Here is a 72089-nt window from a genome sequence, read left to right on the forward strand (position 1 = left end):
CTACCATCTTTACCATGAAAGTTGGTCGAGAACTACTTTCAGTCTACAATCAAAACGGTTTACTTTAATGGTGGTGGTGAATATCAAGCTTTGGCATCCTATCTCTCAGCTTGTGGTATCCAACACCTTAAGTCTCCCCTGCATACTTCTCAACTAGTTGGCTCCGCCGAATGCAAACATCGGCATATAGTTGAAACTGGGCTTACACTTCTACATCAGGCCTTTATGCCTTCAACCTTTTGGACAGTAACATTTCAAACTATTGTCTACCTTATTAACAGAATGCTTATGCCAATCCTACAATACCAGTTCTCCTTTAACACACTATTTCACAAACCTCCAACGTTCGTAAACTCAGAGTATTCGGTTGTCTATATTATCCATGGTTACGTCTCTATGACTCCCATAAGTTAACACCAAGATCTAATCCTTGCGTCTTTATAGGTTACTCTATTGAATATAATACTTTTCGCTGCTATAATCTCCACACTCACAAAGTCTTTATATCATGTCACGTTATATTTGTTGAGTCTATCTTTTTTTTTCCAAAACCATAACTATCCTACCATGCGGACCACTTCACTAACCATTCCTCACTGGAGTATACCTCCGATCCAATCGGACGAGCCTCTCATGACATCGTCCAATTCCTCCCCTCAAGATCTACACTATACTACTCCTCTAGTTCATCAATTGCACATTCCCTCTATTCCTACTCCACTCATTTCTTCTCAAATTGATGGGGTCATAAGTTCATAAATACAACCATTATGTTTACCTCATTCTCGACCAAGTGACCCTGACGTGCCTCCACCTGACCCGACCTGTGTCAATGACTCTCAACTGCTTATTCCAACAACACAACCTCACAATCTCATAGTCTCCAACCATCCTATGACCACACACTCTAAAAGTGATATTTTCAAATCACGTCGAGTCATTAACCTACATGTTATCATGGATTCCTTATCCACCATCGTTGAACCCACCACCTTCACTCAAGCCTAAAAATCTCTACATTGAGGTACCTCCATGTGTGAGGAATATAATGTCCTCCTCCATAACTCAATATGAGATCTAGTACCCTCTTATCATATACAAAACATCATCGGGTGTAAGTGGGTATTTCGAATTAAGCAGAACCCAGATGGCTCTGTTTCCCGATATAAGGCATGCTTCGTTGCCAAAGGGTTTCATCAAAGACTTGGAGTTGATTTTACTGAGACATTTAGTCTCATTGTTAAGCCTACTATAATCCAACTTATCTTGAGTCTAGGCACTACTAAGGGCTGGCAATTACGACAATTGGATGCTAATAATGCATTTTTACAAGGGACTTTAACTGAAGATGTTTTTATGCAACAACCTCTTGGTTTCACTCATCCTCAGTATCTAAGGCATATTTGCAAACTTTAAAAAGCTATCTATGGACTTCGTCAGGCTCCAAGAGCTTAGTATACTGAACTTGGCTCTTTTTTTGACTTTAGTTGGCTTTCTCAACTCCAAATCTGATACCTTGTTATTTCTATGACAACACCATGGAGACACAATATATATTCTGGTATACGTGGATGACATTATTGTCATAGGCAACAATCCTGTAGAAATCTAAGCGTTTATCAAACAGTTGGCAGATCGATTCTCGCTCAAATATCTAGGACCCTTGAACTACTTTCTGGGCGTAGAAGCTATATTCACATCTTCATGTCTCTTTCTATCACAAAGAAAGTACATTCAAGATTTATTATCATAGACAAACATGTAAGACGCAAATGTGGTTACAACTCCTCTCTCTGTTAGTGGCTCTCTTAAAATATTTGATGGAAGACCTGCTACGGAACCCACTCAATACCGATAAGTCGTTGGCTCTTTACAGTACTTAGCTCTCACCCGTCCAGACATCTCCTTTGTAGTCAATAAATTATCACAGTTTATACAGAGGCCATCTACTATACACTGGTCTATGGTCAAATGAATCCTGTGATATCTTAAAGGGACCACCCTCAACCATGGTTTCTTTCTTCGTAAACACTCTCCACTTCATCTTTATGCCTTTGCCGATGTCGATTGGGCAATCAACTTTGATGATAGAACATCCACATCGGGGTATATTATCTTCCTTAGTACTAATCCAATCAGTTGGAGTTCTAAGAAGCAAAAGATAATCGTATAGTCTACAACTGAAACTGAATACCGTGCTATCGCCACTGCCATTACAGAACTCAATTGGGTCACAAATCTGCTCAATGAAATCTGCTCAAGGAACTCAACATCAATTCCACTCATACAATATATTGTGATAATGTCAGAGCAACCTATCTATGCGCTAATCCGGTGTTCCACTCTCGCATGAAACATATTGCTATCGACTTTTACTTTGTGCGAAATCAAGTTGTCTGTCGTCAACTTCGTGTTTCTCACATGTATACGACTGATCAATTAGCCGACTCACTCATAAAGCCTCTCGCTCGTAAACTTTTTACATTGCATCGATCTAAGATTGGTATCTTTGATAGGAGCACATCGGGAGCATGATAGCAGATAAGATTTTTCTAACTGTACAAGGAAATCTTTCTACTTTGTTAAGGGAAATCTTTCCTCTCAACCTGTATAAATAGGGAGAGAACATGTCAATACAAAATAGCTTCTTCAATAATTCTTAATGTCTTCTATCTCTTGTAATAGAATTTAGATACATAAAAATCATAAGTTATATACATAAAAAATAGCAACTGATAAGAGTGTTTTGGGTTTCAAGTCTTCAATTAATGCAGGATAGTTTTAGATAACTAGGGTATAAATCATACAAAGTTATTAACTCTCTACTTGAAGTTGATGACAACGACATTGGAAGTTTGCACTGAGATGTTCTAGAACTCGAAAACAGCACAGGAACTCAACGACGACACAGAAACTCTATGGTGGAGCAAGAACTCAATGACAACATAGGAACTCGACAAGGACACTGGAAGGGAGGCAACTGCAAATGACTAAGATGAATCTCTAAAACCTTAAGGCACAAGGAGCTGGAATGGTAGCTTCAGGTGAACGTGGACGTGAAAGGTCGTCAACATTGGAGATGAAAGGTCGTACATCCCCCGTAGACATCCCTTGGAACTAGGTAAATAATGTACAGTATACGTATCCAACCAGTTTGCGTTAAATCGATTTTTTCCTTGATTCCGCCAATGTAAACTCAACCAGTTCTACAAGGGTATTCATGTTATTTAAAAAAATAGGGGCACTATTTAGAAAATTTTCATGTTATTTAAAAAAAACCAAAGTTACGAGCTTTTTCCAAAAAATTGCCCATAATTTTTTTATCTTTTATCTTTCTAGGATTGATCTTTATTTCATCCCATTTTTCAAGCATTTTATGTTTGGAAGAGAAAAGTTTGTTTAAGTATTCGAAACTTACGTAAGCAAGAAACTTTTTCTAAAAGTAAAAAAATACATGTATCTCGTGTACTTCAATTTAAGAACAAAGGATATGCGAATCTTATATCTTGCTTTCTATAAATAATTATGTTGAGATTTGTGTGATAAAACTCGTTCAATAACCGAGTCTCAATATAGTTGTTCTCTTTAGTTGTCACATAAGTATTTATTTAGTAAGTTCAAAATGAAAATGTACCGAGAAAGTCATTTTATATATCATTGTTCTTGTAATTGCCAATGTAATGAGAGAATATATCGAGTGCTTTAGAATTTCTTTTAGTTTGAAATGAATATACCGTGCATTTAGGATGCTTTAAGATAAATTAGATGCTTCAAATGTTATATACTTTTTTTACAAATGCATCATGCACAAATGAGATATTCTAAGATATATTAAAGCTTTGAATATTTTTTTATATTTGATGTATTATGCCTAAATAAGTGTTGGGTCCAGCCCAGGCTTGGATAATTGGGCCTATTAAGTCCAAATCACTAATTGAAGGCAGAAAATAAGAGGAAGGGTTCGGTGCGTGTAGGTAATGAACGTGTGCGGCGACGACGTGCAAAGAAAAGAGGAGAGAGAAATAGAGAGAGAAAATAAGATTTTTGAGATTTCTGTTTAATGATCGATGGCCAAATGTTATCAGTTTTGGTCCAAATTTTATACGAAGAATCCTTGCAGTAAGCTCTATAATCCTAATGGTGTCAATCTACATTTTACCATTTCTGAGGTACTTTCCTATTATACCCACTTTGTGAGACCTAGAATTCTTTTATGAGGAGATCCATCCTATATGATTAAGATATGCTATTCTTGAGCCAAGATCTATGATATTGATATTATTGTGATCCTCTAGTTATTCTAGAGAAGACCTATTATAAACCTGTTATCATTATTATTGATAGTGGAAGTTTAAGGTGGACTACGATCCCGTGGTTTTTCTCACATTGGGTTTTCCACATTAAAAGATTTGGTCTCACTGTGTGATTGATTTTTTGTTCTATTATTTATACTATACTGGTTGATATTTCCATTTGGATATCAAGTTGGTATTTTGATGAGGAACCCATTTTGATATATAAAGAGGGAAAAGAATATTTCGCTTTAATAGGTTTTTTCCCAACAAGTGGTATCAGAGCAATAGGTTGTTTGGTGCTAGTTTTTCTTGTGTGATTGAAATGGAGCAGACAAATAGTATGATTAAATTGAACTCATCAAATTATTCCACTTGGAGGCGTTTGATGGAAGATTTGCTCTATTGCAAAGATTTGTATAAGCCTATCAAGGTTAAAGATAAACCTTCTACTATGGACGATGAAGAATGAGAAGTTCAACATAGAAAAGTCATTGCCTATATTAGAAGATGGATGAATATAAACTTGTATGCACATATTTCGGATGAAACCAGAGCTGATGTTGTTTGGCAAAGGTTAGAAAACCTCTTTACGAAAAAGATAGTGGAAAATAGAATTTCTCTCCTCAGAAGACTTGTAAATTTAAAGTATAAAGATTGTGGTAACATTGTTGAGAATATAAGTCTATTCCAAAGTCTTGCAAATAAGTCGGTTGCTATGAAAATGAATATAGATGATGAGATGCAAGGATTATTACTTCTTATCTCTTTACCAGAAAGTTGGGAAACATATGTGGTGACAATTTGTAACTCCACGCCAGAGGGGAATCTAACTATAGATATGGTTAAAGACAATTTGCTAAATGAAGATACTAGAAGGAAAGAACAGGGTAAATCTTCTTCTAGGGCATTTGTTACTCAAAAACAAGAAAGACGTGGAATAAGTCATAGCAGAAATCCACATTGTTATAGAGGAAGATCCAAGTCTAGAAGAGATATCAAATGTTTTTACTGTAACAGGCCAGGTCACATGAAAGAAAGAGTAGGTTTTGGAAGCGAGAACAGAACGAAATGAATAAAAATGAGAAAGAGATCAAGATAGTCAGTTGCTATTACCTTTAGTTGCTACTGAAGGTAATATCACTATTGTCTGTGATGAAGGTTGTGTTAGTCTTATAGCTCAAGATAGTAATTTGGTAATTAACTCTGGTGCTTCATTTCATGTCACTTCTCATGGTGATTTTTTTAGATCTTACACTGCTGGTGATTTTGGTAATGTCAGAATGGGAAACAGTGGTACATCTAAGATTGTGAGTATTGAAGATATTTGCTTGGAGACAAACATTGGAAGAAATTGATACTCAAAGATGTAAGGCATATTCCAGATATTCGTATTAACTTGATATCTACAGGTAGACTTGATGATGAGGGTTTTGCACACTATTTTGGTGAAAGCAAAGGGAAACTCACTAAAGGTTCTCTGATTATAGCAAGAGGAAAACAACTTAACTCTTTTTTGTTGAATCTCGTATTTTGATGATGAAACCACTTGATATGTGTTTAAAATTTAAACTGTATTTTGAGTGATGCAGGTCTACTCGATCAGGATTAGACAGTTGACGCAAGAAGAATTGACGTTGCGTCGGAAGAGATCACGTCAGGATATTGAATGGCTAAATGCTTCGGACGTCGGACATCGGGCCAAGGAGAGCGAAATTACGCCAAGGATATCGGGGTTGCGGAGGTCAACCGCCGATTGGGCAACCAGACGCAAGAGAGGACGATGCACCGAAGAATTGGACGAAGCGCCAACCAATGATGTGCCGGGCAATAGAATGTCAATTCGCGTTGTAATAATTGTCTAGATCGGAGTAGAGTTTTGGTTTATGTGTGCAGGATTAACTACGATAACGATGAAGACATAAAGCGAAACAAAGTGCTGGAGTCAAGCGCGAAGGATTCGTTGGGTGTTCGAGAGTTCGACGGAAGTCTGAAGGTTCATCGGGAATGCTGCCGGAACTAGCCGAGAATGAGTAGGGAGCTTGCCGAAGGGTTTTTCGGAAGCTCGCCGGAAGGTTCGTTGGAAGTTCGCGGAGCTCACCGAGAAAGATCGGAGCTTACCGAAGAAGCTCGTTGGAACTCGCCAAGATCAAATCGTGAAGTCTAGGAGCTTGTCGGGAGTCCGCAGAATGGTTTCCGAGAGTTTATCGGAACACCGTCGGAAGTTCGCCGGAAGCTCGCCGGAAGAAGTCTTGACTTACGAACTTTGTAATAGCTTAGAAAATGTCTTTTAATTCGTAGTTAGCACGTTAATTAGGGTTAGGATTAGGTGTTAATCCTATAACCCAAGTAGGGGCCAATTGGGCCCGAGTTCGGACTGGTTTGGGCCAAGTTTGGAGCCCAACCAGTGAGCTGTATTGGCCTAGGCGGTGGCATCGCCCAGCACCCGAGAGCTGGGTGGTGACACCTCCTAGGCTGGGCGGTGGCACCGCTAGCATCGGGAACATAAGAGAATTCAAATTTTTGGAGCCCAAATTTGAATCCTCTTGAGGCCTATAAATACCCCTCAAGTCTCAGCTGAGAATACAACTTTTGAGAAGCATTTTGATTGAGAGAAAAGTTTTAGAAAGTCTTAGCAAGTCTTGTTTTCAATTTGCTAGAGAGTTCTCCTCCTTCTTTCTTACTGAAAATTTATAAGAGGTTGAACTGCTTGTAAAAGGTTGTAAGAAGGGTATTTACCCTTCCATTTCAAGAGATTTGCTAGTGGAAGGTGGGAGCCTCATCGAAGAGGGGCCTCGCAAATGGATATAGGTCATTTGACCGAACCACTCTAAAATCGGCGTAATCTCTGGTTTGCATTTCATTATTGCTATTTACATTACTGCAAACCTTCTTACATGCTTTAGTTCCTTATTACCTTTGCTGCGCAACTTTAAAAATACGCTTTCAAGTTAAGTTTTTCAAGTTCCGTTCTTATTGTACGAAAGATTTTTCTAAAACCGAAGTTTTAATCCGCTGCACTAATTCACCCCCCCCCCCCCTCTTAGTGCCGCTCCGATCCTAACAATTGGTATCAGAGCCCGGTATTTCTCATTTCGGATTTTCACCCGAGAGAAATGGCTCTTCATGGCTTTCAAGAGGGCTTTTCGGTTGTTCGTCCACCGTTGTTTAACGGATTGGACTACACTTATTGGAAAACTCGAATAAGAGTTTTTTTGATTTCTATGAATTTGGATATATTGAATATTGTTGAAAATGGTTTTCAACTTCCCTCTAAACCGATGAACGAATGGTCGGATTTGGAGAAGAAATATTTTTCTTTAAACGCAAAGGCTATGAATGCCTTATTTTGCTCTTTGGACAAAAATGAGTTCAATCGGATTTCTACGTGTGAAACGGCTTTCGATATTTGGTGAACACTTGAAATCACGCACGAGGGAACTAGTAGAGTCAAAGACTCGAAAGTTAATATTTTATTACATGTTTTTGAGCTTTTTCAAATGCAACCAAGCGAGACTATATGCGACATGTACACCCGTTTCATGGATGTCGTCAATAATCTAAGAGTTCTTGGTAAATCTTTTTCGAATTTTGATCTCGTAAGCAAGATCTTAAGATCCCTTCCAAAAAGGTGGGATTCTAAAATAACCGCAATACAAGAAACAAAAGATTTAAATATTTTTCCACTTGAAGAACTAATTGGTTTGTTGATGACATATGAAATGGTGCACAATGCATATGATGAACAAAATCACCTTCCAAAGAACAGGAAGGATTTGGAACCCCGGACAAATGAATACCACTTGAGCAATGACTCAAGTGATGAGGACAATGATGAACTTGAACTTCGAACACTAAATCTTAATAAGTTTATCAAACAAAAATCTAAAATAAACAATGAACTTAAACGGAGGGAGAGGCCAAAGAAGAGGAAGGCAACCAAGGATGAATCAAGAACTTCCAAAGGTGAAACGGAGAATTGGGCTTTGACGGGCTTCAACTACAAGGTAAGTAACTCAACTCTCTTGAATTATTTTGAAATTACTTGATGTTTTCCATGATGCATTTTCTCTTTTCTTTTGAATAATTATTTTTCTTGAAAATTGTATGTTTTATGTTAATAGAATAAAATGTTAGATTTAAATAATCATATATATGTGCTTGAGAAGCAAGAATATGTATTTTGATGATTTCCATATTAACTTTCAATGATGATGCATGGTTTTTATATGGAAGGCTTGATGATATTTTTTTTAAACCTTGTCTTTGGTTTTCAAATATGATATATGTTTTTGACATAAGAACAAAACTTGAGCATGCTAATATAAAGTCAATCACATAAATTAAAACTAAAGAAGTTTTAGTTATCTATAAGAATCATTCAAAATTATGTTCAATGAAACCATTGCATAATGATGTAATGAAAATATTAAACATTTTGAAACCATGTTTTAGTGTCATGCATAATGATCATGCTTAATAAATTTCAAAATTATGCATATGAATTTTGTGATTTATGGATTATTGATTTTTACCATAATGAAAGTGCCTTATTAATCTTTGTTGTAATAAATCTTACACTTTCGGTTTTAAACATTATACATATTTTTATTTGGTATAAGTGAAATAAAATCATATGAATTGAAACAACTAAAAAGAGGAAAATATTTTTTTCTTGAAAAATTATTTTTCTGTATCCTATTGATCTTGATGTTTATTATGATAAATCTATGTATACCATTTTGAATCTCTTGAAAGTAATGTTGATATTTTGATGATTTTGATGATTTAAATTTGAAATGAGTTTTATCAAAATCATGATATTGATTTCTTGGAATAACATGAGATTACCTTTGATGATCATTTTGATTCATGGAATTTTGGATTCATGACTTGGTCTTTCATTTGTTTATGAGATGGTTAAAATCTTTGTACGTTTGAATTCTTCACTTCTCCTTTCAATTTATGCATGTTATATTTTAAAGATTTAAAACTATGTTTTGGTATCATGCATATCTAAGAAATATTGATATGACAAATTGAATAAATTGAAAATGAATGATGATTTTTCTCTTGAATATAACTTGTGATATTTTTTTTATAAATCATCATTTTGATTTCTCGACATTTGATACATGAGATTTTATTATAAATCAAAATTTCTCATTAATCTATCTTCTACGATTTTACTTGATATTCTCTTGAGAGGAGATTTTCTAAATGAATCATGATTTTTCCTTGTGAGTTCTTGGAGTTATTACTTGATTTTTCTTTTAAAACAAGATCTCTTCTTTGTACTCCTATGTTTTTTCTTGATATTTTATTTAAAGAAGATATTTACTATATGAATCATGTCTTTTGGTATTCAAATGATTTTATCCTTCATGATATGATTTCTTTGTATTTATGGCTTGCATGGCTTGAAATGTTTTGGTATGATGCATACAATGATGAAATATTCATAAAGTTAAAATGATGTATGCAATACTTATGATAATGATGTACATGATGTATTTATTGCATATGATGTGTATCATGAATGCTTTAAATGATGAATGTTTGGTATCATGATCAACATGTTGATAAATGCTTGAAAATTTTAATATTTGAGTATCATGTATGATATGCTTATTAATGATGATTGATTTATTTTTCGGTATCGTGCATGAAAAATAAGGTTATTGAAATTGTGTATGTTTTAATTTGAATATATAATGATGCACAAATAAGAATGATACTTACCTTTGTCATAATATGAAAATTGATATAAGGGTCTTCCCTTCTTTTTTACAATGACAAAGGGGGAGCAAGAATTTCTAGTGTGGACATCATGAAAAGAGGCAAACTAACTAGATTACACAATTCAAGATGAAAGCAAAAATTGCACTTCTCAAAAGAGAAGATGCAAATGTAACATTTGCCAAATTGTTTGCTTGCCTCATGTAAAACATTATCTCTTGCTAGTTTGGCATTTTTGCTAGCTTGTATGTTGCAAAACTTGATCACTTTTTCAAACATTTTGCTAGCTTACACTTTGCAAAGAAAGCAAAAATGACACTTCTAGAAGAAAGAGCTTGTTATTTTGAACATCACAAGGTTGCCTATCTTAAGAAACAAAAATTACAAAAGTGCTATCTTGCCTATCTCAAGAAGCAAAACTTGCAACTTGCACATTGTAATAGGAAGCAAGAATTATGAGCTTACACAAGAAAGCTATCTTACATTTGCTTTCGAAATTTTTGCTAGCTTGTATATTGTGAAACTTACATATCGTAAAAATTGCTAGCTTGTAGTCTAAAGAGAAGCAAAAAGTTGCTATCTCAAAAGAAGCAAATGTGCTATCTTTTCTATCTTAAGAGGCAAAAATGCTAACTTGCACATCTAGCAAAACTTGACAAATTTGCATATTTCAAGAAGCAAGAGTTGCTTTCTTGAACATCTCAATATTGCTAGCTTGTATGATGTAGAACTTACTATCTTGAACATTACCAAAAGTGTTATCTTGTATGCTGTAAAACTTGCATATCTAAAACTTGATAGCTTGAATGTCCTAAGTATGATGCATTACTTACTAAATTTTCTAGCTTCAAAACAGCATGATGATAAAACTTAATATTATGTTTTTCATGCAATGAGTTGAACTTATATTACAAACACAAATAAATAGTTGTACTTCTCCTTTTTGTTGATGACAAAGGGAGAGAAGTATGTTGATGACATGATATGCATAAGTCTATGCATGAGTTCATAATGACGTGTTGCAAGTATTCATGATGAATATTGCAATGACTTGAATTCAGTTTGAATTCAAGGTTCTATCAATATGGCATATTGATAGGGGGAGTTTGTTTAAACTTCGGGAGCTAAGGTTAACTCCGTCATCAAGTGGTTGTCATCATCAAAAAGGGGGAGATTGTTGAATCTCGTATTTTGATGATGAAACCACTTGATATGTGTTTAAAATTTAAACTGCATTTTGAGTGATGCAGGTCTACTCGATCAGGATTAGACAGTTGACGCAGGAGGAATTGACGTTGCGCCGGAAGAGACCACGTCAGGATATTGGATGGCTAAATGCTTCGGACGTCGGGCATCGGGCCAAGGAGAGCGAAATTGCGCCAAGGATATCGGGGTTGCGGAGGTCAACCGTCGATTGGGCAACCAGCCGTAAGAGAGGACGATGCACCGAAGAATCGGACGAAGTGCCAACCAATGACGTGCTAGGCAACAGAATGTCAATTCGCGTTGTAATAATTGTCTAGATCGGAGTAGAGTTTTGGTTTATGTGTGCAGGATTAACTACGATAACGATGAAGACATAAAGTGAAACAAAGTGCTGGAGTCAAGCGCGAAGGATTCGTTGGGAGTTCGAGCGTTCGACGGAAGTCCGAAGGTTCATCGGGAATGCTGCCGGAACTAGCCGAGAATGAGTAGGGAGCTTGCCGAAGGGTTTTTCGGAAGCTCGCCGGAAGGTTCATTGGAAGTTCGCGGAGCTCACCGAGAAAGATTGGAGCTTACCGAAGAAGCTCGTTGGAACTCGCCAAGATCAAATCGTGAAGTCTAGGAACTTGTCGGGAGTCCGCAGAATGGTTTCCGAGAGTTTATCGGAACACCTTCGGAAGTTCGTCGGAAGCTCGCCGGAAGAAGTCTTGACTTACGAACTTTGTAATAGCTTAGAAAATGTCTTTTAATTCGTAGTTAGCACGTTAATTAGGGTTAGGATTAGGTGTTAATCCTATAACCCAAGTAGGGGCCAATTGGGCCCGAGTTCGGACTGGTTTGGGCCAAGTTTGGAGCCCAACCAGTGAGCTGTATTGGCCTAGGCGGTGGCACCGCCCAGCACCCGAGAGCTGGGCGGTGACGCCTCTTGGACTGGGCGGTTGCACCACCTAGCACCTGAGCGCTGGGCGGTGGCACCGCTTGGCTGGGCGGTGGCACCGCCAGCATCGGGAACATAAGAGAATTTAAATTTTTGGAGCCCAAATTTGAATCCTCTTGAGGCCTATAAATACCCCTCAAGTCTCAGTTGAGAATACAACTTTTGAGAAGCATTTTGATTGAGAGAAAAGTTTTAGAAAGTCTTAGCAAGTCTTGTTTTCAATTTGCTAGAGAGTTCTCCTCCTTCTTTCTTACTGAAAATTTATAAGAGGTTGAACTGCTTGTAAAAGGTTGTAAGAAAGGTATTTACCCTTCCATTTCAAGAGATTTGCTAGTGGAAGGTGGGAGCCTCATCGAAGAGGGGCCTCGCAAGTGGATATAGGTCATTTGACCGAACCACTCTAAAATCGGCGTAATCTCTGGTTTGCATTTCATTATTGCTATTTACATTACTGCAAACCTTCTTACATGCTTTAGTTCCTTATTACCTTTGCTGCGCAACTTTAAAAATACACTTTTAAGTTAAGTTTTTCAAGTTCCGTTCTTATCGTACGAAAGATTTTTCTAAAACCGAAGTTTTAATCCGCTGCACTAATTCACCCCCCCCCCCTCTTAGTGCCGCTCCGATCCTAACAATTTTATGTCATGGAAGCTAGGCTACACAAAAGAGAGATTAATACAATTCAAAAAGATGAAAGTATAGATCTTTGGCATAAGAGGCTTGGACATATCAACGAGAAGGGACTTCAAACTCTTGCTAGAAAGTAGTTCTTACCATAGTTGCAAGGTACATCTCTTAAATCTTGTGATCATTACTTAGTTGGAAAAACACATAGAGTTGTATTTTATACATATCCATCATCTAGAAGATCAGATGTTATTGATTTAGTTCATACTGATATTTGTACTATGCAAACTAGAACTCCTGAAGATGCTCTTTATTTTGTTACTTGATGACCATTCTAGAAAAGTGTGGGCTTTTGCTTTGAAATCTAAAGACCATGTACTCGATATTTTTAAGGAGTTTCAAGTCAGTGTTGAAAGAGAAACTGACAGAAAACTAAAGTATATTCGATCAGATAATGGTGGCGAGTACAGGGGTCATTTTGAGAATTATTACAGGTTCCATAGTATCAGGCTTGAGAAAACAGTTCCTAAAACTCCTCAACAGAACGGTGTGACAGAAGGATGAACATAACCATTAAAGAAAGGATTAGGTGTATGTTTTCCCACGCTAAGTTACCAAAGTCATTTTGGGGGAGGCTATAAGAACTACAGTTGATCTGATAAATCTTTCTCCATCGGTTCCTCTGAAAGGTGATGTTCTAGAGAGAGTATGGAGAGGAAAAGATATATCTTATAAAGCATTTGATCATATTCCCAAAGATAAGAGGTCCAAGCTTGATAGTAAAGCAAAAGTATATATCTTCTTGGGATATGGTCATGAAGAGTTTGGGTACAAATTATGGGATCCAGTGAATAAGAAGATTATTAGAAGCAGAGATGTTGTGTTTCTTGAAGACCAATTGTTTGATGATGGTGATAATATTGAGAAGCCAGAAACCTCTGTTTATATTCCTTGGAGTTTGGGTCCAGTTCCTTCACCTGTAGTTCATGATAATCATGGGGGAGATGAACAAGAAGATTGTGGTAAGAATACCAGTGATGATTCACCTACAATTGATGATGCTGAACCAACTAAACAAGCACCTCCACCACCAGTTGAGGTTCCATTAAGAAGATCTACTAGAGAGTGACAACCATATATTAGATATCCTCCACATGAGTATGTTATGCTTACTGATGGGGTAGAGCCAGAAACTTAACAAGAAGCTATTCTACATTAGAATAAGAATGAGTGGGTTAAAGCCATACAAGAAGAGATGAGATCCTTGCTTGAAAACCACACTTATGACTTAGTAAAATTGCCTAAAGAGAAGAAAGCTCTCAAGAATAAGTGGGTTTACAAATTGAAGACCGAAAACAATAGCTCACAATAAAGATATAAGACACGACTAATTGTGAAAGGATTTAGTCAAAAGAAAGGTATTAACTTTGAAGAAATATTTTCTCCAGTTGTGAAATTGTCCTCTATCCGAGTTGTTCTTGGTTTAGCTACCCGCTTGAATTTAGAAGTTGAGTAACTTGATGTAAAAATAACATTTCTTCATGGTGACTTAGAAGAAAAAATTTACATGGAGCAACCAGAAGGTTTCAAAGTCAAAGGAAAAGAAAATATGGTGTGTAAGCTTAGGAAAAGCTTATATAAACTCAAATAGGCACCTAGACAGTGGTATAAGAAGTTTGATTCCTTTATGATGAGCCAAGAGTATGATAGAACCATATTTGATCATTGTGTATTTATGAAGAAATTTTTAGATGATGATTTTATTATTTTACTATTATATGTTGATGATATGCTGATTGTTGGCCATGATGTTAGAAAAATTAGAAAGCTTAAAAGAAAGCTAAGTAAGTCTTTTGTCATGAAAGACTTGGGATTGGTGAAACAAATACTTGGCATGAAGATTCTTCGTAATAGGAAGAAAAGGAAAATTTGACTATCTCAAGAGACTTACATTGAGAAAGTTCTTGAAAGATTCAACATGAGTAAAGCCAAAGCAATTTGTTCTCCACTTACAGGTCATTTCAAGCTTAGATCGAAATAATGTCCTACAAGTGAGAAAGAAAAAGAAGAAATGTCCAGAGTGCCTTACTCATCTGCAGTAGACAGTTTGATGCATGCTATGGTTTGTACTATGCCAGATATAGCTCATGCAGTTGGAGTTGTCTACCGATTTCTCTTAAATCCTAAAAAGGAACATTGGGCAGTAGTAAAATGGATATTAAGATATCTAAGAGCTACTTCCAGATTATGTTTATGTTTTGATAATGATGAACCTGTATTAGAAGGGTACACAGATGCAGACATGATATGTGATACTGATTCCAGGAAGTTTACTTCGGGGTTCTTGATGACATTTGTAGGGGGAGCAATCTCTTGGCAATCAAAGTTACAGAATTGTGTTGCTATATCAACCACAGAAGCAGAATATATAGCAATTACTGAAGCCTGTAAGGAAGCTTTATGGATGAAAAAGTTTCTATAGGAATTGAGCTTGAAACAGGAAGGATATACTGTTTACTGTGATGTCATTCACCTCTCCAAGAATTCAACATACCATTCTAGATCCAAGCATATTGATGTGAGATATCACTGGATTCGTGATGTGCTTGAGTTGAAAGAATTACAGTTAAAAAAAGTGCATACAAATGAGAATGATTCAGATATGTTGACAAAGTCTTTGCCTAAAGAGAAGTTTGAAGCATGTAGGCAAAGAGCAGGCTTGGTACAGCCCATCATATGAGCTGGAGGGGGAGAATTATTGGGTCCAGCCCATATGTGGGCCTGGACAATTGGGCCTATTGAGCCCAAATCACTAATTGAAGGCAGAAAACAAGAGGAAGGGTTTGGTGCAGCGCGTGTGGGTAATGAATGTGTGCGACGGCGTGCAGAGAAAAGAGAGCAGAGAAAAGAGAGGAGAGAAATAGAGAGAGAAAGTAAGGTTTTTGAGATTTTTGCTTGACGATCGGTGGCCAAATGTTATTAGTTTTGGTCCAAATTTTATACGAAGAATCCTTGCAGTAAGCTCTACAATCCTAACAGTGTTGATCTACATTTTACCTTCTCTGAGGTATATCATATGTGATGAAGATATGCTATTCTTGAGCCAAGATCTATGATCTTGATGTTATTGTGATCCTCTAATTATTCTAGAGAAACCTATTGTAAACCTGTTATTATTACTATTGATAGTAGAAGTTTGAGGTGGACTATGGTGCCATGGTTTTTGTCATATTGGGTTTTTCATGTTAAAAGATTTGGTCTCACTATGTGATTGATTTTTTGCTCTATTATTTATACTATGTTGGTTGATATTTGTATTTGGATATCAAGTTAGTATTTTGATGAGGAACCTATTTTGATACACAAAGAGGAAAAAAAATATTTCGTTTTAACATGTTTTTTTCAACAATAAGTCATGATGGGTGCTTTTTTTTTTTTTTTGTTCATAATAAAAATGGGTTGTGTCTAAGTGTTTCGAGATACTTTGGGATGCATTAAGTAATTCAAATATTTTTCTTTTATCCAGAATTCATGTACATATAGGATGCTTTGGGATGTGTCGAGCATGTACATAAAAATATTTTTTCCTAATATGCATGTACATATAGTTTTTCATCTTAGATGGAATATCATGTAGTGAGATATCATACTTTCTAAGCCTTATCAGTTATATTGGACATTCTAAATATTTTCTTATCTTATATGGATAAGTCATATATAAATAAGATACTCTAGGATGCATCAGATACCTTAAATAATTTTCTTTTATCATGAGTGAATATATTATGCATATTGAGATATATTGAGCATATTGAATACTTTTGGTGGACATATCATGCATAGTAGGTATGTCATGTCTTAGTCACGTTCGATGTTTTAAACACTTTTATGTCTTAGACAAAGCATCATATATAAAGCAAATACTTTGGGATATATCATATGCTTTGGATGCTTTTCATTATAGACAAATGCATTATACATAAAACGTATGCGGTCAAATGCTTCCATTTTTTTTTTTAATCTTGGGTGGAGTAATCATGCAGGTTGCTTTGGGATGATATCAAATGCTTTGAATGATTTTTTTTATTATAAGCAAATATATCACACATAAAGGGGATACATTGATCATAATAACGTTTCAAATACTCGCATCCTATGTGGGCATATCTTATGAAAATAGAATTCTTTGAAACTCATCATATATCTTAAATATTCTTTTGTCTTGTTTGAATGTATCATAGGATACTTTGGGATGTGTTTGATTTTATAAGTATCGAAATAACTTATATATTTATTTATATATTATATATTTTGTTTACATGGTGTGATGTTAAGGGCTCTCAACTCTCATTAGTGCTTGTATGGTGTGATGTTAACAACTCTAAAAGAATGTTAATGACAACTCTCACTAAACCAAGGGGGCATCGGCTTGGGCCCAAGCTAGCCGAGTAAAGCTAGCAGAGCTGGTCAAGTTAATTGGACAAGCAAGATTAATCTGATCTAGGCGATTTTGCCCATATGATCAAGTTTGGGAATGTTTTAATAGGTTAATATTTTTTACAAGCTCATCTTGGGCTGGCTAGGTATGATGGAGAGGGACGCTGCTGGACATTGTGAGGTTGAGACTGTGATAGAATTGAGGTAATAGTAAATAAGTGCCATGCATATTTGTGTTAGAGAATTTAACATATATAGGAACTTAGTATCGTGGCAATGAGATTCATTTGTGAAGGAAAGGTTTTGGGCTTGATTCATGTGTGGTAAAAATATTATTCTTTTTTATATACAATTAGTTGTTGCGATGAGGATGGAGGTTGTGGACGAAGGATCTCGACCTGACCCTACTTTGAGAGGTATGCACTCAACCTAGTGAGATAGAGCTTCTTCTAATTTTTTAAGGTAGGGATTCCCAACTTGGATTTACGAGAAATCCTAGCTTTGGCTTCATCTAAGAGATGTGCACTCAGCCTAATGAGGATGGGTTTGAGAAGCTTAAGGTGGGCCTTATGTCGAATGAGGTCACTTGACGTAGAGCTTCTTATTTATCCTTTATCATTGCCTCCAAATAGTGCCTCATAACAAATCCACCAACAACCCATCAAGTCAAATTGGACTTTGACTAGCTTGAAGATATGATACGATTGATGTGAAGATACGATGACTTGATGATATAGTTGTCTTTGAGGAGTTGGTCATCTCGAGGAAGAAATCATTCAATCATCTTAAAACAAATAATCTTCTTGAAGGTGACAATCAACTTAGGTCATAAACAATTGAATTCGGGTACGATATAGCACTGGGCATACATTTGCCCTCAGATTCAAATGACTTAGCTTAATAAGATGATAAAGGCAAGAGTTTAAGATGATTGTTTATTTGTATGTTCTTTTTTATGTTAAGGCTTTGGTTATTATGTGTTGGTTCGACCGTTAGAGTAAGTCAAAAAATATTATCTAAAGCTTATTAGCAAACAAAATGAATTGTAATGATCACAAGAGAGTGCAAATGAACTAATTATCAAGTCTTCTTATTAAACCTAATGATATAGTCATCTAGCGGTTCATCCTCATCTTGTCCAATAGTTAGCAAGGCTACCATAAACTTCTTTAGAAACAAATATTGACAAAGTGGAGCTTAAATTTTTTTATCAATCATCAAAAATCTCTAGATTGAAGTCATGAAAATTGAAGGAAACATGTCCCACTTGAATTTGTCAAAAAAAAAAAAATCGATCCACAGAGCTACTAGCCTCTATCCCATATCATTCATGCAAGGTTAGACTCATCTTGTTTGAACTAATATCTTAAGGAAATGATCTCATCTTGGAATTGGTTCTAAGGGCAAATACTAGGATCTTCATGTGATTTATGATTTATGTACTATTGCTAGATGCATCAATTGTGGGAGAAGAGGTATAATGGTCAAACCATTATCTCAATTAAGGCTTAGACCTATTGGATAATGCCAACGAAGGTCTTAGCATGAATAATGACCTGAGCTAGATTCTTGATTTGGGAAAGAAATTTATGTTCACTCGAGATCCTTTGTTGGTAGTGTGAATATAGGATTGATTTGGATAATCCTATGAAAGAAAAAATTAAATACCCCTAGTCTAAGGCCATTGTTATAGTGAAAATCAACAGAGAGGTTTATTCCCTAGTATAATTCTTATGGGACTTATTTGTTTTTGATAAAATTGACTCGAGCTATTCCTTTTAGCATCAATATATTGTAGTTGAATTTAGATGAGGTAGAAAGTCAATATATTTGTGTTTGATAAAGTTGAATTTAGATGAGGTAGAAAGTCAGCAGAAAGTCAATATATTTGTTTTTGATAAAATTGACTCGAGAAAATTGGCCTAGCATTCGAGTATTTTGAACTTAGATGAGGTAGAAACTTTCTTGAAAGAAAAAAAAAAAATTATATCTCATGTCTCTTGTCTCACTTTAATTTAAGTGTAGAAGATGTTTATATCTCATATCACTTATTACAAGAGATTGTACTGGGGTTTGTCCGAAAAAATTCTTGATCTATCAAGCTAATATGTGTTTATTCCGCTTAGTCAGTCAAACTAATATGTGTTCATCCGACAAAATACCAAGTGTTTGTTCGGCAAAGCCCAAAAGTATTATTTAATAAGTTTGAAATGAAAATATACATAAGAATCTCACTTTATATAATAGTATTATGGTAATTATCCATTTAATGAATACAATATTTTTTAATGCTTTATTGATGTGGCATTGTTAGCGGACTTATATTTATCACGAGTATGCGATGTAGCACACACACACACCTATAATACTAAGATAGGAAAAATCAAATGATATCCTAGTCATTATACAAAGGTACAAAGGGTTGGACTATAAAAGTGGCTCATACACTATTTGCGGAATATAACATTCAACCACCACCTAAGACACCAAGACTTCATCTCTCTCCCTTTTTCTGCTCTTGAAATCCTAGTTTTCTATAAGAAACTTCTTGAGTTGAATATTGAAGGTGTATTACCAGTGATTTTTTTGACATCTCTTTGTTTAGTAGATTGACCTCAACAAAACAAAAGGAACTACCTCTTCCTGTGTGCTACTATTAATTTTGACCAAAGAATTTTGACTTAATAGTTTAGACTCAATCAGTTAATAGGTCAGTTATTTTGTTATTCCAGATCATGCGATCTAACACTTGTCTTTATTTTTATTGCTGAAACAAAATTGCTTTATTATATTATTGAAACCAAAATGATGTTAGGATTATTAGTAGTGGAAAATGTTTTTAGATAATATAATTTTATATTAAGATGGATGAACTTTAACGTCTAGAAGACTGTGGCCACAAAATTAATTACCTCCTTATTGTACGATATTGTGTTGTCATAAGACACTCTTTCGTTAGACACCATTCTCTTGTTCGCCACCACTTCTTCATTTGACACCACTTTCCTCCTACCATGCCCCCACACACGGTCGAACAAAAAGAAGATGATATCCCTGGTTATCATGCAAAGGTGCATGGGGTTCCCTCAGCTGCATCACATATCATTCCCGGTACCATATATAAAAGCGACTGTACACAATAATCGATGGATATAATATCTAGCCACCACACAATAAACTAAACCAAGGCTCTCTCTCCCTTGGAGCTAGCTCTCAAAGCCTTAGTTTCTACGATAGACAGAGTCGAGTATTGGAGGAGGATTGTTAGGTACTTTCTGACATATATTTTGTGCATCCATCGTCTCTCTCGCTCCAAGGCAAAAGTCGTGTTCGCTCCTGAACTCAACTTCCATAAATTTCGGTGGCTCTAAGCATGTTTGCGGCATCGATAGAGTTGGGAATATGGGCTCGGTCGATCAAATCCATCACGACTTGGGCCAACATCCATATCTTATGAGTAATATCCATCTCCTTCAAAAATTATGAATGAGAGAGAACCACCTCATGTGTAGAATGGATGGGATCCACAACAACTTTGCTAACTTCATCCATCAAGATGCGATGCTTGGTGGCTGCAGATGTACCGTTTCCCTCCCCACCTTCTTACCATGAACACGGCGTAATTAAGAATACTGTTCGAAGCGGTAAATGTCGACAGAGGAAGCTTCTCAGTGTTCGGGTGGGGGTACAATCTAACACGTACTTTCTTCGCATGCAGTCCTCGTGATTCTCTAGAAAGGCATCATCACTCATAATCTTAATCAAAGATGTAAACAGCCATTTATCATCTTGTTGTTTGAAGATCTCAGCATTCAAATAGATTGCAGACATGCATGGATTAGGATCCGACTTCGAGCATATTGGGTTGGGCTAGCGGCTAAATAGGTTTATTATCCTTCATTTTCTACTTCTTTTGTGTGTATTTGTCCAGTGAAAAGCAAGGAAGAGAGGAGAAAAAAGAGCACTCCTGTTGTTGCTTCTTATCCTTTATGCTCCCTAGGTACGTTGTGTGCCATGTTTCGTGTTGTAGTCCGATGTCTGTGGCACATTGTAACATACACCACCTGTTCCACCTGCAAGTTAGATCATGTCAACAGATGTTGGTGGGAGGCATGGAAAGGCGAAGGCAGTCCTTGCTATTGTACCTCCTTTGCCATTGTGCACCACAGCATGACGTACTTATCCAGATGTTTGTTCCAGCGGGCGCAACGCCTCCTTCCTGGATGAGCATGGTGGGAATTGCAGGACAGCAAAGCCATTGATTCCCCCCGGACTCTCTTCTGCTGTCCTCTCTGCCTCCTTCGGACCCAAGCAAAGGTGGAAGGTGGGACGAAGCTTCTGCAGTTGTTTGTACATGGCAAGCTAAGCTTTGGTTGTGTAGGTGGGATCGGGTGTGGCAATCACCGAGTACCGCAGCGCCCTCTCCATGTTTCCCTTCACACCCCCCACTGGTTTCCTCGAGTTAGAAAAGCCTGTCTTTCTGCTCTCTTTTGCCTCTCTTGTCGTGGATAGGGTTCACCAAATCCAAATCCAAATCCACGCCGCAATCATGGCGAAGATCTCGATGGATGCCTTCCCCCACCAATTTGACTTTCCCACACGATACAGAAATCCATCCGGCCTTCCCGACCTTTCTCACTCCTCGGGAGGGATCAACGCCCACCATGCATTCGGTCTATGGTCAATGGTATACCCGTGGCACCTCCTCCCATCGTCAAAGTCGATCGAGTTGGCTTAGCACCTTCTTGTTCTCGTCCGAGCTTCACACCGGGCTTTCCGTCAAGAAATGTGTGCATGAAGCATGTCGGCATGCAGCACTCGGTTCTAAATGTGCCATCCCCTTTGTCCTCCTCGTCATCGTCAACGCAAGCCTTGGTCCTCATCCTTTCACAGCCTGAGACGAAGGTAGGTGCATTAGGTCCGATGGCAAGTAAGAGTCCTTTACCAAAGGTCACGACGTACTATAATCGAAGTGTTGTTAGCACCGATAAGCCAACATGGATGGGCCTATTCATGCACCGCTAATTCTTATTTTACATTATCCCAAACCGTGGGTCTTAATTTTCACGTCTGCATTAGCTGCGCTGGAAACCATATTACTCGAGACTTAAATCCCCTGTTTTCCTGGCTCTGTCTTCTCTCCTACCACGCTATTGGATCAGACCGTGATCTTTAACCATTGGAGCTGGACCACACATCCACTAATTTATCCGGATAAGGCTCCAATTAGGTGTTTAGGGAGGGTGTCCACCATGGTCCATGAATCCACCTGATTTATTTATTGAGGTTGCAAATCCCTCACCCATCTTTTCTAAGTGATTCTTGTGTATCTATCGTCCAAAGTTTTGGAAATAGCACGATCTAGACTACTGAGCTCACCAAGAGGACCCATGGGACCCATTTATATGTCACCACCTTTCTCAAGTGGTAAGTCGAGACGGGTAGCTTTGACGGGGACGGCATGAGCGTGTGATGGTTATTCGTAGGCCTGCTGCTACGCGCGCGCCCAGAGTGGCCCATCCTTTTAGATCCGTGGACCACGTTTAGCTAATCAGCACTCCGGAGGAATAGATTAACCTTAAATGGCCCAGGATAAAGTGGATCCCACGGAGGTCCACGTGGCTAGCGGAGCCGGTCAGCTACGTGGACGTGGCGGTTGGGTTTGGATAACCATCGGCCGTGACCAACACGGTCAAACGTGTGACACGCCCCGGGTGACGTAGGCGGCGCGTCAACCTCGTCGCGGATGGCGACGTGTCGTCCATCCGAGGCAATACCTCCGGGGCCCGCGTCGAGACCGTCTCCATAGAATCAGCTATGCGACCCCTCGGCTATCGCGTTACGGCGAGGCTCCTGCGGACCGGCGTGCGGCGCACGTGGAAATCGACTCGTGGTTTCTCTCTATAGGAGCTCGAGGAGGACCCCGGCGACGTCGACGTGCTCCGCTGTGCAACGCTGTCGTAGTCGCCGTCCACAGCCACGTGTCAGGGCATGCGTAGTCGATTTTACGGAACTACCCTCATGTTTCGTGTGTTTTCCCCAACATTCGAATAAATTGATAAATCTCGGCATGGAAATGCAAAAGTCGTTGTATCTGGAATCGTCGGAAGAGTCGTGCCTACGAGACAGGTGTGTTCCGCGTCCGCTCATCGCACTATTAGCCACCATGGAATGCCAAATCCATGAGAACGATGAGGAGGAATCATCGGAAGCGATCGTAGCCAGCTGGAAATTGCGAATGGATAATTATCGCCGAGAAGTCTGACTGATAAAAAGCTACGGTGTGCATGCACATACATGATTTGGATCGTACATGGGCATCACACCAAGCGTATCACTTGCCTACAGCAGACGCCGCTCCTGATGAAGTGCCTACAGCATATCTTAATGGATTTTTAGAAGTTTTCTTTGGAATATAAATGAGCACAATATTTATTTTAGAAATTATAAAAGAAAGGGGAAAGAAAGAAAGAAAGAAAGAAATCGAGTTATTATGTAAATTCAAAACCTTCCCGAATTTGTAATTTCACCTCATGATAAATATGAAAAGTCCACCGCCTACTCCCGGTCACCCCATCCAGCTGCCCGAGACCCCACACCTCCAAACCCTCCAGTTCAAAACTTCCCTTTTCCATTCCCCTATCCATTTCCCTTCTTCCCATATCTCCCTTCTCCTTCCCTTTCTATCCTCTCCGACGAGAAAGACTCATCCCAAAGAAACAAATAGAAGAAAGCAAGGAAGCGGATCCCCTTTCTCTAATCGTCACCGCCCTGGTTCTACGATTCCCTTAAATCCACGCTTAACGGCGCCCGCGTCCAGCAACACTAACCCTCGCCATCACCACCGAATGCGCCCCACCTCTTCTTCCTTCTGCTCTGTCTTCTTCCTCTTCTGTAACACCCTCCGATAGCCACCACCGGCCGTCATCCTAACCCTAACCCTCACTCTGTCTCCAGATCCAGAAGCGGGTCAAGCGATGCCCTCCTTCTCCTCCGCCAACCTCCTCGAGCTGGCAGCCGGTGACGACGCCGACTTCGCCGCATCCCCTCTTCGTCCTCCCCTCCTTCCCCGCCTCATGGCCGACGACGGCACCCCCGCCTCCCCGTCGCAGCGGGAGCGGCGGATCATTGTCTCCCACCGACTCCCCCTTCGCGCCGCCCCTGACCCCTCCGCGCCCGGTGGCCTTTCTTTCTCCTGGGACCCCGACGCGCTCGCGCTCCAACTGCGCTCCGGCCTCCCGCCCGCCGCCGAAGTCTTCCACGTCGGCACCCTGGCCGCCGCCGCCACCATCGACCCTGCCACCCACGCCGCCATCTCCCGCGTCCTTTACGATCGCTTCCGCTGCCTTCCCGTCCTTCTTCCTGCCGACCTCCACCGCCGCTTCTACCATGGCTTCTGCAAGCACTACCTCTGGCCCCTCCTCCACTACCTCCTCCCTCTCTCGCCGTCCTCCCCCGGCGGTCTCCCCTTCGACCGCACCCTCTGGCTGTCCTACCTCTCCGCTAACAAGCTCTTTGCCGACCGTCTCATAGAGCTTCTCAACCCCGACGATGATCTCGTGTGGATCCATGATTACCACCTCCTTGCCCTCCCGACCTTCCTCCGGAGGCGCTCCCCTCGCGTAAAGTTGGGATTTTTCCTTCATTCTCCCTTCCCTTCCTCCGAGATCTTCCGGACCATTCCTGTTCGCGATGAGCTCCTCCGAGCCCTCCTTAATGCCGATCTTGTCGGCTTCCACACCTTCGACTACGCTCGCCATTTCCTCTCCGCTTGCTCCCGATTACTCGGCTTGGATTACCAGTCCAAGAGAGGCTATATTGGCATCGAGTACTACGGAAGGATGGTCACAGTTAAGATCCTCCCTGTTGGGATCGACATGAACCAGCACGAATCGGTGATTTCTTCTCCGGAGACAACCGTCAAAGTCCAAGAACTTGCGGAGGAGTATAAAGATAGGATCTTGATGCTGGGAGTAGACGATGTTGATCTTTTCAAAGGTATCGGAATGAAGCTTCTAGCAATGGAACAGCTATTGGAAGAGCATCCGCAGTTGAGAGGACGGGCAGTGATGGTCCAGATCGCTAACCCCGCAAGAAGTGAGGGGAAGGATGTGCAAGAGGTCCGGGATGAGATAGGGTCCATATCGAGGAGAATTAATGAGCGCTTCGGAGGACCTGGATACGAGCCCATTGTATTGATCAACCGCACCGTGCCAACATATGAGAAGGCTGCCTTCTATGCGGTGGCTGAGTGCTGCATCGTGAATCCAGTGAGGGATGGAATGAATTTGGTCCCATACAACTACACAGTCTGCAGACAGCAGAGCCCAGCACTCGCGGATGCTCCAAAGAAAAGTATGATTGTGGTGTCAGAGTTCATTGGGTGCTCGCCATCTCTCAGCGGCGCCATTCGTGTTAATCCATGGAATGTGGATGCTGTGGCGGAGGCAATAAATTTGGCCATCACCATGCCGGAGACTGAGAAGCAGCTGCGGCATGAGAAGCATTATAAGTATGTCAGCTCCCATGATGTTGCATATTGGGCAAAATCCTTCGATCAGGACCTGCAGCGGGCTTGCAAAGATCATTACCTTAGGAGGTGTTGGGGGATGGGGTTCGGAATGAACTTCCGTGTTGTTGCTCTCGGTCCTAATTTTAGGAAGCTGTCGGTTGAGTATATCGTCTCGGCATACCACAGGACGAACAGTAGGCTTATCTTACTTGATTACGATGGGACGATGATGCCACCGAGTTCTATTGACAAAAAGCCAAGCAGTGAAGTTATTTCCGTTCTGAATGGATTATGCAGTGACCCAAAGAACATTGTTTTCTTGGTCAGCGGTAGAGGGAAAGATGAGTTGAGCAGGTGGTTTGCACCATGTGAGAAGTTAGGGATCTCTGCGGAGCATGGATATTTCACAAGGTAATATGCATTGAAATACCGAATTACGTTTCTTTAATTGGTTGTTCAATAATGGCATTTTTTAGTTTTGGTTAGAGAATTTGGTAAGAGAATCTGAAAAGTTGGGGTACAACATATGACATAAACAGGAGTATGCACAAAAATCATCATTGTTGTGTTTTGACAAGTCATTTCCATATAATATGTAATATACAACTTGTGCCAGGATGGCATCCTTGTATATAAAATAAGCCTGTTTAGATTTATCCTACCTGGACCTCACATTGATAAGATTCTCATGCATCAGACTACCTTTCCATTTATTATACAAATTTTGTGAGTTATAAATAATGCAAAGGCTTTCCTTTGTCAGAGGATGTGGAAAATATAGGTAACACTTGAAAGGAATAGAAATTGCCACATGAATGAATGCAACAAAGTTTGCTTTCTGAAGTGGTACATCACATGGCATAGAAGTTCACAGATGGTTGAACCTGATAAAACTGGATTCAGTAACATTATTATAGTCAGCCATTTTAAATGTCTTCAGAAGATGAAATGAACTTCCATAGTAATACTGTGATTAAGATATGTAAGAGAAGTGTAACTGTATGTATTTGAATGTTTCTGCATTTATTCAATGTATTATGATGATCTGGTTTCTAACTGGCTATCATAACCAAGTAATGACATCTGAAATTCTGAATTGATTGGTTTATACACCTTGTTTGATCAAAACTGAAGGGAAGGTGCTATTATCTTGTGACTGACTGGTTGCCATTGGAGTGCAGGTGGAACAAGGATGCTCCATGGGAATTGTGCATGTTAGCCACAGACTTTGATTGGAAGAAGATTGCAGAACCTGTAATGAGACTTTACATGGAAGCAACGGATGGATCCTCCATAGAACATAAAGAAAGTGCCTTAGTTTGGCATCATCAAGAGGCTGATCCGGATTTTGGTTCTTGCCAAGCGAAAGAACTTCTTGATCACCTTGAGAACGTGCTTGCCAATGAACCCGTGGTTGTGAAAAGGGGCCAGCACATTGTTGAAATAAATCCTCAGGTATGAAGATGTTGACATGATTTTTATCACCTTTTCTAAATCACATGCTTTAAATCTGAACAAAAGAAGTTTCAATGTTACATCCATGACTATCATGATTAAAATAAGAAAAAACTTAGCTTTTAAAATTAAGGTGCATGGTTTAGGGTTGACTTTTGATGGAAAATGCCCACCTTACATATGGCTACAGTGTCTTTTGATCATTTGTGAATGTCCTCACACATTTTGATTAGAATTCTATCAAAGGAAAAAAAAAGAAAGGATGGTTCTCCCTTGGCTTGGGTTGCCAGGTGTCCTTTTATTATCATTTGTGCTTCCTAGTTTTGTTCAGCCTTGACTGCCTTGGCTTATCTTGGTTGCTAGTCTTCTTTTCCTCCCTTGTTTTATTCAATATTGACCTGTCTTACACGTAGGGGATATGTTCAGCCTTGACCACCTTGGCTTATTTGGGTTGCTAGTCTTCTTTTATTATTACTTTTCCTCCTCCCTTTTTTTATTCAATGTTGACCTGACCTACGCGTAGGGGATAAGCAAAGGCATGGTCGTTGATAATCTCATGGCAACCATGTTGAGCACTGGAAAGGCCCCAGACTTTGTACTATGCATAGGCGATGACCGGTCAGATGAAGATATGTTTGAGAGCATCAGCAGTTACACAAACAATTCATCAGTCCCAGCAATTGCAGAAGTCTTTGCATGCACAGTTGGCCAAAAACCAAGCAAGGCTAAGTATTATCTTGACGATACAGTGGACATCATAAAAATGCTTCAAGGCCTGGCCAATGCATCATCTGTACAACCACCCAGACCTGCACAGCTTCAAGTGTCATTTGAAGGTTCTCTCTAAGCAAGTGCATATTGTTTGTCAGATTATTCCAAAATGATCCAAACTTTCTGAGGTGGGAGTTAAACCAGCCTGTGCGTGTGTTGGTGGAACACATGAACTAGAAGGATGGATGTGGAAAACTAGGAATTCAGTTTACATAAGGATCTACTGCAGATTGATGCTGAAACTTCATTGAAAAAGTCAGCTGGCTTGGATATTTCACAGGGAACAAATATTCAGATATTGTATCAAGCGAAGCCATCATACTCAAAGTTAAACTAGCAGTTATATTCCAGATAAAAATCCTTCCCGGATGTAAATATATCATATAGAAGCTTTTTGTTTCTTTTTTTCTTTTGCTCTTAAAAATGGTTACAGTTCTAAAGAAATTTCATTTCGCCCTCATGTTCTTCCAATATGTATGTTTTTCACTTATATTTGTGACAGATACTGAATGTGATAGTGGCTTAATTGCTTGATGTTTAGCATGGATCAATCTTGACAATGAGCTAAGAATTCAGAAACATTTTAGTCACCGAAAATTTTCTGAAACAACAAACAAAATAAGGGATTTATATGATTGAATGAACCACAGCTGCTATCAAAGTGTCTCACCAATGACAGTTCCATGAACATTGTAAGAGTTTGCTTGTTCTGTTGCCTTGGGGGAACGAAATCTGAGCATTAAATTATCATGGAATTTTCATTTACGGGATCACTTCTTTGACTGGAAAAGATTTGGTGTTGATGTTTATCCAAAATGACCTTGCTGAAAATGTGTGGAATCTAAATCAGAAATCCTTGAGCTTTACTTCGGATTTGATGTGTGCTGTCCTTTGAACATTAATTCGTCACAATTACCAGGTCATGAGAACAAGCATCAGAAGTGTTCAGTTGGATCTCTGTTCTTTGTTCTTGGAAGAAATTTCGTCACTTTGGTGGGAAAGCATTCAATGGTGGTTTAGTGGAAGGATATACTGCAACATTCACACAACCACAGTCTGTCATCGATCCTCCCAAAGTTAATGTCACGGGAATCACATGGGAGGTATGTTCAATTGTATGGGATATAATCTATGTGTCCACTTTTTCAGTGGCCACCAACTAAATGTTTCAACATAATATAAATATAAAGGGTTTTATTCTAGATCTGTTTTCTTCATGTATTATTTCTTTAATCTTTCATCCAATTCTTCATCCCCTCTGTTTCCTTTTTAGTTAGTATTTAATTGGAAGAAATTTTCGAGAGAGAGAGAGAGAGAGAGAGAGAGAGAGGTTGACTTTTAACGGATGAGATGTATAAGAAGAGACGATTGATCCAAGGAGAAATGTTAGCGTTGTATACTGAACATGAATGGTTGGTCAACGCCGCCAACTTTGTGGTTGGAGTTCTCAAGCACGTCCAGTGCATCAACATCTTTGGAAAAAGTTGATTTGTATAAATGAGAACACTCCTATTAGCATGTCTTTGAAATGGTTGACCTAGTGGGTTGACTTTTGAGCGCCATTGGAGGACTAAGTGGTCGGTCATCCCTGGATGTCATGATCTCACATAAATTCGAAGTCTTGAATAGTCGATCATCCATGTAAGAACTGGCCTACCTAGAAGCACTTCGGAGCGTTCGGTGGTCGGACATTCCTCGGTGGAACGATCTTGTGAACGTTTCAGAAACCCAAAGTGGGCAATCACCCCTTGGTGAGATGATATTATAAGGCATTTCACAAGGTTAAGTTCTCTATCATCTTTGAAAGGGATGGTCTTGTCAGTACTTCAAAACACTAAGCATTTGATCATCCCTTGGGTGTGATGATCTTGAAGCTCTTGAAAGCATTGGATCACACGGTCAACGCCACATGAGATGACCTTTGTGAGTAATTTATGGTGCATAGGTCAACCTTGTAGCGATGAACCTTGGACTGTTGGCTTTTCCAAGAGGGTTGATCTTAAAGCATCTCAAAGATCTAAGTGGAACTAACGGGCACTTCAGGTCAAAGTGGTCACAACGTGGTGGATCAGTACGCTTTCTCATGTCTGCAACCTGTTCGTAACTCCCCAGCGTGGTCAACTGCGAAAAGCTCCGGAAAGGACCAAGTCCATGTCGATGAGCAAGGACGAGTGACTCCCAACCACAGACTGCGACGCGGACGTTACGCTTCGCGTGTTTCCGAGCTCTGCTCCGCGTCCGATGTCGGTGCATTGAGAGGGAGAAGTCATCCCCTTCGTATCTTGTTCTTGTGGCCAATGCAGTCCCAACGTGGACGCCACTGTTGGCTGCTCTGGTTTTGGTCCTCCCCCTGATGGTGTCCTCTCCCTCTCACTGTATTGGTTTCCTGGGGTTGTTGTCAGACCTTTCTTCCTTGATGTCCACCTTCCACTGCTGCGTCCTCCTCTGCCTGCAATTGTCTGCACATTAACTCATTGGGTGATTGGATAAACGTGAGGAGTTGTAACTCTTTATCATTCTTTGTTCTGCCACTTTGACTTTTAGCAGAGAGAGAGAGAGAGAGAGAGAGAGAGAGTTGAATTGATCGACAATTCAAAGTTGTGGAGGCATCAGAATATGCTATAGTAATGTTATCCCTATCTCGACAACTCGGACTTAGAAAATGCTATAGTGACGATTCAAAGCTTGGCAAGGTTGGCTTGTTCTTCTATTTTAATCTTGCAACATGCAATGTACCAAACCGATGCAACAATTTACCTCAAGTTGTTCTGGAGATGTCTGAGTTCAGATCATCCCGAGGTTCACATGTTGCTTAGATGTATCGACACTAGCCCACATGAAACATGGTCTGCATGACACTGACAAGAAGATTTGATAGGAAAACTGGAATGCCATTTCGTTTAAGATTTTACAGCAGAGAAGATTTTAGATGGCATTTATCGATCTGAGCTACAGTAGCCAGCTAATGGGCAGGACAAAAGAGCCAACAGTGGTGCCTAATTCCAGCAGCAAATCACAATCGAACACTTCAGCAGTGTTACAGGCCAGGCTGGAAACCCAGTTTTATAGGGTACTTTCTCGACAATGGCAGCTGCATGTGATGCTACCACCACAACCTGTTAGTTGGCATTTCAATTATGATTCCAGCTTGTGTCTCTCAATATCAAGTTGGTCAGCAATGCCAGCTTCTCCTTGTATACAGAAAGTCTCACTTGTTGCAAAACCAAAACAAGTTTGCACATCCTTCTGAGTCCATCGAACAGCTTTACAAGATGAAAACAATATGATTGTGGAGCCCTGCTATCCTCGTTTGAGCGAGGACTTAGGTTTTCTGTCTTCTACTCGCAAATGATGTATCAAATAGCTCAAATCCTTCCAAGCGGTGATGAACTATCGAGTAAAAAAGCTTGTGATGGCATCCCAATATCCAGCGAGCTGAAGGGAAAAGGCTGGTGTCATTTATGATGATATGGCAATCAGAAACATGATATGATGCATGGTATTTAATTATAAGTACCTGGCCTAAGATCCCCTTTCCAGTCTGGCCCTCAACGACCAATCCAGCTGTGAGGCCGATCATTGCTAAAGTTCCATTAACTGCTTCAGCTTGACGCCGCCTCTGAACACAGAGCATAGCAACAGAATTTTAAGTTTGTGCAGGTAGAATGACTGATCAATGAAGCATGCAGAAACAATTAGCCTCTAGATCACACAAGTTAGAATGCTAATGAGGGATGTAACTCACAAAATCTTATCATGTCAATTGACCATTCTTAATAAGGAACTTGGAGCATTGCAGTACGTTAGCGAATCAAATGACCAATTAAAACCATGCACAAAAAAAGTTGAGAATGAGCTTTACAATGTTTTACTTCAATAAATCTGATGATAAAAAAAGTAGGACACAAAATGTTGAGAATCAACAAATACTTGTTGTTTTCTGATCATATTATGAATCTACATAATTGACTACATCATTATATTCTTATTGGAGTTTGTACTGATTTATTTTGTTTAATTTAAGCAGACTATCTAGTCTAGTATGTTGAATGAATTGGACAGTCACTCGTTGGGAATAGCATCCCACCTCTCACTCCATAAGAATAGAAGAGATTAAATGTTACACAATGTTTCCTTTATCCTAGCATATCTACTCTCACCAATTCATGAAGATCCCCACAAAAATTGCCAGTTCCATACTTTCAATAATTGCCTACTTGGCAGCATCACTCCTAGCTGGCAGATGTGTTTCCAAAACATAAACGAGTGAAGCAAGGATGCTTCCACTTGCACAACCTACAGAGGTCTAAAAAATCTGTGCAGAATTGTCAGGAATCAAAAATTCATTCCCACAATATAAATAATAATAAAGTATCTTTGTCTAACAAATTATACATGCTCCCTCAAATATCACCAAAGATAACCTTAACTTCCTATTCCTTCTCTAATCAATAAAATAATTGAGAAGTTGTACTTCCCGGCATAAACAAGATAGTAGATGTATTGTTGTGAATCTTTGTTGTTCCCCTCTCTCATAGTGAGTTATAACAAAGAATCTTTATCAAAAGGATTGCTCAAGTGGCTTTGGTTTTAACAATTAATGTTCGGTAGCTCAAGAAATTCTCCAGAGCTATTTCTCTAGATTACTAGATGACAAGTTAGTCATTTGGAATTTCAATGTTAACATAGTTATCTGTGGTAACTAAGAAACTTCATCTATTTCCAATATTCTCCATAATTGTTTCTGATTGACCTGCTTGAAAATTTTCACTGGCCTCTATTTTAGATGCATCAAATGCAACTTGTAACCATTTTTCTAAGAAAAAATGAATTACATACTAAGGATAACAAAAACAAAATCTGAACCTAAGATCTATAGAAGAAATGACTTGCCAATTTAGTTGCAAAGCTTCATTTACTTCTATGTCGGGTAATAACTTCAATAAAGCATTATGAATGCATTTCTGTAACTCCAAGCTCCTAAGATCTACAGAAGTGATGATTATTACAAGATACCATCTTAGCCTTTCCCTACTCAGTTAATACTGCTTGAGAATCACTGAAACACATGAACTGCAACCCGAATAAATTATTTTGTAATACTTCTTATGCTACATATTTAGCAGCTAATATTGGTAAACTGCATTAAAGAAACAATTTGAAATTCTAGGAAAGCACTTGCCCCCATTCCCTGAAAAGAATATTTGACTCTGCCTCTGCCCCTGCCTCTACCACCGCCACCTAATGCTTGATCATCTCTCCTTATACCACTATTGCTATCCACAACTGCTGGTTCTCCTTTCACCACCTCTCCGCCTACGATTGCAACTATCCATAGTTTTGCCTTGAGCAGAGGTGACCCAAACTTTCTGATGCCAGCTGGGACTTCAACTTGTTAATCAGGCTGTTTTTAAAGGCAAAGTTGGTGACATAATGTTCTGAACAATCCCCATAAGCTTACAGAAAAGGCATGGGTTGAATACAAGTCAGGTCAAGGCTTATCCACCATGGCTCGCGTGAGTTGACCAAGGCCTGAAAGAAGCAACCATGCTCAAACTTCCAGTAGCCTAGCCTATTATAACATTTATGTTTCTTTGCATTCTTGGCTCTTTTTGCTAACTAAATACTAAAACATTTTTCTCACACAAAAAGGCCATCGAGCATAGATGCAAAAGTACTTTCATCAAGTATTAAAATGACAATCTAGGTAAAATTCTCCATCTGGTTATGCAATCTGTTCTGCCAACGAGACTAATTGATTAAAAGTAGAAAAAGCAAATAACAAGAAAAGAAGAAAAGCTACTGCTTACTACATTGGCGAAAATTTATGTGCACGATGATCATATGAATGCATCATTGTACTCATCAATTGTTCATTACTCAATTTTCAAAATGACTACATTTGCTTACTTTGAGCTTTTCTTTAACCTGAATTTCTTGCATCTGTTTGGCAGCTAACTGTTTGGCTTCTATGGGATCAACCATTATGATTTCGCCACTTGAACTTCCTTTTCCTCGAGATGCCTAGATAATTGAACCATAAAAAGTAACATAAGGACATGAGTTACATAATGACACCATGAAGGTGTCAAAGCTATGTCAGAAGGAGAGTCGGAATTTGACATTCATAAGCTCAATATTATGCATGTGTATACATGTATATATGCATATATCTATGTCAGGTGAGAACTTTAGACATATATCAATGGAAACTATGTCGGAATCAAATTGAAAGGATACTAGATCCAGATTTGGTTTGCTTTTGTTAAATTCCTAAGCACAATATTTACAAGTTAAGCTTATAAGTCCATATATATCCTAATTTGGAAGACATTTGTTGGAGAAAAGCAGTATTTATTGTTATTACTCCACCCACTTGAACCATAATCCAGATTCTGCATTCCAATTCATGATAATTTTGTGTCTCACATAACTACACCATGTGATCTGAACAATATAAATTAGGAATTCAACACCATACACAAAATTAGTTTGACAAATATAAATGGAAGTAATATATTTATCAGATTATTTTCTGCTCCAGTATTTTGTTGACAAAGTTCAAAAGGCACATCTGTATAATATTTGAAAAGACCAACTGTCACATCCCAGATTTATAAAATACAATAAATTATCATTTTATTATTCATAATTTACAAAAAACACTTCTTTCTTTTTTTTTCGAATTTAAATCTTTGTCTTTACAATAGTAAATATTTTATTAATTAAAAAAAGAACCACATCTTTTTGGTAGGGTCACAACCACTCAAGCTTTAGATCTATTACAAAGTAATAGATTACTCTGAAAATAAATATAAGATAAAAATATATTAGTAATCACACATGCTGGTAGAACCTATGAAAAATCATAAAAATAATCTTCAATATTCGTAAAATATATATAAATAATTATTTAATAGGAAGTGATAATATATCGACTCCTTATAAAACTTATGCATTAGAAAAACAATGATAATTTCTTATGTAATAAATAAAATCATGGATCAACCACATGCAACAAACATATTATTATCAGATAAAAAAGACGAATATCACACCCGATGCTGTACTCTCCCAATAGCGGATGTAGAGACATACTACACGGGATAGATTCCACCCAACAACGGATGAAGATAACCCATATTGAACTCCCAACAGCAGATAGAGTGGTATTCCTCACCCGCCTAAGTGGGGATACATTCCTCCCAACAGCGGATGAAGGAACCGTCTAACAATCACGTCTGACGGCCCGCTAATCCCCGAATGGAATCGCTATACTTACCCTCAACAGGGATACATAAACATCCATGATCATTTATTTACACTCATCTAGTCACTCACGCATGTATCAAGAAATCAATATGATAAAATATTATGAGAGACCATGCTTGATGAATTATCTGCTAGACTATGTTTATTGGTGGCTCCGCACTGTGATGGGCCTACAACTTCGTTCACAGGTTGCACTTCCAATGTAAACCACTAGCTTTGTCACATTTATTACATGATAACAATCATATCAATATCATAAACTTAAGAAAAGTAGAAGGCCAATAATCATTTTCAAATGAAATCTTCATATAAAACCTTTAAGTTCATTAAATCATAAAAGCATAAAACATCAATATTTCAATAGTCTTCAATCAACCAAAACCCTAATTGGAATAGCTCAATTAACTTAAACCAAACTCAATTCAATTATGACCTAACAGAACCAACCTCAAATCCTTATAGAATTGATCCGGAATCACCCTAGACTGGTCTAATTTAGATTTGATTAATTTCGATTAGGTCAAGTGAACTAATCAAGTTGATCTGGAATCACCCTAAACTAACTTTAACTAATCAAACATGTCTAATTTAGTCAATTAACGAACTCAAACCAATAAAGGGAAAGGAAATCGGACTATGTCGTATAGTGCTAGCCCAAACCGAACCAACCCACCTGAGTCTTGGATGGGTCACGTGTGCCGCACGTGCTTGTCCTAAGTAATAGGTTGGGTTGAGGTACAACAGGCTGGATAGAGGAGCGACGATGTGTTTAGCGCCAATCACATAGTTGGGAAGGCTTAACTTCACGGACTAGGCTAAGACTCACTCACAAGTTGGGCTAAGCCTTACCACTGAACTGGGTCATGCTTGGCTCGCGAGTTGGATTGTACTTACACACATGAGTTGGGGTCGTATCTGACCACATGGACTGGATCATACATAACCGCATAAGCTGAACCATACTTGGCCACATGGGTTGGGTCATACCATACCACATGGGCTGGCTGCTATCTAACCACATGGATTGAGTCGTACTTTGCCACATGGGTTGGGTCGTACATGACCATATAAGCTAAATCATATCTGGCCACATGAGTTGGGTTGTATCTTGCCACATAGGTTGGCTCCTACCTAGCTATTTGGGCTGGGTCATGCTTAGCCATATCACATGGGCTGGATCATGCCTAGTCATGTGGACTGGGCTGGGCTGGGCTTGGCCACATAGACTGGATCATACATGTTGAGTCGATCTGGTTTGATAGATCAACCTGACTCAATTTAGACGCTAGTTAGACTCCTATTATCAAATTAGATTTTAATATTTTAAATCATTAAAAAATAACTTAAATCCATAAATTAAAGAATTTAAATTCATGATCTTAAATTTAAAACTAATTAAGTCATATAAATTTATACATAATTCTTGAAACACAAATATATCTAATTAAATAAATCAAAACTATTATGTTAATCCAGAAATAAGAGTTTTAATAATTAAATCAATCTTGAAATTCATTTAAATTTAAAAGATCATTATAAATCAAATAATCATTCTAACATCATAAATCAATTATCATTATTTACTAATCATAAATTTTTAAAATTAAAATATTATTATGCATCATAAAATTATAACAATCCCAACATCAAGATTTCAAAACATAAATCAAAACTAATTTAAAAAAAAAGATTCTACCTCTCCTCGATTATTCTTTCCTTGAGATTATCTTCTTGGGAAGTCATATCCTCAATCCTCCTATTGTTAGGCTCAATGAGGAATGAGAGAAGAGTAGTCACGTTTATATGAGAGAAGATGAAGATGAGATCACTCCGAAATATAAATAATAATTTAATTTTTATTTTGCTTTCAAGAGAAATATAATATTCATTTCTTATGGTTCACAAACAAAAATAGAATATAAACTATTTACTTCCTAAAAATCAAATCACTCATTAAGAAATAAATCAATTAATAATTTAATTGATTAGTAGAATTCCTAACTAGTCCACATGATTAAGGAAACCAAATTTAATCATTTTCTTAACTATAGTACAAGGACATAGAAATTAATAATAAAACAATACATTATTTATAATAATTAATTTATGTTAAGATAGAAATTATCGATGATTACAACAACAATTCTAGGGCTTTTATATCTTATAACAATATTAAATTTGACACAATTAACTATAAAACAAATTACATTTAGAGCAAGAAATTTGAACTAGGCAAAATTTTGAATAAGAAAACTAATAAAATTAATTAAAGATAAAAAAAGAGAGTTCTATGAAAAAGAATCGAGAAGCATGAAATTTTGTTCTAAGGCCATTTGTTGTCCCTTGTGCAGGTTGGTGCTAAGAAACCAACCCCAAAATGTGACCATGACGACTGCTTGTGCATGAGCAATGAAAAGTTGGCAAACCCTATTTCAGCTTTAAACAGTAGCGAAAGGAAGATGGAAAGAACTATGAAAATAAAGGAAAAAGATGACTCATTGACATATTCGATGCCTACATATGAGTATGGATCACTCTGTATATAACCCAGGTAACTGACCATTTTGAGACTCTTACCGGCCCAAATAGTCACACCTTTAATCCCCCATCAACTACAAAAGTTGCATATTATGTTATAGAAATAAGCGTTAAATTTGCACATGGCTCCAAATAATTGGTGAACAAGTTAAGGAATTCAAAGTACAAATTTCTAAATATTAATTAAATTTTAAATTCAAAAATTTATATTTTGAGAGAATTCGTGACTCATACAACCAGGAAGCACAATTCACCTAGCTTCATGAGCCATTCATATAGTCAGCTTCATTGATCCTAATTAAATTTTACTGTCAACAACAAAATCAGGAACTGATTTAGCAATAGGCTTCCTTTCTTAGAGGCAGTTTTTACCTTCTTTTGTTTGGCATGTGCCTACTAAATCATGATCAAATTAGAAGCAAAAAAAGAAACATTAAGGAGAGGTCCAGTGCACACATTTACATTTGCAAAAGCCAGTAATCTTTGTCTATTGCTGATCCAAATTAAAGTATTTGCCCATTGTCTGCTTTGCAAACTCCGTCTAGAAGAAAAGGAAAGAACAGATTATTTATATACACAATCCACATGGAACAAGAGATAAACATTTTGTTGAATAATAAGTTCAGAATGTTCCAGCAGAAGTAACAGTTCTCTCAACTTCAATATAAGTAGAGTAACTTTATGATTCTCCCATTTAAACATGGTGGGTAAAAAAGGAAATGGATTTAAAATAGTAAATGAGTGATATCAGCAGCTAACAGTTTAACTTGCATGATTATGGTAAGTTAACCAATAAGCACATCATTGCACAGATCTTAATATACAATCTTAGTCAATGTCATGAGATGCCGTTGGCTACTCACTACATGAGAGTCTGTGCATTCTAAAGTATACACCAGACAAAGAGTCAAAAGTCACGATAGCATTGAACAAACAGCCTAACAGTAATAGCAAGATAGCTTCCCTCAAGCAGCTGTTTCTGACCAACCCTAGAAACACTACAACCAAAGGCAAGTAGAAAGAAACTGTGTACATAGTTTCTCAAACAAACAGAGACGGATGCCCCTTCTACATCCATGTGTATGTAAGTACATACATATAAATGTATGTGTGTTTGAGTATTTCTTTTAAATTCATATATAATGGGAGCTGGCCCATACGATTTATCACATGAATTATAAACAAAAGACTGTGTAACATACAAAAATTAAAAAGACCAATATGGCAAACGCAAAGAAACATTGTTCGTTAGTGTTCCATCAATTCAATAAAGATATAAATCTCTAATCGAGACTTTAATTATGTTTACACTTTTTTGCCAATAGTTGTTTATCATACACATCTACTCTGATATCTGGCCGTTTGATGTAGCCAAAGAGGTAAAAAAAGGTACAGTCCTCCAAAACATTTAAATGTACAAGATTCTACTGTCCTACATTCTCATCAATAGAATTCACAAGCACTGCTGCCAGTGGTAAATCGGAGGGCTTGTGCCACTAAAGCAAACTTGGAACTCCGAATCATACACATATATCCATAAGCACGAAATAAGGGGTTTTGCAATGTCGGAAGAACAAGAAGGAACAACCTAGGGAAGATTAAAACTGAAAGCAAGTTCAAATTATTGAAACAACAAAATCAGGTACCCACAAAGGTAGGGTGTGGAAACGAATCCCTAAAGTCCTTCTTTCCCTTAAAATAGGCGCACAAAGCTCTCCAAAAATCCTCGATTTGATCAGAATACCATGTCCAAATTATAGAACTACCCCCAAACACAACACTCCAAGGACAATTGAAGACCTCCGAATACAATTTCCCAAAGCAAAATCCCACCTTGGGCTCATCGTCATCGAATCTAGATAAGAGCGAACCTGGGAGATGGTTGCAACCACCTACCCATAGGAACAAAGAGGGAGAGAGTCGGGGTGGTGGTCTACCTGAGGGTTGTTCCGGGTGCGGACGAGAAAGGGGAGGTGGACGGCGGCGGGACACCGGAGGCCGGTAACGACAGCATTTCTTGTTCCTGGACCGGAAGGCGTCTGCGGCGAGCGGGGCTGCCACTCGTGGATGTGATCCAATTCTTTTCTTAGAATGATATAGATGTGTCTTTGTTGAGCCTCCGTGAGACACGTACACTACACGTTGACGGACCACTCGCTCTCTCTGTGTGCTTTTATGGGTATACATAATTATTAATAATTATTGGATAAGGGTGAAAGCTCTTTTTCATGATCCTCCCTCTATCCTCACGATTTCTTTCTTAATCTTCTGACTTAGTATTTATTTTTCTAATTTAAAAGGAGGGACGATTAAGATCAATAATAAAATTAGTGTGGAGCTATGGAGGGACAGTTTAAAATGCTTATAATTTACATTCACGAATATGACATGGTGTAGCCCAAATAAACGCCACCTAAAACAAGGTTTCCTTTTAGATGAGATAAGAGATAACATTTATTAGAAAATACAATTGAGAGAAATACATATTTGACTTAACATACAAAACAACACACATTTAAAGTCATATTGGAGTCAACATAATTAAGTGCCCTAAAAACATAACCTCGATCCAGATAAATCAGCTCTGGAGAGGTCGATGGGAGGAAGAAAGATGAAAGAATCAAATAGGATCTAAATATTAATTGTAAATAATTAAAAATATATATTAGTAAAAAGACCTTGCAAGGTAAAAAAAAAAAGACTAAGTAAAAAAATTAAGATTAAAATGTGAGGTTAGATAAATATAAATTAATAAAAGAGAGAGAAGCTCAGCAAAAACAGCACCAATAAAATTAGTTAGCAGCTTCACAATTTCATATAGCACAATTTGGTAACATGCCCTATGACAACTATCCATAGCCACATGTACCAACTAGAGCCTCAAAGTCAATATGACGGACCATATCGGCACCATGACCCTTGGGTACGATGGTGCTGATTGAGTACGACGCTGCCCCGCAAAGATCGAAATGGTGCTGATCAAGTACGACGCCGCCCCGCAAAGATCACGGTGCCGATCGAGTATGACGCTGCCCCACCAGATCGGGATGGCACCGATCAAGTGCGACGCCACTGTTCAACGTCGAGGCACAAAGGACGATCGATGGCCGCACGAAAAGTAAGTTCGCCGCTTAAAGGGTCGGCGGCCATGAATGAGTCAGGTACAATTGGTCCCTATTCATAGGATATAAAAACCCATCGCTTGGCCAGCACCAAGGGGAGATTCGTCGTTTTGACTCAGCTCTAACTAAATCTTCGGAGGGGTCGAGTCAGAAAATCCCCTTCCCGACCCTGACCAGTGTGCAAGAGCCGGGAGACAAGGACGTAGGCGACCAATCAAAGGGGAATCCCCGCATTCTGGAAGTGAGGTTTGAGCTCAACCCAACTGGACGATGACTTCCGCTGCCCGAGTATCCACGTAGGTGATCTAGTGCATCCGAGACAGGACCGAACCGTGCTGACACCTTAGCCACGGTGTAAAGGTTCACTAACATTTGAGCATTAGAAGGATGGTCCTGATGTCACAAGATCAACCCCTGCCAGGCAATTTGGGCGAGTGCTTGAGCAACGAGCACCTCCCGACTCACCCAGCTCCTGCGTTCGGGGGACAACTCCCGCCTCCCCCGAGAAAAGAGGCAAACGGCTCCGCATCGACCCCAACCCACTATTGGCGATTGTTCACCGACCCCAGGTTATCACCTCCCGAGATCATAGCCACCCAACCTCCCATCTCAATAGAGACGTTCCTTAACCTGGTGCACCAAGTCCAAGCTTTATCAGGGATGATGTAAACCATCGTTCCCCTTGTTCCTCATCTCGCACAACTTGTGATGCTCCCACAAATGCTGTGACAGGGGGCGCTACCACCCACTCCTACGCAACCTCCACCCATTCTTACGCCGCCACTAGCCCCTTGACGACCCTCGATGATGGACGTTGTCTCGTTGCCTGAAGAACAGTCGAAAAGTCTGAGGCCGATGCCTACGCATGACGTGCCTAGCCTCTAGCGCCCCTATGATAGTAGCCTTGAGCCCGACACACTATCGTCCGACTCAGAGGATTCTCTCTGAGCTCAGCTACACTCAGTCAATTATTGCCTAGATGAGGTTCAACGATAATTTCATAAGTCTAAGGAGGAGCTTGGTCAGGCCCCTCCAGGAGGGTCGCCCTTCACATTGGAGATTCAGGACAAACCTGTCCCACAAAGCTTTTGTCTTCCTATGCTCGAGACCTACAATAGAGCCTCCGACCCGATGGAGCATGTGGTTGCTTTCCGGGCCCAGATGACCTTGTACAACACCTCGGACGCCCTCATGTGCAGGGCATTCCCCACCACACTTCAAGGCCTAGCTCGGGCATGGTATAGCCTGCTCAGACCGACCAATTGAATCTTAGATTTTGATGACGAAAATAATTGATAATGTTTATCTTATTCGCATTTTGAGTGACGCAGGAAGCTTCAATCAAGGAGAGACAATTAAAAGCAAGAAGAATCATGTTGGGTTGGAGTGGAATATGTTAGTGTTAGTCATATGTGCCCTGCAAGCTAATCACGTGAGTGATGACATGTGTGACTTGACACACAGTCTTGTTTGCTTATTATATTTTGACATTTATCACTTTATGTTGCTTGTTGCATATATGCATATATATATGTTGTGATGTCCTTCGATTTGTGCAATGGGAATTGGATCGTGATGAGATCACGATAACGAGACTGATTTGCCTTTAAACATAGATCTTAAATAATCCCGGTCATAGGTTACTCGAGAGGGGCATCGAGATAACCGAACAGACTAGTGTATTATATACTCGTCCATATGATAGATTCAGTTAGTCTCATATCTGCTCATGTGGGGACACTAGGGATACAATACAAGTGCTTATTAGGGAATGAGTTCACTGATTGATCCGCTTATGAAATGTTGGATGGTTGATGATGCATTATTGTCAAACAGTGATTCCATGGTTCCAGTGTTGTATATGGCCCTTAGACTTGAGACACCAAGGATATTCTGTATGAGTGCTTCACTCTTTGATACTAGACTTATAGGTTTGGATGTCCCAAATCTAGCACAACCGATCTTTGGGAGTGGTAGTTAACCTTATGAGGGCTCTTGAGTGTCGATAGATGATCATACACTCTCAGTGTCATGAGAGGAATATCCCATGTATTCTTGCTTAGACAAATCCCTAGCTAGGGTCATTCAGATTGAGAGAGAAAGAGTTCTTCGGGAGATTCCGATTAGAGCAAGACTCAAGTAGAAACCTTATGGGTCTGACAGCACCATGCCTGGTATGCGGTCTCTGGGATATTAGATGGATAAGAGACTATAGGTATATGGTAACTGAGGATAGATAGGTCCAATGTATTTGATTTCCCTATATCACCTGGGGACTACGGTGTAGTGGCATAGTACGTCTATAGTCGATGAGTCGAGTGAATTATTATGAAGATAATAATTCACCGAGCTAGAATGAGTTCTGACAAGTATGACTCACGACCAGCTCGATATTGGGCATAGAGGGTCACACACATATGGTAGGCATTGCGATGAGTAGAGGTTCGAATATGAGATATTCGTCGGAGCCCCTATCTTATTGAATATCCAATAAGCCCTTGAATTATTGGATCCCATGGACGAGATCAAATAAGATCCTATCAGAGATTATTGGATAGAAATTCACAATCTAAGAGGCTTTGGTAGTTAGATAGAGATCCAATACCCAATATGGGAGGATCTATTAAGGTTAAGTTGACAAGAGACCTCTATAAATAGGAGGGATTCAATGGTTCATGGGCTAGAGCCTTTTGTTTGCCTCTCTTATTCTCCTCCCCCTCTCCACCTCAGAGCAGGCCTGGAGTTTTGAGGAGCATCGTCGCAGCCTTGCTGTGTGGATCATCGCTAGAGAGGAGGGCGCTTGACCTCTTTCACCCTCTCCTAGATATCTGTAGGGATTCATGGATATACAATCTCCCTAGTTAACATAATATATTCTATACGCAGTTTTAAGTTTCGCGGAGTTTTGCGCACCAAATCTTCGCACGATGACGAACATATCTTTGGAAATTAGGGATTTTGTTTTCTGTTCTTCCACTATGCATGTGATGCACCTGCGGGGGCAGTGCCACCCGCAAGGGCGGCCGCCCACGGGCAAGGGCGACGCCCCCGTGCCTCCCGCCGTACAGGCCGCTACCGATAGGGTGGCGAAGGCTCCAGCAAGCGAAAGAGAAGGGGGTTTAGGGCAATCTTAGGCAAAAGATAGTTTTGCCCCTATGAATTTTAGAAATTTCTGTTCTATCATTTTTGTCTAAATTATGAAAATACCCCTAAGAATTTAAAAAATTCCTTACATGTCCTTAATTTCAAAAAAATATTAATTAATTAAAAGATTTAATTGATTATTATTTTTATTATTATTTAGTAGTCCTACATGATGATTTATACATGTGATGTATGATATGTGGACAAATGATCATGGGCCATGTGATGTGTGTCCTTGTGATTATTATTATTGGGGCCTACATATTGAATCTCGTATTTTGATGATGAAACCAATTGATAATTGTGTTGATGTTTTAATCTACGTTTTGAGTGGCACAGGATGCTATGATCAGGATGAGACAATTAAAGCAGAAAAAATCAAGTTGTGTTGGAGGAGAACATGTCAGAAGATTAGACGTTGGGCCGGTGGATCGGTCGACGTATCGACAGAAGGCTTCGAGCCGTGGATTCGGGCATCTAGCCAAGAAGAGCGAGTATTGCACCACGGATATCAGAGTTGCAGAGTCAACTGACCGATTGGGCAATATGCCGTAGGAGAGGACGATGCACCGAAGAATCGGACGAAGCGTCGAGGGACCAATGACATGCCGGACAACTTGATTAATGCTTAATATTAATTGTCTAGATTGAATTTTGTTTTACATGTGTAGGATTAACTATGATGGAAGTAAGACATGCAGTAGGAGTTACGGTGGAGTCAAGACCATGATCACATTAGGGGTTCGAGAGTTCGACGGAAGTCCAGATGGTCGTCGGAGGTTCTGCGAGAACAAATCCGAGAATTCCAGGAGCTGGCCAAAGAAGCTCATCGGAAATCACCAAGTGGATTATCGCAAGTCCAGGAGTTTGCCGGAAGTCTATCGGAGCATCACCAAGGGTTCGTCGGAAGTTCGCCGGAAGAAGCGATTGATGCACCATAGTAAGTTGTAGTATTAATGTCTTAAATATCGTAGTTAGCATGTAGATTAAGTTAGGAATGGAAGGTGATCCTATTAACTTAATCTGGGACAATTGGGCCCTTGACAGACCTAAATTGGGTTGAATGGATTAGCCTGTTTGGACCTAGAATTCCTAGCCGACGGTGGCACTGCTTGGGCCGGCGATGACACTACCTAGGAGCTCAGTCTCCTAGGAATGCTAGACGATGGTACTGCTTGAGCTCGATATCCAAGTGAAGCTGAGTGGTGGTACCACCCCTATAAGGGGTGGTACCGCCTGAGCTCGGTCTCCGAGCAATGCCAGGCGGTAGTACCGCTCAATTATGACGGTAGTATCGCCAGGACCTCAGAAATCCATGAGATGATATTTTTGAGCTCCAAATTCGAACCAGTTGAGGCCTATATAAACCCCACCCTTTCCTGAATGAAAGGGCACCGAAATCTTGATCTTATTCCGAGAATTTGAGAGCCCAAAAGTGTTGTAAAAGGTCAAAAGTTCTTCTCCCTCTTTTCATCTAAGTTTTGATCATTCAAGAGAGGAGTGAAAATCTATAAGGGTTGTCTCCTAAGCCTGTCAAAAGGAGTAAAGCTATAAAAGGGTGGTTGGCCTTCGCCTATTGAAGGAAGGCCTCTAGTGGATGTTAGTGACCTCATCGGAGGAGGAAGCCAAAAGTGGATGTAGGTCAAGATTGACCGAACCACTCTAAATCTCAGTTTGCATTTACATTCTGCTCTCTATCTTAATTGCAAACTACCTCCATTACTTTTCTTTAACTGTACTTCGCTTAATCTTAAGTTGAAGAACTTTCCGAAATGGTTTTTTATCGAAAGTGTTTTTATCATACAAACGTCGTTTAAAATCGTCGAATGTTTTCTGCTGCACTAATTCACCCCCCCCCTCTCTTAGCATTCTTGATCCTAACAATTGGTATCAGAGCCACGGTTTTCTAATTTGGTTTAACACTCAAGTAGAAATGGCTCATATCGGCTTTCAAGAGGGTCAATCTCTCATTCGTCCTCCCTTTTTCAATGGGATGGACTACACTTATTGGAAAACTCGAATGAGAGTTTTCTTGCTTTCAATTAATTTAAATTTATGACACATAGTTGAAAACAGATTTGAAATGTCTTCTCTTCCAATGAATCATTGGAATGATTTGGAGAAGAAGATGTTTTCTCTAAATGCAAAGGCTATGAATGCCTTATTTTGTGCTTTAGATAAAATGGAGTTTAATCGTGTTTCTTTGTGCGAAACAACCTTCGATATTTGACATATTCTCAAAATCACACACGAAGGCACAAGTAGTGTAAAAGATTCTAAAGTAAATTTTTTAATACACGATTTTGAACTTTTTCAAATGAAACCAAGCGAAACCATTGTTGACATGTATACCCGTTTTACAGATGTCGTCAATGGTTTAAAAGCTCTTGGCAAATGTTTTTCGGATTTTGAACTTGTAAACAAGATTTTATGATCACTTTCTAAAATTTGGGACTCTAAAGTAACGGCCACACAAGAGGCTAAAAACTTAAACAACCTTCTACTCGAAGAACTAATTGGGTCTTTAATGACCTACGAAATGAACAATGTGGCAAAAAGGAAACTTGAGAACAACCTTCCAAAGAACAGGAAGGATTTGAGATATAGAACATTTGAAGACCACTCGAGCATATGCTCAAGTGATGGTGAACATGAACAACTCACTAAGAAATTTAAAAAATTAATGAAATAAAAATTAAATAACAAAAAGAACGAAACTACTTGCTTTGAATACAAGAAAAAGAACATAAATTGGGACGAATCAAGCTTCTCCGAAGACGGGGAGAAAATCAACAAAGGCGAGATGGCTAACTATGCCTTAACGGCATTCGATGATAAGGTAATCGAAACCCCCTTAATTTACTTTGAAATTACTTAATGCTTTCCATGATGCATTTTTTTAATTTAGTTTTGAATTATTTTTTCTTGAAAATTGCATGTTTAAAAATAAAAATACAAAAATTAGGATCATGCTAATAATTTTAAAAATGATAATAAAAATTACATGTTTAATAACAAAATGATTTTAGTTGAAAATGCCTTATGAAACTATGATTGATGAATATGCTTTATGTTTAATGATTTCTTTGGTTTGTATGCCTTATCATAATGAATGTTTGTATCATACTTGATGATTTTTATGCATGAGGACTCGAAGTAATAATTTGAAATCATATGTCTTGGAATTGTGTTACACTTTTTGATCTTGATGATTTTTTATCTTTCCATTTTAAATGTTGATGCATGGTTTTAACATAAGAACAAATATTTGAGCATGCTAATACAAAATCTATCACACAAATTGAAACTAAAGAAGTTTAGATATCTTTAAAAATCATTCAACATTATATTCAACGAAACCAAGCTTGATGTCTTAATGAAAACGTAATAATGATTTGAAAGCATGCTTAACGAGTTTATATTTCGAACTTATGCATGATAGTTTTTGCGATCTTTGAAAGTATTTTTTGTTTGGTGTTAATGAATGATGCATGCATTTGAAAGAAAAGAACATGCTTATATGAAATCAATCACTTAAAATGTATCACATAAAAAGGAAAATATATTATTGGATATAAAATCATGAATATAGTTATGTTATGAATTTTATGAACCATGAAATTGATTTTCATGGTTTGAATTTAATGGGTTTTATCGAAATCATGATCTTGATTTCTCGAGATTTATAACTTGAAATATTTAATAAATCAAGATTTCTTACTCTTTATTCTCTTATATTTTGAGAAAATTTTCAATATGAATCATAAGAGTTCTTATGCATGAATTGAAATCTTTTTCTCCTACGTTTCCTTTTACAATTTACTAAAGAGAATATCTTTTTCAAAATTCATGACTTAAAATTTCATTTGAATATCTTTTATTTGATCTCCTAAGATCTCTCTTTGAATATTTAAAGAGGAGAATTTTCTAGATGAATCATGATTTTGATGATTAAAGATTTAATATGCATGAATTGAGATCTTGCTCTCCTACTATTCTTTTTGCTATTCACTAAAAAGAAGACTAATTCTAATAAACCATAATATGCTATTTGACATCTTTTAAGGTTTATGATTTGAATTTTATTATGTAAAATTCCTTGTATTCATGAAATAATATCTCATCACCAAGTTCTTCTTGATATTCTTCATGCGATGATATGAATGCATGCAATACTTATGCTTTTTATAATGATGTATGTGATGTACTGCATATAATGTATCATGAATGCTCTAAATGATAAATGTTTGGTATCATGATCAAAATATTGATAAATACTTAAAAAATTTAATATTTTTAGTATCATGTATGATATGCTCATAATGATAAATGATTTATTTTTCGGTATCATACATGAAAAAAGAAATGTAAGGTTTTGAAATTGTGCATGTTCTAATTTAAAAATATAATGATGCACAAATAAGAATAATTACTTACCTTTGTCATAATTTGAAAATTGATGTAATGGGTCTTCCCTTCTTTTTTACAATGACAAAGGGGGAGCAAGAATTTCTAACATGCACATCACGAAAAGAGGCAAACTTGCTATCTTGCGAATCTCAAGAGACGCAATGTTTGCCAAGTTACACATTTCAAAAAGAGGCAATATAGACCATCTTGCACATCTCAAAAGATGTAAAATTTTGCGAACTTTTTTATGTGTAAAAGTTGATACTTTGCATACTATAAATTTGCATATCAAAAGTGCTATCTTGCCTATATCAAAATGCAAAAATATATTAACTTGCACTTTGCAATGAAAGCAAAATTGCTAGCTCGCAAAGAAAGCAAAAATTTGCTAGCTTGCAACTTGCATATTTCAAGAAGCAAGAGTTGCTTTCTTGATCATCTCTAATTTGCTAGCTAGAGAAGGCTTCGGTCGACGTATCGATAGAAGGCTTCGGGACGTGGATTTGGGCATCGGGTCAAAATGAGCAGGTATTGTGCTAAGGATATCAGAGTTACAGAGTCAACTGGCCGATTGGATAATAGGCCACAGGAGAGGATGATGCGTCGAAGAATCGGACAAAGCGTCGAGGGACCAATGACATGTCGGACAACTTGATTAATGCTTAGTATTAATTGTCTATATCAAAGTTTGTTTTATATGTGCAGGATTAACTACGATGGAAGTAAGCAGCAGGAGTTGAACCATAGTCAAGACCATAATCACATTAGGGGTTTGAGAGTTCGACGGAAGTCCGGACGGTCGTCGGAGGTTCTACGGGAATAAATCCGAGAAGTCCAGGAGGTTGCCAAAGAAGCTCATCGGAACTCGCCAAGTGGATCATCGCAAGTCCAGGAGTTTGCCGGAAGTCTGCCGGAGCATCACCAAGGGTTCGTCGGTTGTTCGCCGGAAGTTCACCGGAAGAAGCGATTGACGCACCGGAGCAAGTTGCAGTATTAATGTCTTAAATATTGTAGTTAGCATATAGATTAAGTTAGGAATGGGAGGTGATCCCATTAACTTAATCTGGGGGCAATTGGGCCCTTGATAGACCCAAATTGGGTTGAATAGATTAGCCCATTCGGACCCAGAATTCTTGGCCGACGGTGGCACTGCCTAGGAGCTCAGTCTCCCAGGAATGCCAAGCGGTGGTACCGCCTGAGCTTGGTCTCCGAGTGAAGTTGAGCAGTGGTACCGCCCCTGTCAGGCAGTGGTATCACCTGAGCTTGGTCTCCGAGCAATGCCAGGCGGTAGTACTGCCCAATTATGGCGGTAGTACCGCCAGGACCCCGGAAATCTAGGAGATGACATTGTTGAGCTCTAAATTCGAACTAGTTGGGGCCTATATAAACCCCACCCTTTCCTATGTGAAAGGGCACCGAAATCTTGATCTTATTCTGAGAATTTGAGAGCTCAAAAGTGTTATAAAAGGCCAAAAGTCCTTCTCCCTCTTTTCATTTAAGTTTTGATCATTCAAGAGAGGAGTGGAAATCTGTAAGGGTTGTCTCCTAAGCCCGTCAAAAGGAGTAAAGTCGTAAAAAGGTAGTTGGCCTTCGCCTATTGAAGGAAGGCCTCTAGTAGACATCGGTGACCTCATCGGAGGAGGAAGCCAAAAGTGGATGTAGGTCAAGATTGACCGAACCACTCTAAATCTCAATTTGCATTTACATTCTGCTCTCTATCTTAACTGCAAACTGCCTTCATTACTTTTCTTCAACTGTACTTCGCTTAATCTTAAGTTGAAGAACTTTTCGAAATGATTTTTTATCAAAAGTGTTTTTATCGTACGAATGCCGTGTTAAATCATCGAAAGTTTTTTGCTGCACTAATTAATCCCCCCCCCCTCCTCTCTTAGTGCTCTTGATCCTAACACTGTGAGCCTCCATTTTTTATTTCTTATTTATTATCGGGCTTGCATGCCTATGATTAAGTTGTAATCACACGAGGAAGCACAGTGAGAGCATGGAAGTGATAGCGGGACCCACGAGACAGACGATTGCGATGTATGGAGATGTGTCGAGATGCCGACGGAGCCAACAAGGATGAGATTGACGATTATAGGGCATGGAGATGCACCACTGCATACATAGATCTTGGTGTGAGTGATTAGGCCCACTAGCTCGGGCTTGATCACATTAGGCTGTAGTCCATGATCGTCTAGTGTGATTGCTCATACACTTACTATATATATATATATATATATATATATATATATATATATATATATATATATATATATATATATATATATATATATATTTGCTTGCGATGTAAATATATATTAAATATATATATGTGTGATATGTCATATTAGGAGACCAAATCATAGAAACCTCTCTCTCGATAATATTAAGTCAGTAAATGTGAGATAATTAGATTGACCCACGTAGCCTTTCATCGTTATAAGTAGGGACCGATTCCTGGTATAGGTTAAGTTAGTCGAGTCCCTCGAGGCTCACCTATATCACGATTCGCTATCTTGCCTATGACATAGAGATGTCTCTAGTGACATGAGGATATGATATGCTTGGTTGAGTCCCTTGAGGGTATGCCATCGAATCAGACTCATCTTCTAACGATGGTGTTGACTTAACCGAACATCATAGTTGGTCGAATCCCTCGAGATCATGGTGATTCGGAGGCTGAATAAGACGGGAATCATAAGGAGTTGTGATCGGCAAGAGTTGCGTACCTTTTGGGCTTAGTGTGATTGGTCATTGTGGACATTGTGCTTCAGTCCCTACTAGATTCTTTTTCACAGTTCATCATGAATTTTAATATGAACAAGCTTAAGGTGACTTTCCTGGAGCTCAATATGTTGAGGGGGGTAGAGAGCACTAACAAGAAAGAGAAGCTAGTTCTCAACACTAGTGAGACAAAAAAAAAGGAAAGCAGAAAAGTCCCTTAAAAAGGGCAAGGGCAAAGGTAGACTAGGTAAAATAAAGGTTGCTAAGAAAGACCCGGCAAAGGACAAAGGCCACTGCTTCCACTATGGTAAAGATGGGCACTAGAAGAGGAACTAGAATGAATACCTTGCAGAGAGGGTGAAATAAAAGCTTGGAGAAGCTTTATGTACATTCATGATCAGTCTCTATTTTTCGGACTCTTATGATAACACATGGATATTGGATACCGATAGTGTTTATCATATTTGCAATTCGTTACAGGTTCTAGCAAGGGCTAGGAGATTAGCGAGAGGCGAGATGGACTTGAAGATGAAAATGACGTAAAAGTTACTATAGTAGCTGTTGGCGAGGTCGCCCTACATCTACCTGGCAGAGCTATTATTGCATTAGATGCATGTTATTTTGTTCTTTCTATTATCAAAAATATTATCTCATTTCATTTTTGATAGTTAGTGGATATAAATTAGTTTTTGAGAATAATTATTGTTCAATATTATTAGATAATGAGATCATAACGAAAGGAACATTGCATAATAGTTTGTTTATACTACACACTACTCCATATATCATAAATGTAAGTGTATCTAAGAGGAAACGAGATGAGGTGAACAGTGCATACTTGTGACATTGTCGGCTAGGTCACATATATACGGGAAGGATTCAAAAGTTGCTAAAGGATGGATATCTAGATCCATTCGACTATAAGTCATATGTAACTTGCGAGCCTTACCTTCATGAAAAATTGACCAACTCTCCATTTAGTGGAACTGGAGAGAGAGCCACTGAGCTGTTGGAACTCATACATAGTGATGTATGTGGACTTATGTCAACACATGCCTTTGGTGGTTACTCCTACTTCATTACCTTTACTGATGATTTTTCAAGGTATGTATATATGCACTTAATGAAGTACAAGTTCAAGGCCTTTGAGAAATTCAAAGAGTATAAGAATGAAGTGGAGAATTAGATTGGAAAGAGTATCAAGACTCTTTGATCAAATCAAGGAGGTGAATACTTAAGTACAGAGTTTACCTAATTCCTCAAGGACCATGAGATTTTATCCCAATGGACACCTCTTTATACACCTCAACTCAATAGTGTGTCTAAAAGAAAGAATTATACACTGTTAGACATAGTACGATCCATGATGAGTTTCGCTGATCTACCCATCTCATTCTAGGGATATGCCCTAGAGACCGCAGCTTACCTTTTGAATAGAGTTCCAACTAAGTTAGTAGTGTCTACACCATATGAGATATAGAAAGGGAAGAAACCCGATCTTAAGGTTGTTAAGATTTGGAGCTGCCCTGCCCATGTTAAAAGATACAACATCGATAAGTTGGAATCAAGGATGGAGCGATGCAAGTTTGTGGGATACCCAAGGAAACTTGTGGGTATTATTTTTATCATCTTGAGGACCAAAAGGTCTTTGTAGCCAAGAGAGTGATGTTCCTTGAGAAGGAATATATTCTTGGCGGAGACAGTGGGAGCATGATAGAGTTGAGCATGTTAGGATCAAGAGCGGCACTAAGAGGGGGGGTGAATTAGTGCAGCAGTAAAATACATCTTCAAATCGATTCCAAAAAATACTTTGGTATGATAAAACTGATTTCGAAAATGCTTAACGTTGAAAGCAAAGTAAGAGCGTATTGAATATAAAGCAAGTAAGGAGGTAAAGTGGTTTGCAGTTAATGTAAATTGCAAGAAGGAAATGCAAACCAAATTTTTTAGTGGTTCGGTCATTGTGACCTATATCCACTCCGCCGATTCCTCTTCTATCGAGGCCACCGACATCCACTATCGATCTCCCTTTAATAGACGAAGATCAACCACCTTCTTACACCCCTCTTCTCCTTTTACTAGGTTTAGGAGACAACCCTTACAAGCACTCACTCCTCTCTCAAACTATTCTAACACTTAGAACTTTGAAGAGGAGGATTCTCACAAGAGATTACAATAGCATTTTTCCCTTTTTAAATTCTTTGTACTTATGTGTCTTAACTAGGGATGAGAGGGGTATTTATAAGCCTCAAGTTAATTCAAACTTAGAGCCTAAAAACATCTAATTCCGGGCTAGGTTCGGGCGGTACCACCGCCTATGTCAATCTGACACTAACACTGCACTAGGTGGTACCACCGCCCAATCTGGCGGTACCACCACCTAGCAACCTGCCACTAGGCAGTACCATTGCTCAGACTGGTGGTACCACTGCCTGGCACCCTATCAGGGGCAGTACCACCGCCAAACATAATCTCGAAGATTGTGCTACAACGGTGCCATCTCTTGGGCCATTGTTTGGGCCTTTCATTGGGCCCAACACAGTCCTTACATGGGCCCAACTGGCCCCTAATTGGGTTGGCCCAAATCCAAACCCAATTATATGCTAATTATGATTCCTAAGACATATTTTAAGCTGAACAAGTCCGTAAGTCTAGTTTCTTCCGGCGAGCTTCTGACGATCTTCCGGTGATCTTCCGACGATCTCTTGGCAATATTCTAGCGGACTCCCGACAAGCTCCTGGACTTCATGACGATCTTCTTGGAGTGTTCCGATGAGCTTCTCTGGCAAACTCCGAGACTTCTCGGTTGGTTCCTGCAGAACTTCCGATGAATGTTCGGACTTCTAACAAACTCTCAAACTCCCAACAAAATCGCGTCCTTGACTCCGGGACTTCATTTTGCTTTATGCCTTGCTATTGTAGTTAATCTTGCACATGTAAAAACATACTTTGATCTAGACAATTAATACTAAGCATGAATTATTTTTCATTCGATTCTTCGGTGCATTGTCCTCTCTTGCGGCCTATTGCCCAATCGGCCAGTTGACTCCATAACACTGATATCCTTGGCATAATATTCGCTCTTCTTGGCTCGATGCCCAAATCCATGGCCCAAAGCCTTTTGTCGATACGTCAACCGATCCTTCGGCTCGATGTCTAATCTTCTGACATGTTTTCCCCTGGCCCAACATAATTCTTCCTACTTTAATTGTCTCATCCTGATCAAAGCATCCTACGTCACTCAAAGTGCAGATTAAATCATAAACACTTATCAATTGGTTTCATCATCAAAATATGAGATTTAAAAGAGCGAGATTGGAGAACCTAGCTCAAGCACCACTCTATTGCCCGAGTCTATTCAAGTACCTAATACATAAGTTTCAACTTTACGTAGGTCCGACAAAGTATCCCATCCTCTTGAGAGATATGTGGGACATATTAGAGGAGAGGATGTTGTTGATATTGATCCTTGGACCTACGAGGAGGCTATTATAAGTATAGACTTTGGGAAGTGATAAGAAACAATGAATTTTAAGATGGATTCCATGTACTCCAACAAGGTTTGAAACCTAATTGATGCGCTCGAGAGTATTGTACCCATCGGTTGCAAGTGGATCTTTAAGAAAAAGATCGAAGTAGATGGAAAGGTAGAGACCTATAAAGTAAGGCTAATGGCTAAGGGGTATCGTCAAAGGCAATGTGTTGAATATGACAAAACCTTCTCACCCGTAGTAATGCTAAAATCCTTCTGAATTCTATTGGCTATTATAGCACACTATGATTATGAGATTTGATAGATGGATGTGAAAATTGTATTCCTCAATAGGAACCTCGAGGAGGAGGTGTATATGATACAACCCAAGGGATTTGTGTCTAAGGACTGCCCGATAAAGTGTGCAGGTTACTTAGATCCATTTATGGACTAAAGCAAGCTTCCCGAAGTAGGAACATAAGATTTGATGAGGTAATTAGATCTTATGACTTCGTTAAGAATGAAGATAAGCCTTATATGTATAGGAAGGTAAGTGGAAGTGCTATCACCTTCTTGGTGTTATATGTGGATAACATCTTGATCATTAGGAATAATGTAGGAATGCTATCCATAGTAAAAACTTAGTTATCTAGACACTTCTACATGAAGGACTTAGAGGAAGCATCCTATATCTTGGGGATTCTGATCTATAGAGATAGATCCAAGAGGATGCTTGGCTTGTCCTAGTCCAGGTACATAGACACCATTGTCAAAAGGTTTGACATGAAAAATTCTAAGAGATATCTCATACTGATGAGACATGGGATATCTCTTTCTAGGAGTATGTCCCCAAAGACTCCTGAAGAATGGGTGAATATAGATAGGATACCCTATGTCTCAGCAATAGGGTCTATCATATATACCATGCTATGTACCAGGCCTAATATAACACAAGCTTTGAGTGTCATGAGTAGGTATCAGGCAGATCTAGGCTTGAAGCATTGGAAAGCAGTAAAGTGTATCATTAAGTACTTGAGAAAGGCTAAGGATCTTTTACTGGTATATGGAGGTAGTAGCCTTAAGGTTGAAGGCTACACAGACTCGAGTTTTCAGTTTGATGTCGATAATAATAAGTCAAATTCGGGGTATATGTATACCTTGAATGGAGGAGCATTGTGTTAGAAGAGTTCCAAGTAAGATACCACTATTGAATTCACCATAGAGGTAGAGTATATTGCTATAGTAGAGGAAGCAAAAGAAGTAGTCTAGATGAATTAGTTCATCATAGATCTAGGAGTCGTGCCGGGTAACGAGGAGCCAATTTTCTTATATTACAACAACAACGGGGCGATTGTTCAAGTGAAGGAACCCAAGTCTCATCAGAAGTGTTCTGAGGAGGTTCCTCCTAATCAGAGAGATCGTGACCCGAGGAGATGTAGGAGTGGAAAGAGTTCTATCCGAAGATTACATTGCAGATCCACTAACAAAGTTGTTATCTCAGATTGTCTTTGAGCGTCATAGGGGTCTGATGGGGATCAGACATATAGGTGATTAGCTTTAGGTCAAGTAAGAGATTGCTAGTCATATATGCCCTATAAGCTAATCACGTAAGTGATGGCATGTGTGACTTGACATGCAGTCTTTTTGCTTATTTTATTACTTTATATTGCTTGTTGTATATATATATATAGTGATATCCTTGGATCTATGAAATGAGAATCAGATCATGATGTGATCATGATAATGAGACCGATTCACCTTTAAACACAGATCCTAAATAATCCCAGTTATAGGTTACTCGAGAGGGACATTAAGATAACCAGATAAACTGGTGTGTTGTATACCCATCCATATGATGGATGTAGTTAGTCTTATAGTTGCTCTTGTGGGAACACTAGAGATACAATACAGGTGCTCATTGGGGAATGAGTTCATTTATTGATTCGCTTACGGAATATTGGATGGTCAATGATGCCTTATTATCAGACAGTGATTCCGTAGTCCCAGTGGTATATCTGATCCTTAGACTTGAGACACCAAGGATGCCCTGTATGAGTGCTCCACTCTTTGATACCGAACTTATAGGTTTGGATGTCCCAGATCTAGCATAGTCGGTCTTTGAGAGTGATAGTCAACCTTACGAGGGCTATTGAGTGTCGATAGATGATCAACCACTCTCTGTGTAATGAGAGGAATGTCCCATGTGTTCTTGCTTAGATAAATCCCTAGCTAGGGTCATTCGGATTGAGAGAGAAAGTGTTTTTTGGGAGAATTCGATTAGAGCAAGACTCGAGTAGAAACCGTATAGGTCTGATAGCACCATGCCCAGTATACGGTCTCTGGATATGAGATATCCGTCGAAGCCCCTATCTTATTAGATGTCCAATAAGCCTCTGAATTATTGGATTCCTTGGACGAGATCTAATAAGAGCCCATGAGAGATTATTGGATAGAGATCCACTAATCTAAGAGGTTTTGATAGTTGGATGAAGATCCAATACTCAATAGGGGAGGATCCATTAGGGTTAAGTTGACAGGAGACCTATATAAATAGGAGGGATTCAATGGTTCATGGTATAGAGCATTTTGCTTGCCTCTCTTATTCTCCTCCCCCTCTCCACCTCAGAGCAGGCTTGGAGTTTTGAGGAGCATCGTCACAGCCCTGCTGTGTGGATCACCGCTAGAGAGGAGGACACTTGACCTCTTTCACCCTCTTCTAGAGATCTGCAGGGATTCAAGGATATACCATTTCCCTAGGTAACACAATCTATTCTATACGCAGTTTTAAGTTTTGCGGAGTTTTGCACACTAATCTTCGCACGACGACCAACATATATTTGGGAATTGTGGATTTTATTTTTTGTTCCTCGACTGCACATGTGATGTCACCCCCATGATTTCTCAATAGTCAGAAGATTGGACGTTGAGTTGGAGGATCGGTCGACGTATCGATAGAAGGCTTCGAACCATGAGTTCAGGTATCGGGCCAAGAAGAGCAAAAATTACACCAAGGAAATCAGAAATGCAGATGTCAACTAGCTAATTGGGCAATAGGCCACAAGAGAGGACGATATGCTGAAGAATAAGATGAAGCGTCGATGAACCAATGACATGCCGGACAACATGATTTAAGCTTTGTAATAATTGTCTAAATCAAAGTATGTTTTATTTGTGCAGGATTAACTATGATAGTGATCAAGGCATTAATCAAAATGAAGTCCCATAGTAAAAAACGAGACTTCGTTGTGAGTTCGAGAGTTTGTCGGAAGTTCGAACGTTCATTGGAAGTTGTACTGGAATTGACTAAGAAGTCTAGGAGTTTGCCGAAGAAGCTCGTCGGAACTCACCAAGAAGATCATCATGAAGTCCAGGAGCTTGCTAGGAGTCCGTTGGAACATTACCGAGAGATCATTGAAAGTTTGCTGGAAGATCGCCGAAAGCTCGCCGAAAGAAACGTAGACTAACCGGACCGGATTTACTTAGTGTATGCCTTAAATTTTATATTAGCACATAACTGAGATTGTAATTGGGCCAACCCATTTAGGGGCTAGTTGGGCCTATGTATGGACTATGTTGGGCCAAGCAAAAGGCCCAAAGAATGACCCAACAAGTGGCACCATTGTGGCACAGTCTCCGAGATTGTGTCAGGCGATGGTACCGCCAGACTTAGCAATGGTACCACCTAGTGGTAGTGTCAGGTGGTGGTACCGCCAGTCTGGGCAATGGTACCACCCAGCCACAATCTTCCAAATGGTGGTACCGCCTAGTGCTAGTGCTACAGGTGGTAGTACCATCAGGACTCGGGAAACTCAGGATGAGACCTTTTTAGGCTCCAAGTTTAAACAAATTGAGGCATATAAATACCCCTCTCATCCCTGGTTAACTTACACAAAAATTGAGAGTGAAAAAGGAAGAAAACACTATTGTAATCTTGTGTGAACTCCTCTAAAAGCTCTAAGTGTTAGTGTAGTTTAAGAGAGGAGTAAGTGGGGGTTGTAAAGGTTCTCTCCTAAACCTGTCAAAAGGAGAATCGAGTTGTAAGAATAGCTGATCTTCACCCGTTAAAGGAAGATCGTTAGTGGATGCCGGTGGTCTCAATGGAAGAGGAATTAGTGGAGTGGATGTAGGTCACGATGACCGAACCACTATAAAATTTGGTTTGTATTTCTTTTGAGCAATTTACCTTTACTGTAAACCACTTTACTTTCACTACGCTTCTATATGCTTTCAAGTTAAACTCACATTTTCGAAATCAGTTTTTGTTGTACGCTATTTTTTGAACCGATATGTTTTATTTGTTGCACTAATTCACCCCCCTCTTAGTGCCGACTCGTTCCTAACACGACCTCCATCGTATCCTTCGACCAGATAGCCAAGGAGCTTGAGCTCAACTTTCTAGCCAGTGTGCGATCAAAGCCATCAATGGCTCTGCTCCTCAATCTCAGCCAGAAGGACAATGAACCACTCTCTCATTTTGCCGCTGAGATCCGAGGACTACCCGACACTCACCCTTCTTTGATAATGCAGGCGTTCTTGATGAGACTTCGACTATTCAGGTTCTTCTGTTCGCTGGTCGAGCGACCACCAACAACTATTCTTGAGATTCTCTAATGCGTGAACCAATACATAGCTGTTGAAGCACTAATGGCAAGAAAGTACAAGGAACATCGAAGGCCCCGAGCGGAACCATCCCAAGGGCAAGCCTCAACTCCACTAAGGAGAAGAATCGACCAACCCGAAGTGTCGCTCTCGAAGCCCTCGCTCCCGCCTCTAAATTCTTCTAGGATAGAGATATTTCTCCAAATCAAGGAGAAAGGGCTCTTGAAGGCCCCAAACCCGATCAGGACCTCGCGCAAGCTCAGAAGCTGCTCCAAGTATTGCCGATTTCACCACGACTACGGGCATGACACTAAGGAATGTCGTGACTATTAGGATCAAGAGCGACATTGAGGGGGGTGGGTGGTGAATTAGTGCAATAGAAAAATTATGTCGATTTGAAAATCTTCGTACGATAAAATTCGATTCCGATGAAAATCATTTCGTTTTTCTTGAATAAGTAGAGGGGATTAAACAGTTTGTAATAAAGTAAAGTTGAATGTAGTAAAAAGATTAAGTAGTAAGGAATGAACACATAGGAATTTATAGTGGTTCGATTATTTTAACCTACATCCACTTCTGATTCCTCCTCCATCAAGGTCAACAGTGTGCACTAATGGTATTCCTTCAATAGATAAAGACCAACCACCTCTTTACAGTGCTTTCTCCTTTTCACGAGTTTAGGAGATAACCCGTACAAGCCTCACACCTCTTTTTGGATGATTACAAAGCTAAAAAGAGGGGGGAGGACTCTTCTCACTTTTACAACACTTTTAACACCCCAACACTTAGAGTTTTTTTCATACTTTGATTGCACTTTGTTACCTTTTCATGTAAAAAAGGGTGGGGTATTTATAGGCCCCAATGTCTTCAAAATTGGAGCCATAAAGTGTCTCATCCCAGATTTTTGGGGTACTAATGGTACCATCACCAGTACTGGATGGTACCACCACCTGACACTGGGCAGTATCACCGCCTAGTCTGGCAGTACCACCCCCTGACAGAGTCTCAAATACTAAGCTCTGGCGGTACTATCGCTTGGCAAATAATAATTGCCAACGGTACCACCGCCCAAACCACCTGGGAGACCATTCCCTTGTTAGGATCAAGAGTCGACACTAAGAGGGGGGGGGGGGGGGGGGGGGGGAGGGTGAATTAGTGTAGTGGTGAAATAACGTCGGTTTAAAAATGTCGTTGTGATAAAATCATTTACGTTGAAAACTGATTTCGAAAACTTAATTTGAAAGCGTACATAAACGTATTGAAGACATTAAGCTATTAAATAGGTTTGTGGTATGTAAACGGTAAGAAATAAATATAAAATAGAGTTTTAGAGTGGTTCGGTCAATGAGACCTACATCCACTTTCGGCTTCCTCCTCCGACGAGGTCACCGACATCCACTAGAAGTCTTCCTTCAATAGGCAAAGACCAATCACCTTTTACACCCCTCTTCTCCTTTTACCGGGTTTAGCAGATAACTCTTACAATCACTCACTCTCCTCTCTTAAATAGAATTCTAACACTTAAACTTAGAGGAGGGAATTTCTAAAGAGATTGCAGCAGCATTTCTTTGCTTTTAGATTCTCTGTGTTTGTGTTCTTTAACCAGGGATGAGAGGGGTATTTATAGGCTTCAAGTTGATTCAAACATGGAGCCTAAAACTTTCCCATCCTAGGTTCCTCGGGCACGGGCAGTACCACCGCCTACATTGGGTGGTACCATCGCCTAGTGTCAGTCTAGGCGGTACCACCACCCAGACTGGTGGTACCACTACCAGGCATCTTGCCAGGGGTAGTACAACCGCCCAGACTGGCGGTACCACCGCCTAACAGTCTCGAAGACTGTGCCACGACGGTGAGACTTCTTGGGGCACTATTTGGGCATCTTTTTGAGCTCAACACAGTTCTTACATGGGCCTAGCTGGCCCTAATTGGGTTGGCCCAAATCTAAGCCCAATTACGTGTTAACTACGAAATCCTAAGACATTTACTAAGCTAAACAAGTCCCTATGTCTATTCTTCCAGCGAGCTTCCGATGATTTTCCGACAAACTTCCGACGATCTCTCGGTAATGTTCCGGCGGACTCCCGGCAAGCTCTTGGACTTCATGATGATCTTCTTGGTAAGTTCCAATAAGCTTCTCTGGCAAGCTCCGGGACTTCTTGGCTGGTTCCGATAGAACTTCCGACAAACATCCGAACTTCCGACGAACTCTTGAACTCCCAATGTGATCTCGATCTTGACTTTACGACTTCATTTTGCTTCATGCCTTGCTATCGTAGTTAATCCTGCACATGTAAAATACACTTCGATCTAGACAATTAATACTAAGCATTAATTAAATTGTCCGGCATGTTATTGGTCCATTAACGCTTCATTTGATTCTTCGGTGTATCGTTCTCTCTTGCGGCCTATTGTCCAATTGGCCAATTGACTCGGCAACTCCGATATCCTTGGCGCAATATCCGCTCTTCTTGGCCCGATGCCTGAATCCACGGCCCGAAACCTTTTGTTGATACATCGACCGATCCACTGGCCCAACGTCCAATCTTCGGACATGTTTCTCTATCCCAACATGATTTTTTCTGCTTTAATTGTCTCATCCTGATCAAAGCATCCTGCGTTACTCAAAACGCATATTAAAACATAAATAATTATCAATTGGTTTCATCATCAAAATACGAGGTTCAATAATCTCTCATATTTTGATGATGACAACTAATTGATGACGGAGTTAAAACAAACTCCCGGAGTTTAGACAAACTCCTCCTATCAATATCCCGTATTGATAGAAACTCTTGGATTCAAAAATCCAAGCAACATGTCATGATTAAATCATACATGACATCAACATACTTCTCCTCCTTTGTCATCAACAAAAAGGAGAAGTTCTTACTATCATATGTTTGAGATATAAATTCAAATTCATTGCATGAAAAACATAATATCAAGTTTTATCATCATGCAAGCTAGCAAAAATTTAGCATATGCTATATCATATTTAGAACATTTAAGCCATCAAGTTGTAGATATGTAAGGTAGTAAGATAGCATGTTCTACATCATACAAGCTAGCAAACTTTCGAAAGCAAATGCAAGATAGCTTCTTGTTGAAGTGTGCAAGATAGCGATTCTTGCTTCCTATTGCAATATGCAAGTTGCAAGTTTTGCTTCTTGAGATAGGCAAGATAGTACTTTTGCAATTTTTGTTTCTTAAGATAGGCAAGCTAGTGATGTTCAAGATAGCAAACTCTTTCTTCTCTTTTGAGAAGTGCCATTTTTGCTTCCTTTGCAAAGTGCAAGCTAGTAAAATTTTGCTTCATTCTTGAATTATGCAAGCTAGCATCTTTCTCTTTGAGATGTGCACGTTAGCAACTCTTTCTCTCTCCCTTTGTCATTGTCAAAAAGAAGGGAAGAACACAATTTTGTATCTCTTTTTTCCTTTACAATAATTTTCAAATCATGACAAACGAAAATAGCATAGATGAAAATTCAAGTCATGAATGTCAAAACAATTATTTTATCATGAATATTTCATCATTGACTGCATCATTATCATAAGTTCAAATATTGCATGCATAATACCAAATCATCATTTATAATTATATCAATATTCCAGTCATTATTTCAATCTATACATCATGAGAACAATAAATTTGCACTATAGACAATCTCATGTTTTATCATTCGAGCTAGCATATATTTTTGTTATCTTTTGCAATGTGCAAGCTAACAATTTCCTTTTTCTTTTATAATAGTGATTCAATAATATCATGCGATAAACAAATCATAATTACAAAGGAGTATTGAATAAAAAAATCAATTTATACATAAAATATTCCAAGCATCAAGGTACATTTTCTCAAATTATGGGTATCAAAAAATCAAGAGAAAACAACTTACGATTCATTTTGAAAAATATTCTCTTTGATTAAATGAGAGAATAATGACTAACAATCTTGATTTACATAAAGTTTCTAAAACATAATTATCAAGATCTTGAATACTAAAAGACCATGAACCATTCCGACAAATCTCCTTTTAAATAAAATACCAAGAAGAATCATAAGAGAACTATTAATGAAAAATCTTGATTCATAATAAATCTTAATTTATAAATATCAAGGAGTCAAGATCATGATTTGGATAAAAATTTATTCAAATTTAAGTCATCAAAATTATTTTTAAAATCATTTTTAAAATCATTTTCAAGAGATTCACAAAAGTGATACAAATAAATTCATTAATCTTCTTTTTAGAAAAATTGATAAAGTAGGAAAAATAATTTTTTCAAGGAGAAACCTTTCCTCTTTTTATTTATTTCATTTCATGTGATTTATTTTATTTATGCCAAATAAATGCATCAACGTTTAAAATCAAAAGTGCAAGATTCATTACATCAAAGATCAATAAGGCATAAATCACAAAAATCATCATGTATAGCTTTAAAATCTCATGCATAAAATTGTGAATCATGGTATCAAAACATTTAATGTTTTTATTACATTATTATGCATCATCAAATATACAATCATCAACACTTATACTATTTCATATAATGTATTTTTCATTTATGCCAAATCAAAACATGCATCATTTTTTAACCCGAAAAAGCAACTTTCATTATAGCAAAAATCGATAATCCATAAATCGCAAGAATCATCATGCATAATTTCAAAATATAAATTTATTAAGCATGATCTCAAATTACATTATCTCATCAAGCATGATTTCATATTTTCAATCAAAATCATTTTATTTGTTTATCATAAAATATATATTTTTCATGATTATTTTTAAAATCATTAGAAAGGTAAGCATGATCCAATTTTATTTTTGAATTTTCATTAAACATACAATTCAAAAAAAAAAAATAATTTTCTTAAACTAAATTAAACTAAATTAAAAATAAGTCATGAAAAGTATTATGTAATTTCAAAATAAACTAAAGGAATTTTGATTACCTCAATGTCAAAAGCCATTAAGGCGTAGTTTGCCACCTCGCCTTTGTTGATTTTCTTCTCTGTCTTCGGAGGAGCTTGATTTGTCTTTTGGCAACTTCTTCTTGCATTAATAGCAAGTATTTCTGTTCTTTTTGTTCTTTAATTTTTATTTTATTAAATTCTTAAATTTCTTAGTGAGTTCATGTTCATGTTCACCATTGAACTTATGCTCAAGTGGTCTTCAAATATTCTTAGTATGAAATCCTTCTTGTTTATTGGAAGGTGGTTCTCAAGTTCTTTACGTGCATTGTACGTCATTTTATAGATCATTAAAGACCCTAATAGTTCTTCAATCGGAAAGGTATTTAAATTTTTTGATTCTTGAATTTCCATTACTTTTAAATCCCAACTTTTATTAAAAGAACGCAAAATCTTATTTACAAGTTCAAAATCCAAAAAACATTTGCCAAGAGCTTTTAAACCATTGACGACATCCGTAAAACGGGTGTACATGTCAATAATGGTTTCGCTCGGCTTTATTCGAAAAAGCTCGAAATCATGCATTAAAAAAATTAATTTTCCAAACTTTAACTTTGCTAGTTCCTTCATGTGTGATTTCAAGAGTGCACCAAATATCGAAAGCCATTTCATAAGTAGAAACATGATTAAACTCATTTCTATCTAGGGTGCCAAATAAGGTATTTATAGCCTTTGCATTTAGAGAAAACATCTTTTTCTCCAAATCATTCCAATGGTTTATTAGAAGAGAAGACATTTGAAAACTATTTTCGACCATATTCCATAAATTTAAATTAATCGAAAGCAAGAAAACTCTCATTCGAGTTTTCCAATAAGTGTAGTCCGTCCCATTAAAAAAGGGAGGATAAATGAGAGAGTGACCCTCTTGAAAGCCGAAATAAGCCATTTCTTATGGGTGTTAATCCAAATGAGAAATTACAAGGCTCTGATGCCAATTGTTAGGATCAAGAGTTGGCAAAAAGAGGGAGGGTGAATTAGTGCAATGGTGAAATAACATCAGTTTAAAAACTTCATTGCGATAAAACCGATTACATTAAAAATTGATTTTGGAAACTTAATTTGAAAGCATACGTAAATGTAATGAAGGCAGTAAGTTATTAAAGAGGTTTGCAGTATATAAATGGTAAGAAATAAATGCAAACCAGAGCTTTAGAGTGGTTCGGTCAACGAGACCTACATCCACTTTCGGCTTCCTCTTCCAATGAGGTCACCAATGTCCACTAGAGGTCTTCCTTCAATAGGCGAAGACCAATCACCTTTTACACCCCTCTTTTCATTTTACTGGGTTTAGGAGATAACCCTTACAAGCACTCACTCTCCTCTCTTAAACAGAATTCAAACACTTAAGAGTTAGAGGAGGGAATTTCTAAAGAGATTACAGCAACATTTCTTTGTTTTTAGACTCTCTGTGCTTGTGTTCTTTAACTAGGGATGAGAGGGATATTTATAGGCTTCAAGTTGATTCAAACTTAGAGTCTAAAACTTTCATATCCTGGGTTCCCTGGGTGTGGGCGGTACCATTGCCTACGTTGGGAGATACCACCGCCTAGTGTCAGTCTGACTGACACAGTCCTGGGCGGTACCACCGCCCAACTAGTAGTACCACTGCCTCGGGGGCAGTGATGGGCGGTACCACCGCTTGGCACCCTGCCAGGGGTGGTACAACCGCCTAGACTAGCGGTACCACCGCCCGACACAATCTCGAAGACTATGCCACAAAGGTAAGACTTCTTGGGGCACTATTTGGGCTTCTTTTTGGGTCCAACATAGTTCTTACATAGGCCTAGCTGGCCCCTAATTGGGTTGGCCCAAATCTAAGCCCAATTACGTGCTAATTATGAAATCCTAAGACATTTGTTAAGCTAAACAAGTCCCTATGTCTATTCTTCCGGCGAGCTTCCGATGATCTTCCGACGAACTTCCGACGATCTCTCGGCAATGTTCCGGTGGACTTTCAGCAAGCTCCTAGACGTCACAACGATCTTCTTGGCGAGTTCCGATGAGCTTCTCTGGCAAGCTCTGAGACTTCTCGGCTGGTTCCGATAGAACTTTCGATGAACGTCCAGACTTCCGACGAACTCTCGAACCCCAACGTGATCTCGATCCTGACTCCGGGACTTTATTTTGCTTCATGCCTTGCTATCGTAGTTAATGCTGCACATGTAAAAATACAATTCGATTTAGGCAATTAATACTAAGCATTAATCAAGTTGTTCGACATGTCATTGGTCCCTCGACACTTCGTCCGATTCTTTGATGCATCATCCTCTCTTATGGCCTATTGCCCAATCGGGCAGTTGACTCCGCAACTCCGATATCCTTGGCATAATATCCGCTCTTCTTGGCCCGATACCCGAATCCATGGCCCGAAGCCTTATGTCGATACGTCAACTGATCTACCGGCCCGACGTTCAATTTTCTGATATGTTCCTTCGGCCCAGCATGAATTTTTCTGCTTTAATTGTCTCATCCTGATCGAAGCATCCTGTGTCACTCAAAATGCATATTAAAACATAAATAATTATCAATTAATTTCATCATCAAAATACGAGATTCAACATCCCTAGGCGGTTCCACTGCCCCAATCTACTGGTGCCACCGCCAGACAGAGTCCAACAACCTGGTTGGGCCTTAAATTTGGCCCAAACCAGTCCAATTACGAGCCTAGTTGGCCCCTAACTGAGTTAGTGGGATTACCTTCCAAACCTAATCCTAATTATGTGCTAACTATGATTCTTAAGACATACACTATGCAAATCAAGTCCGATTAGTCTAGGTTTCTTCCGGCGAACTTCCGACGATCTCTCGATAATGTTCTAGTGGGCTCATAGCAAGCTCCTGGACTTCACGATGATCTTTTTAGTGCATTTCAATGAGCTTCTTTGGTAAGCTCCTGGACTTCTCGGTCAATTCTAGCAGAACTTCCGATGAATGTCCGAACTTCCGACGAACTCTCGAACTCCCAACGAAATCTCGATCTTGACTCCAACACTTCATTTTGCTTTATGCCTTGATTGCTATCATAGTTAATCCTGCACACTTTTCTCAACATACATATTTGATCAAATAATTTATCAATTGATTTCATCATCAAAATCTAAGATTTAATAATCTCTCCCTTTTTTATGATGACAATCAATTGATAACGGAGTTAATCTTAGCTCCCCCTATCTATATACCATACTTGAGAAAAGACACTCTTGAATTCAAGGCATTTGAATTCAAGCATCAAACCGATAAGTTATATTCATTTAAACTTATCAACATGCACATAGTGATACTTATCATGATTTACCAATTCAAAATACGATACCACGTATTTATCAATAAAAATAATGTCAATGCATGACATCTATTTTGAAGTCCAATATAGAGAGATGATAGACAATCATCATTTTTAAGTACAAAATTCAAATATGAAATTTAGCAAAATGACAATTCATCAATCCGAGGCATAATATCAATTGTAAGTAGGAAATGAAGCTCATGATACATTATCATAATGATAGATAATTATCAAGCATTCATGAAACATTTCAAGTATCTATGATACATATGATGCATATGAAATACATTTTGATATGTTTCAAGTATTTACGATGTGTTGCGATGTATTTGACGATTCCAATTATATTTTAAGTATTCACAAAACATTCAAGCATTTACGTTAAGATACATTTTATACATTTATCTCAAATATTCATAATATCAATTTGTCATCAATTTGCCACATTTCTCCCCCTTTGTCATAAAAAAAAGGAGAACATTTAACAAGGCAAGTGTTTAAAAAAGAACTATTCAAGTAAGTTCAATACCAATTTATCCAAGTTAACAAAAATAAGAAGTTAAGCAAAAACTTTGCATGACAAATACTTTTGGATAAGCTAACATTTTACTTTGGATACGCAAAAGCTTTTTGGTTCTTCTTGAGATATGCAAGTTTCTTTCTTCCTTTGTCATAAAAATAAGAAGAAGAGGAAGAAGGGTAAGAAGGAATTCATCAAGAACCAAATTCATGAAAGGAGTTGAATCAAGTCAAATGAAAATAAATTAGTTTCATTGAATCAAGCTTCTAGTTCAATAAGGAGAAGGGATTCATGAAATGGATCAAGATATCCATACAAAATCAAATCCTCATTCTTGTAAGTGATCATCACATAATAAAAAATCATAAAATTTTTCTTTCATGAGAAGAGTAAGGAAGAATTCATGGGAAAGGAGCATAAAAAAAAATAGGAATAAAACTTCATAAATCAAATCCATTTCTCATTAAAAATTCACAAGAGTAAAATCCATGAGAGATGTATTTGTCAATGAATTCCATGAGTGAAGGGTATAAGTGTATAAAAAATCATGGAGTAAGAGTATGAAGCAAATTTGATACCAAGTAAACTAATATTCTGGATTTCATGAAAGCTTTAAAAAATCAAGAAAGTCCGGAAAAGACAAACTCATGCATTCGGACAATTTACCATTCCTAACTTTGCAAATAATCATCATATGAGAAATAATACATCAAGTTGTAAATACCAAAAGCCGAATCTTTTCTTTTGTAAATATCACGAGAAAGAAAAATATTCTTGATTTAAAAAGAAAACTGAAAAATTCGAAGAATGTATTAAGAAATTTATGCATTCAAAAGATTTATCAAGTCTAATTCTTAGAGTGATGCAAGCATTAAACCATCATCAAGAAGCACATCATAATATTGAAAAGCACATGATGTTAAAGGGTACATCATAGAATATAAGAAGTATAGTATATCAAAGAGTACAACTCATCATGGTACTTTTTAGTTCTCTACTCCCTTTTATCAGTAAAAGAAAATACATAACCTATTCAGGAGGTGGTAAATCAAAATGCATATTCAGTTGCTAACGAATTTGCTATATCTCGATTAAGATTTGATCTTAACATAGTTCAATTCGATCCAGTTGAGTCACTATTGGATCGATAGATGAGAAGGGTGCTTGCTCTGTCGAAGGTACTACCTCAAGGGGACTGGTAGGAGGAAAATGACATTCCTTATAGATGAGTGTTTTTGGTTCTGGTTCAAGTGGGGGAGGTTCAATCCTCCTAGGTAATCTAGTATAAATTGCTCAAAGCAATTGTATATGCGCAGAAAGCAGTAAGCTTTTGAGGAGGTTTGCAGTAAAGATAATATGCTCAAAGTAAATGTAAACTGAGATTTAGAGTAGTTCGATCAATCTTGACCTACTACACTTTTGGCTTCCTCTACCGACGAGGTCACCGACGTCAACTAGAGGCCTTCCTTCAATAGGCGAAGGCCAACCACCCTTTTACAGTTTCACTCCTTTTGACGGGCTTAGGAGACAACCCTTACAGAATTTTCTCTCCTCTCTTTAAAGCACAGAACTTGGAAGAAAAGAGGGAGAAAAACTTTTGGCCTTTACAACAATTTTGAGCTCTAAAAATAACAGAACAAGATCAGGATTTCGGTGTATGTTGTGTGTGCTTTTAGTGCTAAAAGGGTGGGGTATTTATAGGCCCCAACCCAGTTCGAATTTGGAGCTCAAAACTGTCAATTCCCGAAATTCCGGGATCTGGCGGTTGCACCTCCTGACTGAGGCGGTTGCACCGCCTGGTAGAGCTCGAAGACTAAGCCTTTGGGCGGTGCCACCTCCTGTCAGGGGTGGTTGCACCTCTTGCCAGAGCTCGAAGACCGAGCTCAGGCGGTGCCACCGCTTGACTGAGGCGGTTGCACCTCCTGGCAAAGCTCGAAGACCGAGCTCAAGCAGTGCCACCTCTAGTCAAGGGAGGTTGCACCGCCTAGTCTCGCTCGGAGACTGAGCCCAGGCGGTGCCACCTCCTGGCTGGGGCGGTTGCACCACCCAATCTTGCTCGGAGACTTAGCCCAGGCGGTGCCACCTCTTGGCTTGGGTGGTTCAACCGCCTGGCAGAAATCAAGGTCTGAATGGGTTGATCCATTCGGCCCAATTTGGGTTTTTCAGGGGCCCAATTGCCCCAAGATTAAGTTAATGAGACCACCTCACATTTCCAACTTAATCATTGTGCTAACAACGATATTCCCTAAGACATTTACTGCAACTTGCTCTGGTGCGTCAATCGCTTCTTCCGGCGAGCTTTCGGCGAACTTCCGTCGATCATCCGATGAACCCTCGGTGATGCTCCTGCGGACTTCCGGCAAACTCCTGGACTTGCGACGATCCACTTGGCGAGTTCCGATGAGCTTCTTTGGCAAGCTCATGGACTTCTCGGATTTATTCCCGCAGAACCTCCGATGACTGTCCGAACTTCCGTCGAACTCTTGAACTCCTAACGTGATCATTGTCTTGACTCCGGTGCAACTTCTACTACATATCTTACTTTCATCATAGTTAATCCTGCATATTTATCTCAACATATAGATTAGATAACAAATGACAATTGACTTCATCAACAAAATCCGAGATTCAATAATCTCCCCCTTTTTGATGATGACAATCAATCGATAATGGAGTTAACCTTAACTCCCCCTATCTATATGCCATACTTGAGATAAATCATTCTTGAATTCAAGACCTTTGAATTCAAGAGACATATTGATTGGTTAAAATCATTTAAACTTATCAATACTCCCATCATGATTCCCATCATGATATATCTCTCTGAAGATGATGTCAAGGCTTGACATTCATTTTCAAATTTTACATTACAAGTTTGAATGATGGTAATAGTAGCAATTCATCATATTGTAAGATATCAACATGTAAAACTGCGAAGTAAGATTTTGATATCATTACATGATGTACACATTTCAAATGTTTTAGCAATTATAGCATTTCATCACATGGTAAGATATTAATATGTAAAATTACGATGCAAGTTTTTTGTTTGATATCTTGACACGATACAAACAAGGCATAATGCAAATTATAGCAATCATGGCATTAATACTCATATATTTCTCCCCCTTTGTCATCAACAAAAAGTATGGTAGTTGTGATACCAGGAGAACAATATAAGCAAATTTTGAGCATAAGTGTGATAGTCGTTCATGCCTTTACTAGGTTCAAGTTATTTTCCAATAGTAAGTGATAGGAAATCAATTGTATAGGCATGATATGTAGATCACTTTGAATACCTCTTCCTTTTTATTTGTTATAATCTTTTTGCATGAAGGAGGAAGGCCATTTGTGATACCAGCTATTTATGAGTTTACTTTGAGTGAAGTTAAAACCGATGAGAGATTAAATCATGAAGTTAAAATCGATGAGAGATTGAATCATGCTTCATTTTTACAGGTATCAAGATATGTATGTGAAACAAATTTTTGCAAGTAAAAATACTATCATCCATATTTCAAGATAGAATTCATAAGCAGGAATCATTTCATCAAATCCATTTTAGAAAAATATTTTTCATATAAGTGTATGAGAAAATCCGATTTTTAGGATACCAATTGTTAAGCGAATCCAAAAATGAAATTAACACTTCCATGCATTCGGACAAGACTATGCTACAGATTTTCAAATACAATCATGAAGATAAAACATGCTTATTGTTATGGAAATTTTTTGTATTCAACACATAATTTTCAATATGTTATTTAGGCATGTAATGGCAGTCAAGTGATTTGATCATTTAATAAAGTCTGAAAAATAATTTTGACTAGTTTATGTATTCGGACACATCAACATTCCTAATTCTCTTTTTATGAAATCAAATTATTCTTCACTTAAAGGTTTTGTAAAAATATCAGCTAGTTGATGTTTAGTATCAATGAACTCTATGATTACATCATGATTAGTAACATAATCTCGTATAAAGTGATGTCTAATATCAATATGTTTTGTTCTTGAGTGTTGTATAGGATTTTTCGTTAAGCATATTGCA

At 38.6% G+C, this 72089-nt stretch overlaps 2 protein-coding genes across 5 annotated transcripts; one reads left to right on the top strand and one right to left on the bottom strand.

Annotated features, from left to right (window-relative positions):
- Positions 1-23869: 23869 nt before the first annotated feature.
- LOC135643322 (probable alpha,alpha-trehalose-phosphate synthase [UDP-forming] 9) lies at positions 23870-28513 on the top strand. Its single transcript, XM_065160131.1, has 3 exons — positions 23870-26158; positions 26929-27202; positions 27726-28513. The coding sequence occupies exons 1-3, from the start codon at positions 24213-24215 to the stop codon at positions 28047-28049; spliced, it is 2544 nt and encodes an 847-aa protein (XP_065016203.1). The 5' UTR covers positions 23870-24212; the 3' UTR covers positions 28050-28513.
- A 2313-nt stretch (positions 28514-30826) lies between these two features.
- LOC103991948 (uncharacterized) lies at positions 30827-39895 on the bottom strand. 4 transcript variants are annotated; one of them, XM_065158855.1, is made up of 5 exons: positions 39721-39895; positions 38246-38324; positions 33902-33997; positions 31491-31592; positions 30827-31408 (listed from the first exon to the last, which is right to left on the bottom strand). In XM_065158855.1, the coding sequence occupies exons 1-5, from the start codon at positions 39795-39797 to the stop codon at positions 31364-31366; spliced, it is 399 nt and encodes a 132-aa protein (XP_065014927.1). In that variant the 5' UTR covers positions 39798-39895; the 3' UTR covers positions 30827-31363. The 4 variants fall into 4 exon arrangements, with proteins under 4 accessions (XP_065014927.1, XP_065014926.1, XP_009409768.1 ...); XM_065158854.1 differs by having other exon boundaries at positions 38240-38324; positions 39721-39894; XM_009411493.3 differs by having other exon boundaries at positions 33884-33997; positions 39721-39880.
- Positions 39896-72089: the final 32194 nt, after the last annotated feature.

Source organism: Musa acuminata, chromosome BXJ3-7, assembly GCF_036884655.1.
Source record: "Musa acuminata AAA Group cultivar baxijiao chromosome BXJ3-7, Cavendish_Baxijiao_AAA, whole genome shotgun sequence".
Classification (NCBI taxonomy): domain Eukaryota; kingdom Viridiplantae; phylum Streptophyta; class Magnoliopsida; order Zingiberales; family Musaceae; genus Musa; species Musa acuminata.

Bases quoted from the DNA above. Each gene is read 5' to 3' on its own strand.
- LOC135643322 (XM_065160131.1), top strand. From the start codon at position 24,213: ATGCCCTCCTTCTCCTCCGCCAACCTCCTCGAGCTGGCAGCCGGTGAC. The intron at 26,159-26,928 runs GTAATATGCATT...ATTGGAGTGCAG, and splicing joins GAGCATGGATATTTCACAAG to GTGGAACAAGGATGCTCCAT. The intron at 27,203-27,725 runs GTATGAAGATGT...ACCTACGCGTAG, and splicing joins TTGTTGAAATAAATCCTCAG to GGGATAAGCAAAGGCATGGT.
- LOC103991948 (XM_009411492.3), bottom strand. From the start codon at position 39,797: ATGCTGTCGTTACCGGCCTCCGGTGTCCCGCCGCCGTCCACCTCCCCT. The intron at 38,325-39,720 runs GTAGACCACCAC...CTTTTCTTCTAG, and splicing joins GCACCCGGAACAACCCTCAG to ACGGAGTTTGCAAAGCAGAC. The intron at 31,593-33,883 runs GTAAGCAAATGT...CTCTGTGTTCAG, and splicing joins AGGTTAAAGAAAAGCTCAAA to AGGCGGCGTCAAGCTGAAGC.